We start from the raw sequence: 72,089 nt of genomic DNA on the forward strand, positions 1-72,089 counted from the left end.
CTCAAGTGACTCGTGGGAATTTCTTTCCAATGTATCATTTCAAGCACATCGTGTCAAGGCTATAATATGAACAGCTAAATGGGTGAGCAGAAAAATCAGTACAAAGAGCAAGGAACTTGGTTAAAAAAGAAAAAGTTTTGGCAGTTTCAAAGGACCTATATTTAGCATTGTTAGAACGTCATTACACAGCTCACAATGATTCATTAGGATGACTAGCCCAAAGACTTATCAGAGAAAGAGAAAAATCTCAATGCTGACATCTTAAAAGCTTCTTGGGTCAAAGACAATTAACCCGGAAGAAGTTACAAAAGAATGATCAGGCAGGAAACTAGAACAGAATAAATACTCTGACAAGAAAACTGAATGAGATGGGTGAGGTAATGTCTTTTATTGGGCCAGCTTCTGTTGCTGAAAGAGACAAGCTTCTCAGAGCCTCTCAGAGCTCTTCTTCAGGTCTTGTCTCTCTAATATCGTGAAACCAGGATGTTGGACCTCAAGTCTCTATTGCTGTATTTTATTAATTGGTGCAATGGCTGTATTAATTTCAAGCTGTTGTTTTCACTTGATATTAAGTTTAATTTGCATTTGATTTTCCAAGAATAAATAAATAAAAGGGAAGTTGTAACAGTTGCTGTTGGAGCCAAAGGATAGCGATCCCTGGCACATGACAGGGAATAATGTTCTTCTAACACTGTCGCATCATGTGACTGGGGCTCGGGAAAAACGGATTAGCCTAGTCTGCTAACAGCAACCCTTATGTATGGAGTGATAGTATGTGTTGATAGGAAGAATGAGGCACAGTCTCAAATGATTTCAAGTCTACTTACAGTGAGGATTGCTAACATAACTTGGAGATGGGACTGTAAGGACAATGCTGGCAACATAAAATGAGATCGTTTTGCATCTATTAATTATAGTTCTATTATTTAAGGCCTGCATTATCAAACCTGAGGGTCTAATGTTAGGCACCTAAATCCATATTTAAGCTTCAAAATACAAGTGGCCTGATTTTCAGAAATGTTGGATGCCTGCACCTCGCCCTACCTTTACTGCCAAGCACCTCCCTGTTCCATAGTGTGAGCGGTGTGTGCTTAATGCCAATGAAAACCAGGTAATTTCTTTAGATGCTTAAATATGAATTTAGCTCCTTAACTTCAGGCACCCAAGTTTGAAAATGTTGGCTTAAATATAGCTTTATAAAGAAACAGAAGAACCTATTGCTGTGTTTCTCAATGTTTTTGTTTTAGTTGTGGCTCAGGAAAGGAACGCCAGCTGTCTTTTAAAGGCAGATAAGGTTATGATGAGTGGCAGTAAACTCTTTCTCGTTCATTTTATAGCATAAGTTAATGTGTCTCTAGTGATGTTAACTGCTTTACACTAAGAATAAGTGCATGCTCATATGATTTGCTTGAGCAGTTTTGTTTTGATTGCTTCAGGCCAAAGATCAATTCTAGCTGAAAACTGATTGAAGGTGAATTCTGCTGTCAGTTGCACCTGTGCAACCTTATTAGGCTCAGCTAGGTTGCAGGGTTGCAACTGAGAGCAGAATATGCCCTTTTAACTGCTTTTCATGTGTTTTAAAGGGAGCATAAAACCCACAGACACTCCCCTCTTATGAGATTTATGCATACAAATTTTAATGAACCCAGAGTAATTGTGTTTATATTAGGAGGCCTTTGGTCATGAACACTTTATGCCACTTTCACAACTAATTTTCACAAGTTACACAAAAATATTGGCCATGGTTCTTCTGTGCAAATAATGAAGAACTGCTAGAATCAAGGACCTATTCTTTTAAAGTGATTAGTGATTGGAGGTGTTTCAGTTTTAGGTGTCCAACTTGAGACACGTGACAGACGCCTGATTTTCCGAAGTGCTCACCTTTTCAGGTACCTCATGTTGGGCACTTAAACAATGAAGCATTCTAAAGCGCTCGTCACTTTTGAAAATGTAGGCCCATGGGTTCTGTTTCAAAGGCTTTCTACCATGCTGCTGCAGCTCCTGGTGCAATAACAGCTGCAAATGGGTTTTACACGGAATGAGCATTTTCAAAGGCGAGTACAACTGCAATTTTTAATGGCTAAATGCAAGTGAGAAATTCTGGACCAGAAAATGCTCTTGTAAGTGTCTGTTCTGGGTAACAAAGGCCACCAATTGCTCTGCATTGGCTCACCAGACCAATCATGTTATACAGATTAGCCAGGAACAAAAAGGTATTCACCTGGCAACAGTTTGTATCAACATGCTCCTACGTCAGGAACTGGCTTAACCATAGGTTCAGAGAGATCGGTGAAACAGGGGACCACAGATCCATTAGATGGAGAAGATCAACATCACAGGAAATACAGGGCACAAGTTAGCTGCTAGATGAACAAGCCACCAATCTTGTAATATGGAAGCCACCACTGACAGAATTATGGGGTACTTATGGAATAAGAGTTGTGGATATGAATGCTACCACTCAGAAAAAGGAGACGATTAAGAGTTTATAATACAGTCCTTGCTGATCAAAAATAATAAATAATAATAGGGTCCTTTTTCTGACACTAGTGTCTTGTTCTGATGGCAGTGTCACCCATCTCCTTAGTGGCAGCCCCATCTCTGGGACTTGCATGTCAATTTCACCGTGGAGGAGAAATCAGTGACATGGAGTTTGAGTATATTCTAAGTGTTTCATTTTCTTGTTTTATTTAAACATATACACCAGTCCAGGATCAAAAGTGGTCATAAATAGCATGTGGGACAATCTTTTCTGTTGAGAATCTCAGCCCAATGCCAGTATATGGTTCCCAGGGGACAGCTCTGCCTTAAGAATTGACTCTACTCAGAGAGGAAAGCAGAGTGTAAACTCTCTTGCTGCTCACTCAGCTTTCTAGAAGCTGTCTTTACTTTGAACTTTGCATAATCCAACACTAACTGAAGTGCAGCATGTTTCCCCAAGACTGAACATTTGCTTGCAAGCTAAGAAAAAGAACCTCAAATACTATATGTAACAGTACCACCTGGTGCGGCCTGCGGAAATAATAATAAGGAATGGGAGAAGTTCAGACTTAAGCAAAATGAATACAGAATAATACATAAAGTATAATATTTGTTAGTATAGTTAAAACTAAAATCCTATGAACTGTTTAATGGCTGTTACATGTGGTTTTTGTGGCAGGTTCTTTGGCATCATGTTTTCTGTCCTCAGCTGTCAGACAGCTTGTTCTTTGCACTGCACCATTCTACCAGTCAGGTTTAGCCAGGGCACGGGACTTCCTACAATTATCCATTCCCTGCCTCCAGTTCATGTTTACGTAAAGCTTCTCTGTTGTGGGGTATTTTAAGCTTCATCACCATATCCTGTACCTGGTTGTGTTTTGGGGCAAATAACTACACGTGGTGCAAGGCAGTGGAAGATCAGGCCTAAAATTTGTAGAAAAAGGTGTGGAAAGGCATTTTTCTTTTTGAAATCAAAGTTTGCATTGATACGTAATGGTTTCAGAATCCTTGCACTTTCTATATGAATGTTCTGAGCTCTCAATATCTCATTTCATTTTTTAGATTTTATGTATTCTTTTTTACAGCATCTACTATGGTACATGGTTTTCAAATAGCTTCAAGCATTAAATATTTAACATGCTGTCTGATTTCCTTCACCTTCTAGTAATATGAAATCCTTTTGTTTATCAGATAAGATTTTTATTCTTGACAAAGAAATTATAAAGAAGGGTAAATATGTCTCTTGCTAATTGAAAAATCAGTCCATCACTGTAGTGTATAGAAGCTCTTGCATTTTACCACCTATCTATTACTATACTGTGAATGTTCAGTATAAATAATCTAGACCAGCATGCCCTTTTCACACAAAGCGAACAGTGACTGAGGCAGTGCTCCATGAAAGAACTGCCTCATCCACTGAACATCTGTGTAGCAACACACACACATAGTTCATCCTTCCCTCATTAAAGAACTTTGACAAAGGCGGCTAAAAATTGAAATGTATAAATAACCATAGCCATTCCCCACGCTCTACCCTCCCAAGAATGAAGTTGAGGTGCTGCATGGAAGGAATAGCTCCTGAAGGTAAATATTCTAATATCCTTTTATTTTTAACTATTCCTCAATAAAATGGCTGTGTGTCAACTGAAGGTCTTTCTGTTAGGGAATCAAATAGCATCTAGCAACCATTTATTCAGCAAAAATCTGCAAGCACTTCCCATGAGGACCTTATCATGAGATAACTTAGGTTACAATAACTTTATTTTTAATATTTTTAGAAGGCTGAAGCCATCCAGCCACATTATCTCTACGTAGGAATTTCCAGAGATGAGGGCCTTTGATTTCCTGCCATACTCCTCTGTGGAAGATATCGGTTTCCATATGTTCTTAGAGCCTGCTGGGCCATGTTTTCCCTCCTAAGCGGACAATACTTATCCACCAGCGCTATGCTTTGTATATGTAATAGCTTAGTTCTTGCAGTTTACTCGCTGGGTTATCTCTGAGTCTGAAGAGAGGGGTGTTATTTCTAGCACTCCTTCTAGGCCGGCATCAACACTTCTGTCACTATCACCGTTACACAGAAACCCAAGTAATAGCTCAGTGCAAAAAAAGAACAAAGAGTGTGCTCCCTTTTGCACATTTCCCACGCCCACACAGCTGAGAACATTTAAAAACTAGGACTGCTGGATAATGTCTGGATCACCTAAGGGGCTCACATGTAGTTTTGTGGCGGCAATGTAAAAATGTGGCACTCCAGAATTTTAGGCACGCTCACACCCACTGCTTTGCCCATAGTCTGATTGTAATAGACAGTAAATATCAAGTGATGATCATGTTAGGGATGGTACTCAGAGTTTGTACATGCTTTAAGTACTCTCCAAGCACTCATGAGAATCATGGCTCAGAGACAATTAAGGGGAAAAAAACGCTTCATTCAAGAGATATAAACTATATGGATCTCTACATACTTCTTGATTGTCACTGTTTGATGTAAAATATCTTCAGTGTTTGAATTCAATAAGTACCAGGGTATTGCTTACATTCTTCCAATAGCATGTGCTGGAATATCTCTTTCACATCGGGAAATGATTTAGGGATGCTTCAAAAGAAGTTACTTCTCAACCGCTCTTTAAGCTAAATTAGCACAATTATGCATCAGTTTTGCACTAGCTACTCTAAGCAACCATGCCTTCTTATTACTGTGAGCTCTGTCCTCCCTGGACTTCCCTCCTATTGTCTATTACACTCACTTGATCTATCCTGTCTTAAATTAGATTGTAAGTGTTTTTGGGGGCAGGAACCGTCACCTCTGTGGTTGTACAGTGTCTAGGATGATGGGGTGCTGACTGTGAATGGAACCCTTTCACCCTACTGAGATGATAATGTGGTAAGTATCCATTGTCCTTAGCAGTCTAACCTTGGCCATCGCTAATACTGTACTTACTGTAGACTAATTGTTCTCAGTGTTAAAGTGCACAGATATAAATTTTCATATTAATATTTAATAAACTGCAAAAATTTAATTATGTAATGAAAAATACTTGGTAAGGCTGCTTTAATGTCAAATTAACATAATTCAATATTATACAAGGTTTTCTTATTTCATGGGACATATATATTTCAAACCTACCTCATTGAAGTCAGTCGGAGTTTTGCCCTGACTTCAGGAGCAACTGGACCAGGTCTAGAATGACTGTGCTAATTCAGATACAAAGCTTAGGGACTTTCAAAGGTAGGCCACTCTGTTATATATGAAATTACAGTCTGTAAACTGGAACTGAATACTATGGAACAGCATTACCATTGTGACTCAGTTTTGTGACTTTGAGATTGAGAAATGAAAAGTGCTAAATAGGTGATTGTTTGTTTTTTTCTTATTTTCTTTTTACGGTGACATTTCCTGGTCCTTCATTGTATTTGTGAAAGATTGGTGTTCGAGTAGAGCAAATTATGTGAACTTACACTCTCACCAAACATGGTGTCAGGTGGACGCTGGTAAATGTGTTGGTAAGTTGATGACTGGATACGATAGCCATGTTCTCCTCTGTGTTTTTGGGAGAGGTGCATAATTCACTTGACCTAAATGAAAAGGCTTAAAAACTGCAAGTTGATGTTGCAAACGAGCTGTATGCATATTGCGTAGTGCTCTTCTATCCATCTCAGGTACTAATATGGCTCCTATTAGCATAATATCTGAACACCTCATAGTCTTTAATGGATTTATCCCCCAGCACCCCTGTGAGGTAGGGAAGTACTATTACCCTCATTTTACAGAAAGGGAACTGGAAATCAGAGTGGCTAAAAGACCTGTGCAAGATCACACAGGAAGTCTGCGGCAGTTCAGGGAATCAAACCCAGGTTTTTAATATCCTAGACTACCACCCTTAACCCTTGGATCATCCTTCCTCTTCTATAAAGCTTCTTGCTATTACACAAACGGTACATCAATGTATTTGTGCAGAATAACTGTTCTGTAGTCGTCGACCCTGCATGCATCTCCCTTTGGTAACACTTATACTCACCTTAAAAAGTACATTGATATAAACTGTTGTGCATAGGGGCTGAGGGCAGTATATGGCCCTACACCGGCACCTAAATAAATAACAAGTAGTAGGAAAAATCTTCTAATTGGTCATCATTTAAGTAGTTCCACTGATAATAAGGATTATATATAAAGATATGGGGGAAGAGATAAAGCAGAATGAAAAGCAATATAATGCATTTACCTTATGTGATTTGTGCACTCACTTTCTTGTTAAGAAATGACTCTGTGGGGGGGGGGGGGAGAGGGCTACAATGATTTAATTATCCATTGTATGATAATTTAGACTGTGATAGCACCCAAAATGTAGAATCTTTCCAAAATGGAGAAGGACATAGGACAGAGAGCATACGATCCTTATCTGATTCCTGTTACTTTTCAGATTTCATGCTGTACATCAGAAAACAATCAATACTCCTGAGAATTAACAAGTAATGGAAGAAGTGAAGCACTGACCAGGACTTGTTTTGAAAACTGGAGAAAATCACTTTTATCGACGACACTTTCCAAGTATGTATATTTTAAAGAATGGGCTGGTCAGCTGTTATTGTTTAAAAGAGGAAGCAGTCACTAGCTCTTGGATTTCTAAGTTGCTTATCTTGCTGAGATGAACATCCAGGTGAGCCTGTAGCAGCTTAGTCTATCTACACCCTGCAGTCACTTTTGAACCTTGAAATTTGTATTGGGAAGTGATGGGGAAGTGAAATTTACTTTTCTGGGCTGACATTCAATAAAAGAATATAGTCCAATAATGGATGAAATCATGCCAGAAATGAGATGGAGACACAGTTCCTTATTTCCTACAGAAAATGCCTCTCTATTCAGCCCATCAGTCTTGCAATTTCTGTTTCTAGTGGTCCATTTTTTTTTTACTTTGTCCAAATTCAAACATTTCCTTTCTTTTTAGTTTTCATTTAAAAAGAAAACTGTTTGGGGGAAAAAAAGTCTATTTCTGGAATGAGACTGTATAAAAGCATTAACCTGGGCCCCTCTGAGCAAGGAAATTGGTTCAGAACTTGAGGGTAAATTATAGCAGCTTTGCAGAGAAAGGGGACAATCAGAGCAGAGCAAATAATTAATGTTTTTGGTTGAGTGCCTGAACTGAAAAATCTGAAAAAACAAATCAGTTAAGTTCAAACCCAAACTACATTTTTTTGGTTTTGCTTGGTGAAATGAAAAAAAAATAAAACACTCTCAAAAAATGATTTTGGGTCAAACAAAATATTTTGTTCACTCCAAAATAACATTTTTCAGTTTTGCATTTTGTTTTATGTCATTTTTGGGTGCATTTTCCCCTTTTGTAAATAAAAGCTACATTTCTAAAGAAACAGCTTCAAAATGAAAAGTTGACACATTTCATTTGAAAATGACAGAAATGAAACAGTTTGTATTTTTAACTTTTTCTATTTTGGGGAGTCAAAATTATTCACTAAATTCTCCCAAATTTGTGAGTAGTTTTGGTGCCCCCAAACATGCAATTTTTTGGTGAGTTTACTATTTGATGAAAATTTTTTTGCCTAACACTAGAGACAATGAATATAGATCACTTCAGGTCAGACCATTTTCTGACTTTCACCAGAGAGAATAACACCTAGGTTATCAAAGTACAAAAGAATATAGGGACCCACTGGACACCACAGCAAATAAAAGATGTTGGAATGATGGTGATGAGAATGGGCCAAAATCTGCCCTCAGTTACAATACCACATACTTGAGTGAGTGTAATCTAGGGCTAAAGCTGCAAGTGTTGTAACTCATTATACGCTATGGCTTTCTGTCATCCTTTAATGGCTATTCTGTGTAGAGGGTTTGGGAGTCTGCTACAACCTTTGAGCTAAGAAATATGTATTTTTAAGTCAGATAGTACAGATATATGCTTTTAGATCCAGGTGTCCTGGAATTTGATTCCAAAGACACCAACCCACCCAGGAACATCTTGTTAAAGTTGAAAAAATATATTAATGAAAATCTGCACTATATCTGACTTGTGATGTGAGATAGCCAGCTTTGTGATCCTTTGTGTTTATCTGCAAACATGCGATAAATGGTTTGTGTTTGGGCGAATGTTCCATTCAACTGTTTCTGTTTAAAGAGATATCAGCTTTTGTATAAATACCTCTATTCATACTTGACTTTGTTGTTTACTGTTTGTTATTCATCTTTTCAAAATACTTCAGCCATCCAATTGGGTAATCAACCCCATGCGACTTGGGTAATCAACCCCAAATAGATTTATATATCTCAATTCACAGGTAATCAGTAATTTGTTTGAACAAACGGCTCAGTGAATAATTATAAATAATGAACAAAAAAGGAGGAAAATCATTGGTCACAAACAGAAAAAACTTCTCAATCAATAGTTGGCCCAACTCTACTGTGAGAAGAATTTGGAATTTTAAATGGACTTACTGCTTCTGGGAAGAGGGTAATCAAAGGAGTAAATATGGTCCTCAAATTTATTTAACCTAAAGATCCAAAATATTTATTCCGGGAGATCTTACCTTCCTAATAGATATGCACAAATCATAAAACATGGATAAAGTATGAGCACTCAGATACCTCTGCACTGAGCACTAAAGAAAAAATAAGACTGATGCTGATAGATAATGAGAGCAACTTAGAAGTTAAGAATTAAATTTTACAGAACTGGAAATGAATGAAAGATGTTGGTGCTATGAGTGATGTCGCTAACATGGACAAGGTTGAATACATTTAATAAGATAGAGGCTGACCTTTGGGAAATACAGTATCTGACTAATTTTGGAGTTAATAAGGAATGTTTACAGTTTTATGTGTTGGAATGCAATAGACTACTGTGTTGATGAGAGCACAAGAACTGAATTACCCAGCACCCCCAACCCCCCCCCCCATTTCTTGCAAATAGATACATATAGAATAATAAACCATTTAGAATGGCAGAGATGATAGGTCTCCTGGACTGGCCTGGAGGCTTCTAATTTTTGACCCTTTATCCCTATGCTCCTGATTTTATCTCCTATTTGGGGGTGAGTGGTCTGGGCAGTAGTGTGGCTGTGGTTCTCTAGGCTATACCTCTGTGGCTAGAGACCTGGAGGCATGTTCTAGGTCCCATACAGGTCCTACCTAGAGCATAGCCCCCAACCTTCCCATAGCCATTAGAGATATAGCTAGAGTATTAAGCAGTGAAGTGAATAGAGTGGTACTGTGTAATCTGCCATTCTAGCTATATCTCTATGACCAAAGGTGTGTTGGGGACAACACTATCGGCAGGGTCTCTACAGTTAGGAAGCACATTGTAGATGGATAAGGAGAAACTGGAGGGAGCCAGAGTCAGAGGGGGCAGGTATGGGAAGATACTTTCCGAGAGAAGAGGGAGTCAGCCAGAGTCTGCAGAAGATCTTGAGAGAGAGAGAAATGGAGAGTTAATGCAAGTGAGATGGTATATGTTTATCTGATATGCAAATCAGGGCATTATGTCATTTGCATAAAGTCTCCAAACTTCTGAACCTGCAGACTTAGCAGGCCTGGAAGTTATCAGTTTTAGAAGTCAGTTGGGACTGTGCCACCTGATATCAGGGGCAGCAGTTGGGCCACGTGACTCACAGAAGATCTCGCTGCTGGCAGCTTGCAAATGGAGCTGGCAACCAGAGACCGAGAGTGCCAACAGGGCCCATGGCAGCGAGGAACACTTCTTCCCATTGTGATTAGAATGAGGTGTGGAAGAGATGTCCCCCAGCACCCTGGTTACAACCTGGTCTGTTCTGTCTCCCCTTCCATAGGAATAGTACGGGGATTACTGCAGTTCTAGGGCAACCGCTGCAGGCTCATCATTGAGAGAGTTGTCATATGTGAAGAGTTGGTGGAGGGGAGAAGTAGGGTTCTTATTGGTGGAGGCCCCCCTTTTCCCCTCCAGAGTAGCTCTGTACCACCCGCCAGTGTGATTGGTGCAGATTCCCTGTACATCCTGGTCGCAATGGACCTGAGTCTCCCAAGGATCTAGTGGCATTATGCACAGTTAACATATACAGAGGTATTGGGAGGCTATTTTGCCATTGAAAACCAGGTATCTAAGTCAGGATTTGGCCCTCAGTTTGTCTGACGTCCTTAAGAAACAGTAAAAAAGAACAATCTAAGAGACCCTAGAAGCAAGATTCTAAATTTCCCATGCCATCTCATACATATGGATGTGTGTGTGTGTAATATATGTGCACACATATACATGAGTATGTGTTTATTATGTTCACACACATATGGCAATACTAATCAAGACTTTTTAACTTGTACAAAAAAGCCAGGTTAGCATTAGTGGTAAGCCATATAAATGTGTGATATATACAACAAGAGCCAAGTTAAAAAAACGTCAGCCATTTAAATGGCCAAGTTAAATAAGAAACAATTGGAGCTAACTTGTCTCTCAAGGCATTTATAAGACCACACTTGGGAGCTCTTGGAAGCTAAGTTAATACTAATTCTGTTTTATTAAACTTGGCCATTTGAAGGGCTAGCCCTTCAGCAACTTGGCTCTTATTGCAGATATCACACCTTTATATGACTGTTCTTCCCCGCTTAACTTCGCTCTTTTAGTGGACATCGAATGGGTTTTATCAGATATGATTTATATTATTCAGGCCAATTATTGTAAAAGACAAAAACAAAAGCTCCAAAGGACAAAGTGTGCTGGCATAAAGTATAATTGGACTGAATTGGACCTGTTTACATTCTTTTTGGTTTAGCTCAGCCTTCACGTGTTAAATTGTAATAATCTATGTTTTCTCCTGCCAGCTTGGCTAAAGCCTCCAAAGAATTTCCCTAGAGCTAGCTTGGTGGAACCATCTGTCATCTTGCTCCAGATACATACACTCTGCTAACAAGAGAGGTTTCCTTCCGGTCTGGGCAGACAGACACTTAGCCAAAGCATTGCTATCCTGGCTCCCCAAGGAGAAACACGAATGCTGGCTGTAACATGCTGGAGGCAGGAAGAATTTAGAAAGAAAGCAGAGTTGTTTTAAATAACCCCAAATTTCTGCTCAAATTGTTGCTACTAGGGGCTTTGGGACCAAAATTCTCCTCCCCCTCTCAACCATGCAGATTTAAATACACACACAGAGTGGGGTCCTATGACATAAGTCAGCAAAATAAAGACCAATGGATTAACCAGGATTTTACTCTGTAGGGGATCACACACACTAACTAAGTGCTCAGAAGCATGGTGATGAATGTAGGTATACATGCTTAGACAGATTAGATGGAAAGAACTAAAACCGACTTTCCTATGGTGCATAGTCACATGCCATCTAGTGACCTAGCAAGGAATTCCAACATATGCAATAATATCTACATTAGGGACTGAATTTGGAGGTGATATGAGTTATAAACCAGAAAGTGGGTTTCACGATTGTCTAACAGAGTCTAGAAGAACTAGGGCAGGGTAATTCACATGTGGATGAGTGGGAAAGAGGTGTGGAGCAAGAGAGGCGGCTAGGAGGTGGGTGTGAGATAATGTAAATTAAAGTAACCTCTCATGCTCATTCCTTCTTCCAGCTTCTTTCAGTAACTCAGGGCTTGTTTACCTCTAATATAGACAACTCACACAACCTTACCCAAGGCAACATGAGTTTCTATTAACCTGCTGCTTAACTATTTTTGTGGCATTTCCGGTAAGATTTCATTTCTCAGATCACATAACTATGCAACAAGTGTCTAATAATATGGAAAATGCTGTCTGCACAAATATTGCAGTTCAATGTGGTAATTATCATTGAAGTTACCAAGTAATGTAAAGATAAATCACACCGTACAGTTTTATTAATTCAAATCCGCCTTTTCTTATTCTCTCTCTTTTCCCCTTCTACCCCGAAGCAAAGGAAAATTTACTGTTTCCATAACTAGGCTTTTGTGGACAACAGGCCTACTTCTTGCAAACAGGCACCCCTTCCTTTTGCCGACAGTATCAGGTGATTGAATATAAAGGTCGGTATTTCAAAGTCTCTATGTTCTCTGTGCCATTCTGCTAGAATGCACAAGAACATATTCATAGGCAGAAAAAATGACATAAATACCCTGTTATTACAATGTCAGCCAAATGTAATTAAAAGTAAATAGGTATTTATATTCTTTAGGGAAATAAAGAGATGTGGGCAATTACAGATCTGTTAGTCTGACATCAGTAGTATACAAGGCTTTAGAACAAATTGTGAAGGAAAGAATAATTAAATTCATGGTGGTAAACTAACCTGATTTCCTTCTTTGAGATATAACTGACATTTTAGATAAGAGAAGTGCAGTCGATCTAATATATTTGGACTTCAATAAAGCATTTTATATGGTATCACATGGGAAATTATTAGCTAGATTAGAGAAGATGGGAATCAGCACAAGAACTGTAAAGTGGATAAGGAACTGGCTAAAGGGGAGAAGGCAACAGGTGGTGTTGAAAGGTGAATTATAGGACTGGAAGGAAGCTACTTGTGAAGGATCAGGCTTGGGACTGATCTTATTCAATATTTTTATTAATGACCTTGGCACAGAAGCAGGAATGTGCTAATGAAATTTGCTGATGATACCAAGTTGGGAGGCATTGTCAATAAACAGGAGACTTGGAATACTGGAAGATGGGAGTGACAAAAATGGGATGAAATTCAATAGTACAAAGTGCAAGCTCATGCATTTAGGGTCTACTAATAAAATATTTTTGCTACAAGTTGGGGGCTCATCAGTTGGAAGTCACAGAGAATAATAGAAATGTTTAACGGTATGTCTTTAATCTGAAAGATATGAAGGTGTTTTTGAAAGCACTGAACTTTTTTAACATGGTCTGTACAAGATCCTCATCCTGCGTCTATTGAAGCCCATGGAAGTGTTATCCACTGGGGTCCCCTTTATAGATAAAATGCTAGCCCCTTCAAAGATGCCAGGGGCACAAAAGCTTTGAAATGCTTTGTGCTGTGTGGGGTGGCAGGAGACTGTGTTATGGTGAAGCAAAATGACTTTTCTCCCTGTGTTTCCATAAAGCAATGGTCTGTGGCATCTCTGCCCATTGCAGCAAAGAAGGCCAAGACAAGGCCAGGCTTAGAGTGGGCTTGTCCAGTAGGTCAGTATTGAATGTATGAATCACATGCTCATTTTGACTCTAAGACTTTCAGTGAGGTGGGGTTTTCATCGCAGTAGTAAATATAGAACTTTTAGTAGAATCTGATACAGTTTGGCAAAGAGTGCTAAAAGGGGTAATAGGTGCAGTCTGTATTGATGTTGTTTAAAGCTAAATATTAAACTAAGGAAGGTCTAGTTTTAAACTGCACCATCGTACCATGCATCTTTCTGATGCAATTTTCCTGGTCTCCAAAGAACAAAGTGTACTGAGAAGCAATAACCTTCACATGTTGGGCTCTAACATGTAATGTTTCTTTTGCCCTCCTCTCAGATTGTATGTGTGTTGGAGTCCAATGGGGCCCTCTGGACTTAGGAGCTGACTAGATCTATCCCGGATCTTAGTTGCTCTGCTCCAACGATACCTCAGTGCAAATGTTGGGGTTTTCACATTTCACTGTAAATATTTCACACAATCCTACTAATTTCAGAATTTTGGCTTGGTACATTGTTAATAGTATATATATATATATATATATATATATATATATATATATATATATATAGGACAAACTACTATAGTTTACTATGACAGAGTAGATGCAGTATAATTGTAACTGTATTACTTAAAATACTAGACAGATCAGAGGTAATGTGTAAGGCACACATTAGTAAGTGGGTTTAAATGCATAGATTCCGAAATTTTTAAGGTCAGAAGGAACCATTATGATCATCTAGTCTGACGTCCTGCATAGCTAGGGCCCTACCAAATTCACGGTCCATTCTGATAAATTTCACGGCCAGAGGGTTTTAAAATTGGTCAATTTCACGTTTTCAGATGTTTGCATCTGAAATTTCATGGTGTTGTAACTATGGGGGTCTGGACCCAAAAGGGAATCATGCGGGGAGGGTCACAAAGCTGACATGGGGGGGGCGGGTCATGGGATTGCCACCCTCACGTCTGTGCTGCCTTCAGAGCTGGGCTGCATGGCCATGGAGCTTCCTGCAGCCAGAGGAGGCATTTGGAGGTGGGTCTGATCTCCCCCAGAGAGTGGATGTGAAGAGGAAGAGGAAGTCCCATCTATTCCCAGCCCAGCAGATAGCAGCTGGAGCCTGATGAATGGTAGGAGCCCCAGGCTGGGGCACCCTCCGCCATGCCCCTTCAATAGCTAGATTTCATGTTGGAAGTCTGATTTCATGGTCCATGACATGTTTTTCAGGGCTGTGAGTTTGGTAGGGCCCTATGCATAACATAGTCCATGGAACCTCATCCAGTAATTCTTGCACCAAGAACATAACTTCTGGTTGAGCTAGAGCATCTTTTAGAAACATAACCACTTTTAATTTAAATATTTCAAGTGCTGGAGAACCCACCATGTTCCTAGGTAAGTTGTTCCAGTGGTTAATTAAAATGTATGTCAATAGCTAAAAAGGAGTCTGGGTCTGATTGTTCTAAGAGAGTTCAAGGTCTCAATTCGACAGATAAATCTATGCAGTCAGAGGCTTATTCCCCTGGGCAGTGCCCAGCAATGAACATGAACCTCCATGCAGAGGAAAGGATCCACCTGCAAAGATGCAACTGCAACATTGGGACGTAACTAAGTGAAAGGGAGTTTGATTTAGTGTAAGTAACAGGCTGAGGGGGCCAGAAGAAGGTGTAAGTTACACCTCTTTAGCCTCTGTTGTGAATGTGGCCCTATACGTGCAAGCTATATTTGCAGTGATTGTACTACACCAATGTATGATGACACAATAAAAATAGAAAAATATATTGTTAAATAATTTTGCTAAGCCCATCATTGTAGTGACTTGAAGCGTGACATAAATTCAGTTCGATAGCACATTAGAAGAAGCTATTTAAAGTAGAGAACAAAAGCCATCTCCCTCCCTGTATCATACCAATCCATCAGGCTAATGATGGACTGAAGACATAGAATATCAGGGTTGGAAGGGACCTTAGGAGGTCATCTAGTCCAACTCCCTGCTCAAAGCAGGACTAATCCCAATTTTTGCCCCAGATCCCTAAATGGCCCCTTTTAGGATTGAGCTCACAACCCTTGGTTGAGGAGGCCAGTGCTCAAACCACTGAGCTATCCCTCCCCCATAAAAGACATGAGCCCTGTGTCCTGATCTTCAGCTCAATAAATCTCAGTTTTGCTTCAAAACAGAAAACTTGACTGAAATAATTATTCAGAGGAACGAAAGTTAGAAAATCTTTCCATGTACAGCAGGGTATGGCTTGGAGGGGTGTGGGGGGGAAAGAGATAAATAATTTCCTTGAGCTTCTTTACAGTTTATTAAAGGCTGACTGCCCCTTTGATCATTCGAAGTGCATATTTTTTATCTGAACTCAGTCCTCATATCAGCACAGTTTATCTGATAAGAAAAAAACTGTTTTCAACTGTTGAGTTGTAATGATGGGGTTCTTTAATAAAATTGTATGGCACACCCTATCTGATTTCTACCTGGATTTTGTTATCTGTCATTACAGTCATAGCAGGTAACATTAATTTTGAATATCTGATGAGAAGCCTTGGAGTTATATAATCAACCTCTTTTGGGGCTTTACATTTCTAAGCAAAAGAGAATTGAACCTGCAAAAGAAAAGAGAGTTGAACCTGGTTTCCCAAGTTCCAGGCCAGTGTGCTAGCCCCTGAACCATCTTTCCTCTTCCCTAAAATTCAGGAACCCATCTGAAGGGGTTCAAAAGTGAGTTTTTTCCTGCCTGTATCTTTAAGGGTAAATATAATTGATGATGCATTTAATACAATCATAGAAATGTAAGACTGAAAGGGACCTCAATTAGACATCTAGTCCAGTCCCCTGTTCTGAGACAGGACTAAGTATTATCTAGATAATCCCTGACAGAAGTTTGTCTCACTCATTTTTAAAAACCTTCTGTGACAGAGATTCCTCAGCCTCTCTGGGCAATATGAATCACCCTTACAGTTAGGAACATTTTCCTAACGTCTAACCTAAATCTCCCTGGCTGCAATTTAAACCCATTGCTTCTTGTCCTGTCCTCGGGGGTTGAGGAAAACCCTTCTCTTTATTACATCCTTTTACATTCTTGAAGACAGTTATCATGTCCCCCCTCAGTCTTCTCTTCTCTAGACTAAACAAACCCATTTTTTTTTCAATATTTCCTTGCAGGTCATGTTTTCTAGACCTTTAATCATTTTTGCTGCTCTCCTCTGGACTTTCTCCAATTTGTACACATCTTTCCCGAAGTGTGGTGCCCAGAACTGGACACAATATTCCAGCTGAGGCCCTATCCGTGCTGACTAAAGTGGAAGAATTACTTCTCGTGTCTTGCTTAGAACACTCTGCTAATACATTCCAGAATGAAGTGTGCTTGTTTTGCAACAGTAATACATTGGTGACGCATATTTAGTTTGTGATTCAGTACAATCCCAAGATAAGTTTTCTGCAGTACTCCTTCCTAGGCAGTTATTTCCCATTTTGTATTTGTGCAATTCATTATTCCTTCTTAACTGTAGTACTTTGCATTTTGTCCTTATGAATTCCATCCTATTTACTTCAGACCATTTCTCCAGTTTGTCAAGAACATTATGAATTCTAATTCTGACCTCCAAAACACTTGCAACCTCTCCCAGCTTGGTATCGTCCGCAAACTTTATAAGTGTACTTTTTATGCCATTATCCAAATCATTTATGAAGATATCGAATAGAACTGTACCCAGGACAGATCCCTATGGGACCCCACTCAATATGCCCTTTTAGCTCAATTATGACTCCTTGATAACTACTCTCTGAGTACGGTTTTCCAGCCAGTTATGCACGCACCTTATGATAGATTTCTCTGGGCAATATTTCTCTAGTTTGTTTATGAGAGTCATGTGAAATGGTATCAAAAGCCTCACTAAAGTTGAGATATAGTGCATTTACCACTTCCCCCCCACCTACAAGGCTTATTACCCTGTCAAAGAAAGATATTAGGTTGGTTTGACGTGATTGGTTCTTGACAAATCCATGTTAACTGTTACTTATTACCTTATTTTCTTCTATGTGCTTACAAATCAATTGATTATTTGCTCCATTATCTTTCTGGATGCTGAAGTTAAGCAGACTGGTCTATAATTCTCTGGGTTGCCCTTATTCCTCTTTTTATAGATACTGTATTTGCCTTTTCCCAGTCCTCTGGTTTCTCTCCTGTCCTCTATGAGTTCTCAAAATTAATCGCTAATGGCTCAGAGATCTCTTCAGGCAGTTCCTTAAGTATTCTAGGATATATCAGGCCCTGCAGACTTAAAGACATCTAACTTGTCTAAGTAATTTGTAATTTATTCTTTTTCTATTTTAGCTTCAGATCCTACCCCATTTATAAGGATGTTCACTATGCTAGTTGTCCAATCACTGCTAACTTTTTAGGTGAAAAATGACACAAGAAAGTTATTTAACACTTTGACCATTGCTGCTTTTTATGTTATTGTCTTTCCTGCCTCATTGAGTAAAAGACCTACTCTATCCTTGTTCCTCCTCTTACTTCTCATGCATTTGTAAAATACTTTCTTGTTATCCTTTATATCCCTAGCTCATTTAATCTCATTTTGTGCCTTAGCCTTTCTAATTTGGTCCCTAAATCCTTGTGTTGTTTTGTGTGTGTGTGTGTTCATCCTTTGTAATTTTGACCTAGTTTCCACTTTTTATATGACTCTTTTTTTGAGTTTCAGATCATTGAAGATCACCTGGTTAGGACAGGGTGGCCTCTTACCATACGTCGTATTTTTCCTATACTTTTGGGATAGTCTGTTCTTGTGCCCTTAATATGTTGCTTTAAAATACGTCTAACTCTCCTGAACTCTTTTTTTCCCTTAGACTTGCTTCCCATGGGATCTTATGTACCAATTCTCTGAGTTTGCTAAAGTCTGTCTTTTGAAGTCCATTGTCTTTATTCTGCTGTTTTCCCTCCTACCATTCCTTAGAATCATGACTCTGTCATTTCATGATCACTTTCACCCAAGCTGCCTTCCACCCTCAGATTCGCTACTAGTTCCTCCCTGTTTGTCAGAACCAAATCCCAAATGGCCTCACCCCTAGTCACTTTCTCCACTGCCTGCAATAAAAAGTTGTCTTGAATCATAGGCACTGACTCTATGGGTGCTTCGGGGCTGGAGCACCCATGGAGAAAAAATGGTGGGTGCTGAGCACCCACTGGCAATCCCCCTATCAGCTCCCCCATCCCAGCGCCTCCCACCTGCTGGTGGGCCCTGCAGATCAGCGCTTCCCCCTCCCTCCCTGTGCCTACCACTACCGCAATCAGTTGTTTTGTGGCATTCAGGAGGAGAGGGCGGAGGTGCAAGGATGCGGTGCATTCGGGGGAGGGGGCGAGACTGGGTGGGAAGAAGTGGGGAGGGGTGGAGCAGGGGCAGGAAGAGGTGGGACGGCGGTGGAATCTTGGGGGAAGGAGCGGAGTCGGGGCGGGTCCTGGGGCATAGCTGGGGGGGTTGAGCAACCCCAGCACTTTGGAAAGTCGGTGCCTGTGTCTTGAATACATTCCAAGAAAATATTGGATAATCTTTGCCATGCTGTATTATTTTCCCAACAGATGTCTGGATAGTTAAAGGTCCCTATCACCACCAAGTCCTGTGTTTTGGATTATTTTGTTAGTTATTTAAAACCTCATCCACCTCTTCTTCCTGGTTAAGTGGTCTATGGTAGCCACCTACCATGACATCACCCTTGCTTTTTAGCCCTTTATCCTTATCCAGAGACTTTCAACAGGTCTGCCTCCCACTTCTATCTCAACCTCAGTGCAAGTATATACATCTTTGATATACAAGGCAACAACTTCTTCCTTTTTCCCCGTCTGTCCTTCCTGAACAAGCTGTGCCCTTCTAAACCAATAGTCCAGTCATGAGAATTATCCCACCAAGTTTCTATAACAATTATGTCGTAATTGTGATTATTCACTAGTATTTATAGTACTTCCTGTTTATTCCTCATAATTCTTGCATTGTATGCAGATATCTAAGATATTCATTTGATTTCACTTCTGTATTCCCTCTTGTCTCTCCTTTGCCCCTGTTGTGATTGCTCGTGTTCTCCCCAGATTCTGACTTTTCATCCAGGTCTCCATGTTTTGCATTTACATGTGGGTTTTTATCTCCTGCCCCTGTCGAACCCAGTTTAAAACCTGCCTCACTAGGTTAGCCAGTCTGTATCCAAAGATACTTTTCTCTTTTCTTGACAGGTGGACCCTATCTCTGCTCAGCAGTCCTTCTTCTCTGAACAGGATCCCTCGGTCGAGGATGCTGAAGCCCTACTGGTGACACCAGTCTCACAGCAATGTATTTGCATGTCTCTGCTTGGGCCCCTACTCTTGAACAGAAGTATCAATCAGTACAACACCTGCCCCTCACCCCCAACTCCTTCACCCTTACTCTCAGAGCCCTGTAGTCACTTCTGATCTGCTCAGGATCATACCTCACTGTATCATTAGTGCCCAAGTGGATAGTAGTCAGAGGGCCAGATGAATCTTAGCAATCCTTCTGTAATGTCTCAGACATGGACCCCTGGCAGGCAGCACGACTTCTGAGATGCCATGTCAGGCTTGAAGATAGACGTTTCCATCTCCCTAAGAAGGGAGTCATCGACCACTACCACTTTTCATTTCATCTTGGGAGTGGTGAGGATTGCAGCCACAGCCATGGGGGTACATGGCTTCTCCTCCTTCACCTTTGGGGGAGATTCCTCATCCCTCGTTGCCAGGGTAGCATACCCTTTCATTCCCTGATACATTAATTAACTTGATTATCAATAAAAATCCAACAAAATCCTCTAACTAGCATATAAATGGCACTAAGTTAACCCCCCCTCGGCCTTTTAAAGTTAACAAAAAGAAAAGGAGTACTTGTGGCACCTTAGAGACTAACCAATTTATTTGAGCATGAGCTTTCGTGAGCTACAGCTCACTTCATTGGATGCATACTGTGGAAAGTACAGAAGATCTTTTTATACACACAAACCATGAAAAAATGGGTGTTTACCACTACAAAAGGTTTTCTCTCCCCCCACCCCACTCTCCTGCTGGTAATAGCTTATCTAAAGTGATCATTCTCCTTACAATGTGTATGATAATCAAGTTGGGCCATTTCCAGCACAAATCCAGGTTCTCTTCCCCCCCCCCCCACACACACAAACCCATGGGGAGAAAACCTGAATTTGTGCTGGAAATGGCCCAACTTGATTATCATATACATTGTAAGGAGAGTGATCACTTTAGATAAGCTATTACCAGCAGGAGAGTGGGGTAGGGGGAGAGAAAACCTTTTGTAGTGGTAAACACCCATTTTTTCATGGTTTGTGTGTATAAAAAGATCTTCTGTACTTTCCACAGTATGCATCCAATGAAGTGAGCTGTAGCTCATGAAAGCTTATGCTCAAATAAATTGGTTAGTCTGTAAGGTGCCACAAGTACTCCTTTTCTTTTTGCGAATACAGACTAACACGGCTGTTACTCTGAAACCTTAAAGTTAACAATATGTCAAAGGTACCAACACTTGGGAAGGCTAAATTTTATCCACTGAAAGAGAAAACATTTGAATTAAAGTGAAGAAGTTTCATTTATCATGGTTATGCAACTTCATTTATGATTAACAGAGTGAATCAGGGCTGTCTTAGGTCTCTGAGGCAACATTAAGGAAAAATGAAAGGGCCTGGTCCTGCATTCTTTGCCCACACTAAAGCCAGTGGGAGTTTTGAATGTGTAAGGAGTATAGGATTGTGCACTGTAGCAGGGTGATCTGTCCCCTTTAAAAGGCAGTGAGGATTGGCACCAGCCAAACCCCCTTCCAGGACTTCTGGAGCAGATGCTGGGAAAGAGAAGTAGTTCCTGGGTAATTAGACTCTGAGGAAAATGTGAGGGTCTGCAGGGAGGAGCTTTGGGGTTCCAACCAGGACAATGTCTGGGAAAGAGGGGAGTTTAAATTAACTGCCTCTTCCTCCCTACCTTGTCAGCGTTCTCCCTCCATTAGTTGTAAAGTATTGAATTAGTTGATTTTATAGTTTAAGATTCTTAAAATGGTTTTTGCATATGTATGTTGACACAATGCTGTATATTACAGATGGCAAATATAAATTTATAGTATTTATTTATCTTTTTGTATAGTCATATTTGTACTGAAAAGCAAAAATACTTCAATAAAAATGTTTGATAAAGGTGATATCGGTAACCCATTATAAGGGAAGAGGAAGTGAGGTGTGGGAGCTCATTTTAAAAATGTATGTCAGGTTTTCTACAATTTGATGATTCAGCATGTCTGATACAATTAAATTACAGCTATAAACTGTGAGATAACACTAAGGTTGTGTGGGATGGTAACACTAGGTATAAAATGAATTATGTTCCTCATGGTCAAGTGCATCTGAGACATATAAATCTATATAAGGTAGTGAGTCCTTGGAGAAATAAGGGAGTGTATCCATGAACTTCATGTTCTCAGAAAAAGCCTTTGGGCTCTGCTTTTGCCTAGAGTTGAACCAACATGACTAAGAACAGGATTTGGTTCATAATGTTCAATAGCAAGATGATAATTTATACTAAAATGACTAATAAACAGAAGACACACTACACAATCCTCCTTGAAGTAAATGGGAGTTTTCCGGTCAATGTTGTCCGCTTTTGCAATTTTATCTCAAGCCTTGCAATATTTGGTGCTTTTTCTTAAAGCCACAGCTCCTGGAATCCTGTGATTATATGAGGATCTCAGTTTTCTTTTTTAAAGCAAATTTCTATTCCTCATGATTGCTGAGAAAAGTGTGAAAATATGAACCCTAAATCCTCAAAGCTCAGAAGGCAAATAAAACCCACCCTCAAATTTATTATTCACAAAGTGTTATGATTTTAAAGCAATCCCATTACTTTTTTGGGGCCTGACTTGTGATTTTCAAGTGCTGAGGGTTGACAATATTGCATTTTATTAATGGGTGTTGGATCAAGGCCATAGACAGCAAAATTAGCTATGCATAGTCTCTGTGTTGTCTATCTATGTATTCATAGCCTTCAATGTCCTCAGTGAATTTTACTTATGGTCCTTCTGAAGATCCTCTGTAGATGCTTCTGTGCAAAGAGATTGGGTTGGGTAAAGCTTGTTAAAGTCGCATGATTCATTTAAAAACAACATTCTAACAATATATTTACTAGACTCTGGAATATTTAAGGCATTGATTGCCCAAACTCTCATGAGATTTTGTTTAGAAGTGCCCTGTGGGAGGAAAATTCACAATCTTATGGAACTGTAATTGTTGCATGGGCGGTATTTCTCTCCCCCTGGTCCGGCCCATGAACGAGCAGGGAGTTAAGCTTCCAGGTGCTGTGGATCATGGGGGATCCTCAAGAAACACGTGGCATTTGTGCAATACCCCCATTCCTATTTGCCCTGCCCTGTCCTCAGGCATGGATACCTAACCCAGAATCCTGGGGGAGCAGGGTGGTATTGTGGAGGCAGCCCCTATTTCTGAAGGGGAAGATTAGCTTGCAGAGAGGATCCTCTTTGTATGGTTCTGGGCCAGGCGTGATCTGGCTGTATGTTATTAATGACCATTACTATGATCATGGTAATACACCAAGATAAATGAAAGATGGTACAGTTAAAGGTGTTTTACCTTATAGGAGCTCTTCTTCTGTGAAATGTGCGGCTCATAATAGCATACCATATAACCGAAAATAGATTCCAGTAACAAAATAGACTCAATAGATACCAAGCCAGTGGCAGTATATTTTTTTCCTTACCAAAAGATAATATTGTTTATTATAGCATCACTATTCATTATGTTACATGTCTTTCGGGGGTTATGACTTAGCCATATACATATACATTTACTCTGGTATGAAATCTGGAAACCAACCTGGCCACTAACTGTTTTTGCTTCAATGAGTTTATATTTTTAAGTAAATTTAATGCTTCGCTGAAAGCTTTGGAAGTTGACATCCTATGCACAGAACAAGTAAGTCTAAGAAGCAGCAGTGCTGGTTTCCAGTTCTGGCCTGGCAAGCCTGCTGCTTAATGAGAGGTTAGTTTAATCTTCATTCTGATGCAGTCCTAATGTAATGTACTTGTATCTATGAGTGTTTGAGTGATGTGGCTGGTTTGCAAAGAAGATCAAGGACCATTTACCAGTAATAGAAGCCTGTGATTTTGAAGCTGCAGCTCCCCATGTGTGTGTGATTTATACAGTAATAAAGCCTATTGTCTGTAGCACATCAATTCATTACACTAGGCCTCTCTGCTGAGGCTGCCAAAAATAATATCAATTAGTATCAGTTATAGCACTGGGTTTTCTGACTTTATAACCTAATTGGACTCAAAAACTCATTTCATACAGGCCACCAGATAGGGCTTAGTTGTTAATAACATTCAGCTCTTGCTAGTGGAGGGCTACATACATTACCAGTACTCTGAGACAGCCAGTCCCCTATAGTTTTAGTAATTTAAAAATAAGTTTGTTTATAAGATAAAGATGTCTGAAAAAAGATGTGTTTTGGGGTCAGTTTTGGATGTTTAAAATGTAAGACATTGTGGTTAAAAGAAATTTATCAGTGCTTAGTCCATAATTTACTTTATGCCTCTCCAATACTTTAAAAAAGAAATTAATACATAAAATGGTTTGTATACTGAGGTTTAAAATTCAGCTTCTTAATGTATGATCAATAGCTTTAAAAACATGGTTTTTTATTGTAGGACTAAATCTACATTCGCTCCATAGATTATTTAAAGCTAGTAATGACTATCGAATAAAAATGAGTTAAAAAGATTTGTAAATATCTATACACTGCTAAACCAAAATACCTCATTAAGTGCTTTTCTAGATTGCTGAGTATATGTGGTTTAAACAATAGTATTATAACATGTTGATAGTCTTAGTGATGAGATGGGAATGCATACAGTTTTTTCTCAGTCCTAATAAATAGGGCTATATTTTTAATTCTGCTTTCTCAACATACCATGTTCCCTCCATTTAATTACTACACAGCAATTCTTAACTTGCAGTATAGCTAGATTCTGATTTTTTTTTCAGAAAAATGATTGCATGCTGTGGTTGGAATTTTAAATGATGATCACATATATTATTAAAAGAAGTACTACCTAGCATCAAAGCTGGCAATACCTCTAAGAGACAAAGAAAGCAAAGCAAATCAAAGTTCACAACAGACAGGGTTAAGTCCCCAGTGGTAAATAACTGTATATAATTCTGTGTCACCCACATCTTCAACTGAGCATGGGGGAGTGGTGACTTTGGGTTTCAAATAAGAGATGTGTGATGTAATCAGGTACAGTTAGCAGAAAAAAAAGTCCAAATTCATCTGGTGTTGCTTTAATAAAGTTAATGGTGTAGCACCAGGATGGAATGAATCTGGCCCAATTGTCTGTGTAAAAGAATCATAGAAATGTAGGACTGGAAGGGACCTTGAGAAGCCATCAAGTCAAGCCCTCTCTGCTGAAGCAAGACCAAGTAAACCTAGAAAATCCCTGGCAGATGTTTGACTAACTTGTTCTTAAAAACCTCCAATGACAGATTCCACAACCTCCCTTGGAAGACTGTTCCAGAGTTTAAGTAGCCTTATAGTAAGAGAGTTTTTCCTACTACTTAATCTTTTAATCTCCCTTGCTGCAGATTAAGCTCATTATTTCTTGTCCTATCTTCAGTGGACATGGAGACCAATTGATCACCATCCTCTTTAGCATATTTGAAGACTGTTTTCAATTCCCCCCGAGTCTTCTTTTCTCCAGACTAACCAGGCCCAATTTTTTAAACCTTTCCTCATAGGTCACATTTTCTAAACCTTTTATCATTTTTGTTGTTGTCCTTGGGACTCTCTCCAGTCTGTCTACATCTTTCCTAAAGCGTGGGACCCAGAAATGGACACAGGACTCCAGCTGAGCCTCACCAGTGCTAAGCAGAGCATGACAACTACTTTCTGAGTCTTACAAACAAATCCCCTGTTAATTCACCCCAGAGTGATATTAACCTTTTTCATAATTTCATCACATTGTTGACTCATATTCAATTTGTGATCCACTGTTACCCTAGATCCTTTTCCACAGTATACCACCTAGCCAGTTATTCCCCATTTTGTAGTTGTGCATTTGATTTTTCTTTCCTAAGTGTAGTACTTTTCACTTGTTTTTATTGAACTTAATCTTGTTGATTTCAGACCAATTCTCCAATTTGTCAAAGTCATTTTGAATTCTAATTCTGGCATCCAAAGCCTATTAACCCCGCCCAGCTTGGTGTCACCTACAAATTTTATAAGCATACTCTCCACTCCGTTATCCAAATAATTAATTAAACTATTGAATAGTACCAGACCCAGATTGATCCCTGTGGGCCCATACTAAATGTGTCCTTCCAGTCTGACAGCAAACCATTGACAACTATTCTTTAGGTATCATATTTCAACCAGTTGTACACCCACCTTATACTAATTTAATCTAGACCACGTTTCCCTAGTTTGCTTACGAGAATGTGTGACTATATCAAAAGCTGTACTAAAGTCGAGATATATCACATCTACTGCTCCCCCCATCCACTAGGCCAATAACTTTGTCAAAGAAGAAAATTAGGTTGATTTGATATGATCTGTTCTTGACAAATCCATGCTAGCTATTCCTTATTATCCTCTAGGTCTTTACAAATTGATTGTTTAACAATTTGTTCTGCTATCTTTCCAGGAAGGAAGGAGTGCCTGAATGCACATGGTAAATTTAAGTATCCTATAACATGCTGTTGTTGCATCCAGTTCTTCATCTGGAATGGATATGGAATAGCTTTCTTTTGACAGTCATCTTTCCAATGCATCCTCATAGTAGCAGAGCAGTGATAGACCAGGGGACTGGGAGACACAATCACTGGGTTCTCTTTTCCCTCTCATACCCTTCTAATGATTTTCACCTAACTTTGGTTCCAGCTCTGTGAGAAACTAATTAACTCACCAAAGCCACTGAGTGCCTTCAACTACTAGAATGTCAACAGCATGTAATTATTCAGGCTCTTTCCTCAGTTCCTGGCATGGTCTTACTTTGACAAACTTACCATGTGCCAGGAACTCTGTGTGTCTATTCGAGTCCAACCACTGTTGGTTCAGAGGAACTGGTTATGCTAAACTTCAAACCCGTAATTAGGGAAATATATTCAATTTTCTATAGCTTTGTCTACTGTTTTGGGGCCAGATACTTAGGTGGGGGACAAATGGGACTTTGCATCTTTGAACACTGCTCCACAGATCCTAGAGTTGGGTAGGTGCTGATTCAACCATCAATGTAACTTAGAGCAACCTCAGAGCTGCTCTAAATTGTGCATGGGCCCAATGCTTTCCCCCCCCACAAACAGCTGTTCCACAGATGAGGACTGTCAAAAAGCAGTGGTGCTCCAGCTGTGCTCCCTTTCCCTAACATGACCTTTATGCTGGAGGCTGGGAGAGGGAATAGGGTAGAGCAGGCTAAGCCAGCTGGGAATTGTCCTTATATTAGAGGAATTGCTACATAGCTGGTAACACTTACTTTCTAATTGCTTTGCTAGAGTGGAATAAGCAGCCGAAAGGTAAGCGGGGAAATGGTCCTGCTATTGTGGGGAACTTTTATGGCTTATACACTACCCTGGTGGAATTGGCTAGCAAAAGGATCTGAGTCCTCACTCCCACTCCCTTTACCCAGAGGCCTGTCTGATCTGGAGGACGCCCCTTCCACTCTCCTGTCTGGCAGAGTCGTCGTAACCCCAACAAGGCTGGGCCCAGGACTCCTGGGGAGCTCGACCCCCAACCTTGTCGTGGTCACTTAGGGCAGGGGCTAGGGTGTCCCCACTTTGGGGTGCACTCTCTGCACTGGATGCTTCCCTGGCCCACTGATCATTACGTGTAGTTCAGCAAACAATTTAAAAAGTAAGGGAAAAAATGGGAAAGGTTAAAGGAACACATATAACCCCGCTCTGTGGCAGGGAACATCACAAACAGCGTCTCTGGAATGTCCGGGCAGTTCACAGTCTGTTCCTTGGAAGTCCCAGGCCTCCTTCTCAGGCCCTGGCCGTGCTGCAGGGATGCTGTGGGTTGGACGCTTGCTCTGGTGGTGGCCACACGCTCTCAGGCTCTAGGTGGCAGGGCCCTTCTTCCCAGCGTGTCGCCCGCCCCGTTGGGGTTATGAGCCTCCTCCAAGCCTGGCCTGCAAGGCCTCTTGGTTGGGGGCGTCTCCCTGCGCTGGCTCCTCTGCCCAGGGTCCCCCCTCGCTCTTCCCAGCTGCTCACCGCACCCGGCTCCGGACTGCTCCAGCCCGAGTTCTAGCACCAGACTGCTGCTGCTCTGCCTCCAGCACTGCTCTCCGGGCTGCTCCTCTGGCCCTGGCTACTGTGGCTCCCCGTATAGATCTGCTCTCTGGTTGGCTTCTCTGGCTCTGGCCAGCGTGACTCTGCTCAGCTCAGGCTGCTCCTGTGGCTCTGGCCTGCACAGCTGTTCCCCAGCTCATCCCAGGCACCTTCTTTTTCCTTAATTCGGCACCACTCTGGCCCAGAGAGCTCCAGCCCAAGTAGAGGATAGGACCCCTGGCCTTCTGACTCCCTCATTAGCCTGCCTGCCTTGTCAATCAGGCTGATCTGTAGTGTTGGCCTCTCCCTGTTGCCCCTGGGGACTGTCAGTCTCAGGATCCTGGTTTTCCCTTTCTTTTGGTACTGGGAGATGGTCAACCAACCCCCCGCCCGCCCACTAAGTCCCCTTACATTAAGGAGAGGATCTGGCCCATAGAACTTAAAGTGAACTTCTGCTCTGAAAAGTTATTCTGTAAAACATGACATCATAGTGTTCCATGTTCATTGTCTCCTGATTATTTTCATATCAAACATGTTCATTTTACAAGTAAGCAGAGGGTTTTTTTGTGAACTACTAGCTCTTGGGATTCAAGCTGGGTTCTTTCCATCTCAAATGACTCCAGTGACCAAAATTACAAACATTTGTTCAGTTTATTCATTTCAAACAATTTACAGGTGTTTATTTTACATACACACATATGTTCTTGTGATGGGGCATGGTGTCCACCCCATACACAAGGCAGAGCAGGGACAGCAAGGACTTGAAAGCCTGATTGAAGGCTTGAAAGTCTTCTCAGGCTAGCTGAGAAGGACAGATGGGGCTGGTGTAAAACCAGGAAGTTGGCAGCAGAAGCTGGTTATAGGGGAAGTACTCTGCATTCACTCTGTGGAAGAGGTGTGTTTAGTGTTTAGTCTGCAGTTACTCCCTGGGTGGAGGGAGTTTGGGGCTGTTAAACTCAGAGGGTGGGACAGAAGATAGAGCAGAGAGGAAGGAAAAAAGGCTCAGGGAAGTAGTAACAGTATCTGGGAGCAGAGCATAGTTGCTAGACATAGGGTCCCTGGACTGGAACCTGAAGTGGTGGGTGGGCCTGGGTTCCCCTACCAGCTGCTGGGAAAGTAGCACAGCACCCAGCTGTGGATTGGAAGACTGTCAGGAGTGGATGAGGACAGCTGATCCAGTAAGACTTTGATACCTTGGAAGGGGAGAACTACATAATGATCTGGCTGGAGGACTGAGTCACAAAGAGGAAATGTGTGAAGCCCTAGTGGGCAAGTGGGCTGTGGCTAGGGTGAGATGACGGAAGTGAGTGTGGGACCTGACTGAGGCCTGGTCTACAGTATGCGGTTGTTTTGGAATTAGCCGAGTTACCTCGAAATAAAACTGGTTCCATCCACATGACCAAACCAGTTTTTTTGATTTAAAGGGCTCTTTACTCTGATTTCTCTACTCCACCTCGGCAAGTGTAGCACTAAAATCGATATCTCAGTTCCGGGTTACAGGTACTGTGGACACAATTCGACAATATTGGACTCCAAGAGCTATCCCAGAATGCTCCCTTGTGACCGCTCTGGACAACACTCTGAACTCCGATGCACTAGCCAGGTAGGCAGTAAAAGCCCTGGGAACTTTTGAATTTCCTGTTTGGTCACCATCATCACAGGTGACCATCAGCTCAGTCCACCATCACAGGCGACCATGCAGAGCCCACCATCTCAAGAGACCACGGAGTCCCTGATTTTAGACAAGCTCCAGCATGGTCCAAATGGGAGGTACTGGATCTCACTGCATGCTGGGGAGACGAATCTGTTATGGCAGAACTATGTTCCAAAAAAAGGAATGCAAATACGTACACTAAAGTCTCCAGGGCCATGATGGAAAGAGGCTACTCCAGGGACACAGAACAGTGTTGTACAAAAATCAAGGAACTCAGGCAAGCATACCAAAAAGCCAGGGAGGCGAATGGGCGCTCTGGGTCACAGCCGCATACATGCTACTTCTACTGTGAGCTGCATGCAATTATGTGGGGTGACAACACCACTACCCCACCACTGTCCATGGACACCTGCAAGGGGGGAGTAGCACGGAGCAAGGATGAGTTTTTGGAGGATGAAGAGGAGGAGGACAGTGCACAGGTGGCAAGTGGGGAATCTGTTTCCCCCCCCAGCCAGAAACTGTTCGTAACGCTGGAGCCAATAGCTTCCCCCTACTCCCAAAGCATGCTCCCGGACCATGACCCTGGAGAAGGCACTTCTGGTGAGTGAGAGCTTGATCAGAGCCACGCAGTGGGAGGTGGGGGGAAACCCAGCCATGCTGGGCTGTTTGTGTTTAGTTTAAAGGGCTCATCCCTGCTCAGAGCCTCATTGGAGCCACGCTGGGCTGTTCACACTTAGTTTAAAGGGCTCATCCCTTCTCAGAGCCTCATCGGAGCCACACTGGGCTGTTCGCATTTAGTTGAGCAGGGATGAGCCCTTTAAGAGCCTCATCGGAGCTCCGCTGTGTGTGTGTGTGTGTGTGGTGGTGGTGGGGGGGGTGTTGTGTGAAGTGATCATCCCAGAGAGCCCGCAGGCTGCCTGCAAGCTGAATTCTGTTGCCTGGCCGCATGTTGATGGCTTACTCACACCAAAGTGGCAGGCTCTTCAGTATAAGAGGCAAAATGAGACCTTGTACAGAAAGAACATGTGCTGTGTACTATGAATTGCCTGTTTCACTGAGAAACAGTGTCCCCTTTGTTCTCTAAAATGTATCTTTTAAAATACTACCCTCCCTTTTTCTCCTCCTGCAGCAGGTGCAAATGTTTCAATGCGGCCCCTATATACTCTGTCCCAAAGGCTGGTCCAGATTAGAAGGCAGAAAAAACAAACTCAGGAAGACATGTTTGCCAAGCCCATGCAGTCCTCCCACACTGATAGGGCCCAGTTGAATGTGTGGAGGCAAACAATTGCGGAGTCACGTAAAGCATTACATGAATATTAAGAGAGGAGGGATGTGCGCTTTGAGAGCAGGCAGGATGCTATGGTCAAGCTCATGGGGGAGCAAACTGACATGCTCTGCTGTATGGTGGATCTAATGCAGGAAAGGCAGCAAGACCACAGACTGCCACTGCAGCCCATGAATAACCGCCCTCCCTCCTCCCCAAGTTCCATAGCCTCCTCACCCAGATACCCAAGAACATGGGGGGGGGGGGGAGGCTATGGGGACCCACACAGTCAACCCCAGAGGATTGCACAAGCAGCAGAACGCTGGCATATCCTAATTTTTTATTTGGTTTCTGGACGTGTCCTTCCCTCCTGCTCCACCCCCCCCGAACCCAATACCCTCCCTCCCCCATCTAGCTTCATATTTCTCTCAATGCTTTGTGCAACAAATACTAAAGAATGGTTTTTAAACAATTGTGACTTTATTTCCTTTCATATATATATGGGGGGGGTAACTTTAAGAGAAACAAACACAACTCTCACACCGTACCCTGGCCAGTCATGAAACTGGCTTTCAAAGCTTCTCTGATGTGCAGCGCGCCCTGCTGCGCTCTTCTAATCGCCCTGTTGTCTGGCTATGTGAAACTGGACACCAGGGGAGTTGCCTCAACCTCCCACCCCGCCACAAACGTCTCCCCCTTACTCTTACAGATACTGTGGCGTGCACAGCAAGCAGCAATTACAATTGGAATATTGGTTGTGCTGAGATTTAACCAAGTCAGTAAACTGCGTCAGTGTGCTTTCAAACGTCCAAACACACATTCTACCACTATTCTGCACTTGCTCAGCCTATAGTTGAACTGCTCCTTACTACTGTCCAGGGTGCCTGTGTACAGCTTCATGAGCCATGGAATTAAGGGGAAGGCTGGGTCCCTGAGGATAACTATAGGCATTTCAACATCCCCAACAGTAATTTTCTGGTCTGGGAAGTAAGTTCCTTCCTGCAGCTGTTCAAGCAGACCAGAGTTCCTGAAGATGTGAGCATCATGCACCTTTCCTGGCCATCCCACGCTGATGTCAGTGAAACGTCCCTTGTGATCCACCAGTGCTTGCAGCACTATGGAAAAGTACCCCTTGCAGTTTACGTACTGGTCGCCCCGGAGTTCCGGGGCCAATATAGGGATATGCGTTCTGTCTATCGCTCTGCCGCAGTTAGGGAACGCCAGTGCATTAAAACCATCCACAATGGTCTGCACATTTCCCAAAGTCACTACCTTTGATAGCAGCTGGTCAATGATTGCGTTGGCTACTTGCAGCACAGCAGCCCCCACAGTAGATTTCCCCACTCCAAACTGATTTCTGACTGACCGGTAGCTGTCGGGCGTTGCAAGCTTCCACAGGGCTATGGCCACTCGCTTCTCAACTGTGAGGGCTGTTCTCATTTTGGTGTCTTTGCGCTTCAGGGCAGGGGACAGCAAGTCACAAAGTTCCATGAAAGTGGCCCTGCTCATACAAAAGTTTCTCAGCCACTGGGAATCATCCCATACCTGCAACACTATGCGGTCCCACCAGTCTGTGCTTGTTTCCCGGTCCCGGAATCAGCGTTCCACAGCATGAGCCTGGCATAACAGCACCATGATCTCCCAATTGCCACATGCCATGCCATCTGTGTCCATATCCTCATCAACATAGTAATCGCGCTGTTGTCGCTTCCTTGCCCGGTTTTGCAGGTTCTGCAAATACTGCTGGATAATGCGCGAGGTATTTACAATGGTCAAAACTGCAGCGATCTGATCAGGCTCCATGGCTATGGTGCCTGCACGGTTAATCCTGGAAAAAGGGCGCAAAATGTAGGAGAGCAGAGTGGCAGTGGAAGCTGTGCTGTTTGGTTCACGGTAGCCGAAAAAAGGTGGTAAATGGTTGTCTTCTGTGGCTTTCACGGATGTGGGAGCCCAGGACAGACAACATGAAGAAGCTCGGAAGCGTGGCAATAGCGGGAGAGCACAGTTGGCGGCGGAAGCTGTGCTGCTTGGTTCATGGTGTGCTGAGCAGAGTTGAGTTGGAGAGGTGTATTCATAGTAGCAGGAGAGCAGCTGTGCACCATCTGCTGAAAGAAGTATGGCATCTGCACGCCAAAAAGGCACGAAATAATTGTCTGCCTTAGCTGTCTGACGACACATACCCAGAAACTCCCGCGAGCATGTTTTTGTCCCATCATGCACTGGAAGCTTAACCCAGAATTCCAATGGGTGGTAGGGACTGCAGGAACTGTGGGATACCTACCCACAGTGCACCGCTCCGACATTCGATGCTAGCCTTGGTACTGTGGACGCAATACGCCGAATTCACGCGCTTTAGTGGAGACACAGAAGACTGAATGTATAAAATAGCTTCTGAAAATTCGAATAGAATAATTTCTAAATAATTTCGTACTGTAGACGTACCCTGAGCTAATTCCCAGAGCAACCAGGAGGAGGCCATCTCAGCTGTGAGTGTATCCTGTGACACATGCTTTAATATGATACAAGCAAGACAAATTATGAAACTTAATATATTTTCAAAATACATTAAAAGAATGTACAGAAAATTTTCATTTCAAAAGCTCAGAGGTGAGCAGAAAGGAATATTACATGAGCAAAGCTGAATTCTGCCTTGCTTCTCAGTTTAAACAGGAACAAACATGAAGACAGCTCCCTAACCCATGTGAGGTTAACAGTAGAACTCCCATTGACCCAAGGGGAACAGAATCAGGTCCAAAGACATTTACCACAGCTGTTGGAGTTAAATGCTTATCTTTTGCTTACTGAGTTTCTCTTCACATTTATGATCTCTCCAGATTAGGCTGCTGTGCACCTGCCTGTTTAAATAAAAGTGAAGATGGTGGTATGTGCTAGTTCATGCCAAATACTGAGCACTTCCTAGAAGGCTAGGAACACTCAGCTCCCAAATCAATACAACTTCAGCCTTTACAGCGCTTTGCTATGTGATGAATGATTTTAGGACCCTTTCCCCCACATCTAGTACATTAAAGTAATTCACTCTGATACTGAGCATGTTTCTGAAATAGTGAAAAACTGTATGGCAGGAGCTTAAATTCCTTTCCTAAATTGTGTTTTCAAAATCCATATTTTGGATAGAAAATATAAAGTGCTTTAATGTGTGCGGTAGGGAACTTACAATACCTAGAAATGTTTGCTTGAGTTAACCAATCTCTGAAAAAGAGTGATCATTTCCATGTGTTGATATTTGGCTCATTCTTGAGGTCCTTATTTAACTAACCTTTCATTGGCTTCAGTGTAAGTTTTCCTTGTACAAGGACTGCAGAGTTTGGGCTATTGAATATGTTTGGGGTTTACAGAGTTACTGTGTTTGCTTGGAACTGAATTTGGATCACTCAGGCATTCAGGGGGAGATTTTCAAACAGTAGCCTCCAATTTTCAGGAATAAATAGGTGCATTTTTATTCACAATTACCGTCCATAGTTTAGATAATATAAATCTTTAAATTCTTGATATCACCAGCCTATCAGGCACCTTCATATCTAAGTGACCCAAACTGAAGACATGAAAAAGTTTACTGCAGTGAATATAGACACAAATTGAGATATTTTTTACTTATTAAAATAATAGTTTTAGTGTAAATTAATCCTTTCATTACCAATTCCTCTTGTAAGCAATGGCTTGAAATTGTGTGGTTTCCATTACTGCCCCCGCACCAAGACCATGAGAAATAAACTCACTTTAATCCCTATGTCCGTGGAGGAACACTGGGAATTTGAGGGTCCTGATCTGATCTGCCTATTGTGATAAACAGCAAATCTGTCAGATTAAAAACAACAAATTGCTTATGCAAACGCTTATGCCTGAAATTTTGATCAGCTTTCCTCTAGGTTTACTCTGTTCTTTTCTTGCTCAAATGGACAATTATGGAACACTAAATATTGTAGTAAATTAGTGTCAAACCTAGATTTGCATCCTAGTGGTACAAGCTCCATTCAAAAATTAAAAAAGAAAACCACAAAAAAACCTTTCACCAGTCAATCATTGCGAAAATCTTTTACACAATGTCAGGAGACGATAATGTTGTTCATGTTTCTTGTACTTTTTTCATTTGCTGTAAATCCTCCATTCATCTGGGCATATGTTTCTGGTATCGATTCAATTTCACTTGCTGGTTCTGTGAAGTCTGTCTTTGGTGAGGCACAGAATCTTTTGTGCAAGTAGTAGACTAGGAATCAATATATATATGTTACAATAAAGGCAGAAATTATAATAAACTACACAAGCTACTGTAGTAAGATGGTGCTGTAGGGCTTTTACCTTCCTAATATTAATAACAGCTACTGTTTAATGTTTAACATAGCTTTTTAAACAGAAGTCTGTCAACAGTAACCCATCCTGGAAAAAAACATATTTGAAATAAAGATAAATATTTGTATTGCATTGGGAATTTGACTGTCTTCTGATCATCCAGTGGATTATAGGCTTTAATTGTATTGTTTAATTTAGAACAATGTCCCTGGCACCAATTCTCAGTTCTGACTGTACTTGGTACAGGAGCTGAGGGAGTGGGGGAAGAATAGTTAAGTGACACATTTGTACCTCTTGGATTCCGGAGAGGGTGGATGTGTGTGAGATTTTGTGTCTTTTTAGACGTACAAAACAGAACTTGCAGTGGATGGGGACAGTGGCTAAGGTGTCATTGTCACTTTTTTGGCCTTCCAATCCTAGGGCGTTCTCAAAATTTGAAGGGGCCTGGCAGCCTAATTTATGGCAGATTCCCTAGGCTGGCTTGTAGGCTACAGCTTGGCCTGGAATCTCTGCAGTGCTGCATGCTGTGCTCATGCCCCCTACACGAAAGCTTGTGAGGAGTTATTGAGGAGGCATCCTTATGGCTGTCTTTCATAATGTTTGGGTTGGAGGTATCTTTCCCCTGGACAGAACTGGAACTTATAATAACACCACCGCCATCTGGCTAGTTTATAACATCATTAGCTCTCAAGCTGCTTTAAAAGGAGAGCAGTATAAATTATCCCCATTTTACAGATGGAGAAATCCAGGCACATAGCTGTGAATAGACTTAAAAGCAGCTGACCACGGACAGACTGAGGACTAGAACCTAGGGCTCCTGACTCCCCAGCTAGTGCTCTATCCATGAGGTCACACTGTCTCCCCTTTCTAAGCCCCCACTGCTCTGGCCCATTTATGTGGTGTAAAAAGATAGGAAGAGGGATGAGGCTTTTACTTTAGCTACAATTCCAGCATATCTATGTTATCACAGTATCTGTGTACCTCACATTCACTAATGGATTTTACCCTTACAATAGCCCTCTGAAGTATTATTCCCATTTCACAGATGGGGAACTGAGGCACAGAGTGACTTGCCTAAGGTCACACGAAGTCTGTGGCCAAGCCAGAAACTGAATGCAGGTCACTCGAGTCCCAGTTCAGCGCCCTATCCACTAAAACATCTTTCATACAGGAAGTAGAAAAGAGTAGCAGCAGGGGCAGCTATAGTTTCTGCTGTCCTGGTCCTGTATGGGCTGTTGCAACTGCTCAGAATAGGTGGAGTGCACTAGGTCCAGTCACATCTGCTCTGTGCTAGTGCACCTCCTTCCTACCCTGGTCATACCTTTGGCGTGCCTTCCAGGGGATGCTCCTGAATTGGGGGCATTCCCAGATGGCCAGTTCTAGATGTTTAGAGCCCCTTTATGCTGGAGTAAAGGGCCCAGCCAGAATGCAGAATTGAAGCTCATGTCTCCTATCTTTTGTACAGTGCCTAGCACAATGGGGACACGTTATTTGGATTATCATTTAATATTGTATTTTTGTATTCCAAATGGTCTCATTATCTCTGGGCACCCAGGAATAAATAATAATTAATAAAGCTATTAATATAGTAGAAGATATCTGTGGCTTACCTCCTACAAACATTAAAGCAAACACTATCTGGAAAATACTGTAGATGAGTGGAAAAGTAAACATCAGTGCAAGCTGTTCAGGCTTGAAGGACAGCTGCACTATAGTTGTACACAGTTGAGTGTTCTGCATGCCTGTTTCCAGAGCTACTGTACGACATCTAAAGGGAACGATAAAAAGAAAAATTTAAAATAGTATCCTATTGTTCCAATGTACTTTGAAAGAATACAAATGAATATAAGAGACCTACAATCAGAGATATCCGGGCAGAAAAGAACCATCTAGTTTACTTAATCCAGTCACAGAACTCAATCAAATGGGAGCATTGGAAAGGACCCATTTCACAAATGTACAGAGACCTCTGTAGTAATGCAGGATTTTCTTCTCAACATCTTTCACGTGGTGATATATCATTGCTCGTGCTTGGAAAATTGTCCAGTGAATTTAAGGTATGATTGTATGCCCCTTAAAGTCAGTGGGAGTCTATGGATTTCATGGGCTTTGGATCAAGTTGTTAGTGACCCACAGCATATGACATATCAAACTTATTTGCAAAGTTTGCAAATGACATAGCATAGATTGATAAAGTAGTGGAAGACTGTATAACATAGCCACAAGGGTGGGATGAGGGGAATTTACATACTGTCTAGTATATGTATAATATACAAAAAGTGGAAACATGGATAAATGTCGAAGGATGCATACAAAATAATAGCACAAGCATGTAGAAACAATCAGAAAAGCTAAGGCACAAAATGAGTTACACCTAGTAAGGGACATAAAAGGCAATAAGAAGAGGTTGCATAAATACATGAGGAGCAAGAGAAAGGTGAAGGAAAGTGTAGATCCTCTACTTAGCAGCGAAAAAGCTAATAACTGACGATATCAAGAAGGCTGGGGTGTTTAATACCTAGTTTGCTTCAGTCTTCACTAAAAAGGTTAATTCTGTCCAGATGGTTAAAACAATTAATATTAACACCAAGGGGGAAAAATGGAAGCTAAAATAGGGAAAGAACAGGTTAAAGAATATTTAAATATGTTAAATGTATTCAAGTCAACAGGGCCTGATGAAATTCATCCTAAGGTACCTAAGGATCTAGCTGAAGCCATTTCAGAACCATTAATGAGGATCTTTGGGACCTCACCCGTCTTCCATGAGTTCTCAGAGGGCTGGAGAAGGACAAACATAGTACCTATCTTTAAAAAGGGGAACAAAGAGGATGCAGGTAATTATAGACCAGTTGGCCTAAGTTTGATACCTGAAAGATACTAAAGAAATTATTAAACAATTTCTTTGTAAGAACCTAGAGGATAACAGGGTTATAAGGAATAGCCAGCATGGATTTGTCAAGAACAAATCATGTCAAACAAACCTAATTTTCTTCTTTGACAAGGTTACTGACTTAGTGGAGTGGGGGGAAGCTGTAGATGTAATATCTTGATGTTTAATAAGGCTTTTGATGCAGTCCCACATGACTTTCTCATAAGCAATCTACGGAAATGTGGCTTGGAAGAAATTATAACAGGGTGAATGAAAAACTGGTTGGTTGACCAGATTCAAAGGATAGTTATAATTTGCTATCAAATTGAGAGAACTTATATAGTGGGATCTGATGGGGGGTCAGTCCTGGGTCCAGTAGTCAATATTTTCATTAATGACTTGGATAATGCAGTGGAGAGTGTGCTTGTAAAATCTGCAGATGACACCAGGCTGGGAGAGGCTGCAAGCACTTAAGAGGTCAGGATTAGAATTCAAAATTACCTGGACAAATTGGAGAAATGGTCTGACAGCAACAAGATGAAATTCAGCTAAGACAAGTGCAAAGCATTACACTTAGGAAGAAAAAAAAAATCAAAAGCACAACTACAAAATGGGAAATAACTGGCTAGGTGGTAGCACTGCTGAAAAGGATGTGAGCCTATGTATGCATGTGCATAGTGGATCACAAGTTGAGTATGGGTCAACAAGGTGAAAAAGGCTAGTCATTCATGCGAGGTAATTGTCCCACTCTACTGAGCACTGGTGAGGCCTCAGCGAGAGTATGGTGTCCAGTTCTGAGTTCTAGTTTAGGAAAGATGTGGACAAATTGGAAAGAGGAACAAAAATGATAAATGGTTTAGAAAACCTGACCCATGAGAAAAGGTTTTTTAAAAAAACAACTAAATGTGTTTAGTGTTGAGAAAAGAATTATTCCCCCCCCCCAAACATGTTAAAGGCTGTTATAAAGAGGTTGGTGATCAATTGTTCTCCATGTCTACAGAGGGAGTAGAAGTAATGAACTTAAGTAATGAAGTAATGAACTTAATCTGCAGCAAGGGAGACTTAGATTAGATATTAGGAAATTTTCTAACTATAAGAATAATTAAGCTCTGGACTAGGCTTCCAAGGGAAGTTGTGGAATCCCTGTCATTGGAGGTTTTTAAGACCAGGTTGGTCAAACACCCACCAAGAATGGTCTAGATATACTTAGTTCTACCTCAGTGCAGGGGGAGAGGACTAGATGACCTTTCAAAATCCCCTCCAGCTCTATATTTCTATTATTTTATATTGCTTACTACTGGATCCTGTAACTGGGCTATGTCCTGTGAACCAGGAGAGCTAATTTAGAATCTCAGGGCCATTTTATCTGCTGACAGAGGAGCTACAGTGAAGGCAGTGTGAATATATATATGCATGTGTGCAGGAGGTTGATATGCAGTGATGGCTCCTGATTTGTCAACCTTTGGGTGACACAGCGCTCTTCCAGCTGAAAGCTAGTCACAGTGATAAGACACCTATTGTGAAGGAGAAGGGCAGTTGCAAATGGGGGAAGACACCCTCCACTAAAACATCAGGTGCATAGACATCTGGGTTTCCTAGGGAACTCTACTGTATTCCCAACCACTTTGAGGAAGGCTGTGTGGAAATAGAGAATAGCCAGAAACCATAACAAAAAGTGTTCAGAACAAAAGTTTCACTTTGATGTATACACAAAGGTGTGGGCTGTGATTCCGTAACATAACTAGCTCTTAAGAGTGAGTTAGTGCTTAGTCACTAAATAAAAACATCGTATGGGCCAATTTTTTTTTATGGCTGAAATAAGATTACACACGCTATATCACAGAGCAATCTCTACCTGTGCCAAGACTGACCAGCGATGCGAGCCAGAAGAAAACCTAGAGAGTAGCCAGCAGCTGGAAATATGGTTCCAACGATCCACAGTTGAGGGCTGATAGCCCAGGATCCCTTGTACAATATTCCTCCAACCACAGCTATGATCAGTATAAGAATTAGTCCAGTAATGGAACCAACCTGAAGGGAGAAAAAAGGGTTGTTTTTTAAAATAAACCTTGGCTAAATCAAATAAACCAACCCTGATTTAATCACGCACAAACATATCTTTCTTTTAATCACGCTGAAGTAAGTTTTACATTTAAAAAGAAAGGGTGGTTACATTAATGGTTGACAACAGCCACATTAGATAGCGTGAAAGCTAGCTGACAATACTCAAAAAGCCAAGCATCCATTGCTCTAGGGGCAGCCTCTCTGGAGGTCCCAACTTTCTTCTAACTGGTCTGCCTCTATTCATTTCAAATTAGCCCAGTCCATCAACTTAACCTAAAATGAGTCAATCAGCCCTAACCTCTAGCGCTTGCAGTCTTTCTTTGTCTCCCTGTCAGTTTCTTACTGCTGGTCTACACTACCACTTAAGTCGATGTAACTTACATCTCTCAGGGGTGTGAAAAAGACACCTCCTCCCCAAAGCAATGTAAATTACATATACTTAGGTGCTGTTTACACCGCACTATGTTGGCGGGAGACTTTACCGCTGACATCGCTTCCACCTCCTCTGGAGGTGGAGTAATTATGCCGATGGGAGAGCTCTCCTGTTGGCATAGCATGTCTTCACCAGATGCGCTACAGCAGCACAACTATGCTGATGTAATGTAGACTTGCCCTTAGAAGCATCCTGGGGTCAGGCTGTTACCCTTCTACCATACCAGGCCTTTCAGTCTCCCCCCACCCCCAATTCTGCTCCCTTTATAGCTGGGCTTGTTTTCCCAGCTGTGGGTGCATGCCTCCATGATTGATAGTTCTGGCAGCTGTGCTGCGTATGGTTAGCCTGGCTTCCTGGAAGTGTGGAAGACTGTTCTTTTTTCTGGCTATGCTCAGTATCGGGTTTGTGAACCCCATTACAGCAAGGTATGCTGAAACAAGGTATTAGGACACATAATTGTAAGATCTGCAGACAACAATAAAAGCAATGAGTGGGGACAACAGGAAATCCTTTGGGTTGAAATTTTAACACCACTTTAAATTCTTACTGCAATAGTCTCCAAAGGAATTATTGTCTTTTGACAACTTGTATTTACAACATTTTTTTCTTTACTTATTTTTGTAGTGCTGAGCACTTAATTTGGGTCCTTGTGATGGGATGTCCCAGGATATCCCATTCTGAGTTTGACAGAGAAAACGCTAAATCTTTTCCTGAGGAGAAATTCTGTCTTGATAGCATACACTGTCAGAGAACGATTGGGGTTATGTAGCTGGACTTAGGTGGAGTGAATTATTCAACCATGGAGACTATGGGGCTAACCCAGTTCTGACTGAATTCAATGGAAAGACTGATTTGAATGGTCTTTGGCCCAGCCTACAAGAATAGTGAGTTGATGTGAATGTTCTTGTTTTGGTTTGGGATGAGCTAATATCCAGATTATTCTAGGGACGAGAAATGTGTCCGGCTGTGCAAATCTGGTTTAATTTAATTCTAGTAAATTCTAGTTGTGCCCTTCCCCCAATTTGAACCAAACCTTGTCAGCTTTGTCTCCTTCATCTTACCTTTGACCTTTACTTGACCCTTCATTGGCCTACACAAAGCAAACTGCGCCTGTGTACTATTTACTGCACACCTTCTGTTTGTGTGTAGGATGTAAACATGTCTGAAAGTTGAAACTTCCATTATTGCTGCCAAGCTATTTTTTTAAAAAGAAAACGACCAGTTTTAATATGCAATTGTCAAGTCTTTTGGGCCCAAATATGTACCGTGTCCAAGTTTACAAGTAAGCTATGAGTAGATTTTGAAATACAGCACAGTACACGAATATGTTAAGAAAATGAATTTGACATAAAGAGAAACATTACATTGAGCTGATATAACTGAAAGGATGACAAATATTAAGGGGAATAACTATTCACCAAAAATGATTATTTTAATGAGAAAATATGTATCCTAATTAATGATTATCAGTGGGAGTTGAGGGTACTCAGGATCTCTCAGAAAGCAATGAGAACCTTGTAGGATAGGGTCCATAATCCATTTCAATTAACACCAAATCACATGGGAAATCACTGAACAATGGTGATTTATAATGGTGTATGCAACACACGCACATTTTGTACAGGATGCGAGCAACATGTTGCTAGATGGGGAACTTCATTGCTATCATGAAGCTAGTTACTAATATTCTTATTTTTTGCGAGTAGAAACATATTGTTTGAGAAGTCCCATTGAAGCCATAACCTGGCCGACAATGAGCAATGGTTCAAATCAGTACCTGAAAGTTTCATATCTTACCTTAAGTATAATTTTAGCTTTCTGGGGCCATTTGTGATTAACAAATATTCCAAATGAAACAGGAATTACAAGGGCTACCAGTGAAATACCTGAAAATAAGAACAAAAGACATTTAACAGAAAGCAGCCATGATAAGAAAACAGACACCAAACAGTGAGAGTATGTTTAAATAGCAGGATTCTGTAGGTAAGTTTCTGGTTATACCCACGGACATCCACACACACAGAGTAATGTAAAGCATAAGAGTATGAATTGTACTATCTTTGGAAAACTTGTGAGGTATTAGTAGTTACACACTCAGTAGGGTAAAAAAGCATACAGCCATTTTAGTGTGGTTTACCATTTGTTTACGTGCATTTTGTATTAAATGTGCATTTTGCCTGAAGGTGTTTCTTCTGTGCCATGGCAGCAACCATATTAGAGCTTCTTGTGTTGTGGGCATTTTTCCCAATGCTGATATTAAGAACACAAATGGTTTACATGACTCTCCTTTGGAGCTAAAATGTAAGTATGTGAGGTGACTACACTGGTGTGTAGGGAACAGATTCCGGAACCTACACCAGTGGGCATTAAGGGCTGAATCCTCACTACACCACTAGTATTCAGCTGTCATTCTTTTTTCTTTGGCCAGGTGAGGTTTCGTGTGTTGAATCAAATTAAGTTCCACTGCTGATGGTGTCCACTGTCAACTGTTTCAGGTTTCAGATTTGCAACCTAACTTAAATCTGAGCATGTGCTTAAGTGCAATGCTGGAGCAGGGCCACAGCACCCAGGACCTTGCAGGCCTATTCCCTCCAGGCATTACAAAAATGGCAAAGATATTTATCCAAAGGTAGGGAAAATCTCAATATCTGTTTTTTCTATATCCTTACAATATCTCCACAAAGGATATAGAGATTTGATACCCTACAGTAAATATCTATACTATTTTTATAATGGCTGTAGGGATCCGTCCTGTAAGGTCCTAGTCTCTGTCAGAATGGATACTGTAGGCTGCTGGTACAAAGATAGTTGCTTCCAAAAGGAGAAAGATATGAGAGAGAGAAAGAAAACATTGATTTGACTCACCTATACTGTCATAGGGGATTACGATGGACTCGGTGTCTGTCCACATTTTGGTATAGACAAAGAGACAAAGTGGCATCATCCCCAATGCAAGCAGTGTTGAACATGTTGTCATACTGATACTGCAAGGAAATTGGCAAAAGTTATAGTTCATTTCATGCTCTCCAACAGTCTCCCCCATTTTCTTATTACAATTTAATAGTTTATGAAAAATGGTGAAAGAAATGCTACTGGCTGCAGTCAATTTATCCTGCATATTAATTCACAAGAAAACTAAATTGAAGAAATGTTAGAGTGCCAGATTATACTGAAAAAAATGTGAACTATTTCAAGTTAAGATGGAATCTTCCCCTTAAACTATTCTGTTATGCCTAGGGCTACAGCTACACTATGAGCTAGGAGGTATGATTCCCAGCTCATGTATGCACACTCGTGCTAGCTCTCAGCGAGACAGTCTGAGTATAAATCGTAGCGTAGCTGCAGGAGTACAGGCAGTGGTGGCATGCTTTAGCTGTGCTGAATACAAACCTGCCTGAACCCTGCAGGTACGTACGTGGCGTGGCTAAATTCGGGTGCTGCTGCAGCTACACTGTTATTTATATTTGTGCTGGCTCTCCTCAAGCAAGTGCAAGGTAGGAACTAGACCCCTATCCCTAGTGCAGATGTAGCCGAGGAGAGTTAAAGGGTATGGTTAACTGACTGGGAGATTATCTGCTGAGGAGGTGATGGGAGCAGGGAGACCTGATAAGCTTTATGTACTCCCATCTTCAGTCCAGAATCTGCCATCTTTAGTCACATTAGACTCACAAAATCAATAAGACTACTCATGGTGTAAGGTACTACAGAAACTGGCTCTTAATTGCTGGACCACTGTGCCTGAATTGGTTCTTTGTAAGTTTCTAACTGGAATAAGCCATATGTCCAGTTATTTTTATCTGGGGAACCTTGATTTGGCTCCTTACCCCTACTATTGCAGCTTGTTTACCATTAGTAATAATATATAGCTGTTCATCAGTAGCTTCCACATCTCTTTATAAAGGAGGTAAGTAGTATTAGTCCAATTTTACCAAAATGGGGTGTAAGAGAAGTGAAGTGCTTTTTTCCCAAGGTCAAACTGCAGGCTATGGAACTGGGAATAGAACCAAGGACTCTTTGAGATCAACATCAGTGCCTTCACCATGGAAGCACACTGCCTGCCTGCCCAGGTGATATACCCAGTTATATCATAGGCTATACTATCTAATAACATATGGTATTTCAGATCCTGTCACTTGACCCCTTCAGTATCCAGGTGCAAAGAGAAATTAAGGGGGAAAATGTCAGCCCGAAGGGTAGGCTCAACTCTAAATAATCAGTTTTTTCTGGTTAATATTAATGTAAAGTATTGTTTTATAATTTCCTTTCTTTAAATACTAGAAATATGAAAACAAATCAGAAGGATGTCCCATAGAATCAGTGGGAGCTGAGAGATACACCTCAGCTAATAGTGGTGTACTGTCTTTAATTATTAAAATTCACACCATCTTGTTACTTGGTAGACTGTCACAACACTGCTTCTGGTAAAAAGGTACTTAGACAAGTTTAAAAATATAGTCTTCATGGGGTATTCATAGGAATTTCCAGAATATTATTTATTTATGTATATAGTACCTTGGGTTCTTTGCAGGACAGAAGTCAATCTAAAGTCTTTGTCCTCAAAAGCTTATAATCTGGGGGCTTGATCTAAAGCCTCCCTTTGACTTCAGTGGGCTTTGGATCAGGCCCTAAATATCCAATGTGCAAACAAAGGCCATGTTCCTGCAACTTGATGTGTAAGGGTTGACCCCTGTGTCCTCAGGGGGACCCCACTGAAGTTATTGGGGCTGCACAGAGGTATCAGGGGTCTCTCTATGTTCACCATATTGCAGGATTGAGGCCAAAGGATGGAGGGATGGGCTCAGTGAAAAGCAGTGCAGTTGAATAGTGAAGCTTTGCATGAGACTTATTGCTTCCTTATTTGTTCATGGATCTTTCTGTTTTTAAATGTGAATGCTTTAGAAGTTGTTCTTTCTGTTTAAGACATTCCGTTATTTGGTTAATCAACACTGAAGTGTGGGGAGGGTTGATAGTCACACCTCTGTGACAAAGCCTACCATTGGGGTGAAGATGTAGAGGGAAAAGGTAGGTGGGTAAGAAAGAGAATCTCAGGCATATGCGCAATGTAGATAAAGGCCTGGCCCTAAATTCCCTCTCCTGTGGTAACCCCATGGAAGACAACTCTAGGACAGAAATCTGAATCTGTCCCTGACTGTGCCAACAGAATAGACCATGGGACCTTCCTCCAAACCTGGGGGATCCTTGAGAGGTCAGGGCCATCCAAGTGGAAGCCCTCTGCTTTCACATTGACTCTGGCCTTTCACATTAGCCCCTTGGCTATGGCTGCCGAGAGGCTCCAGTTGGAGGGCTCCATGTAAAAGATGGACTTGGGCCTTGGGCTTTGTTACAGGGGATGTTATGGGTTTATCTCTCCTTTGGCCACCCACTCTTCCTCAAAGTCTGTCCCTTCTCTGCTTCCAACCCCTTTCCCTAATAGAAGAGGAGGGATGTCTGCAACAAGAGGGGATTCTCTCTATATAGATTGAGAGGATGAGGTCACTGGCCCATTTCCTGACCTCCCACATGCCCATTCTCACCCCCTGCTTTGCTTTTCTCCCTACCCTCTCTTTTCTCTGGTTCTTTCTCCTCACAATACAAGCATGTTTACAGCTTTCCCATCTTAAAAAACCCACCCATGCCCCTCCAACTACCACCTCATCTCACTCTTCCTCTTAAACTCATTGAAACTGTTTGTGATCATTGTTTGGAGTTGTTCTCCTCCACTTCCTTCTTCAACCCTCCCCAGTCCAGCTTCTGCCCCTTGCACTCAACTGAAACTATTCTCACAGAAGTCTCTAATATCCTTTTCCTAACTAAAGCTCAGAACAAGTATTCCAGCCTCATTCCTAGCTGTGTCAGCTGCTTTTGATGCAGTCAGCCTTGCTCTTTTTGAAATCTTGCCCTTCTTTGGTTTCTGTGACTGTCTTCTCCTGGTTCTCCTCTCTCTTTAATCATTCCTTTGGCATGTCTTTCGGAGGATCCACCTCATCCTCTCTCCAGCTTTCTTTGGGGGTCCACAGGGCTCTGTCCTTGGTCGTCTTCTCTTCTCCCTCTGCACACTGGCTCTGAATAATCTCATCCGCAAACAAATTCACCTAATATCTTTATGCTGACAACTCACATCTCTACCCCAGATCTGTCTTGTGCTGTCCAAACTGCTATTGTGGCACATCTCTTTTACAACATCTTGTGGATTTCTAGACATCATCTCAAGATAAAAATGGCTAAAACTGAGCTCTTCATCTTCCCCTTCAAATCCTCCCATCAGCTCCTTTCTCAATCACTGCAGAGAATGTCACTATCCTGTCTGTCATTCAGGCCTGTAACCTCTGCATCATCTTTGCACTCTCTTAAGGTTCTCTCATTCAGTCTATGTCTAAATCTTGCAGATTCTTTCTTCATTGCATCTCTAAGATATGGCCTTTCTTACCCATCCAGGCTGCTAAAACTCTCATCTAGACTTTCATCTCATGTATCAATTCCTGCAACATCCTTCTCTCTGGTCTTGACAAATGCAATCTTGCCCTGCTCATGTCCATTTGAAATGCTGCTGCAAACATTATTTTCCTAGCCTGTAGCTTTGACCATGGTACACCTCTCTTTGCATCCATCCACATCAAACATAAGCTACTTGTCTTCACTTTCAAGATGCTTCGCAGCCTATCTCACATTCACTCTGGCCTCTGATCGACCCATGATGCCAGTCTTCATTGCTCATTTTAAAACAAGCACTGTCATGCCTTTTCCATCATGCTTGGGAATTGCTCTCCGTTAACATCCACAAAGCTACCTCATTATCCCCTGTCAAAGCCCCCCTTAAAATTCTCCTTTTTCATGATGCCTAAAAAAACCCTTGACAAGTCACTGAGTGTTCAATGGTATGTTGACTACTTTCTATTGTGCTGACCAACATTGTTTCATGGTTGCTTTGTACACCCTTGTCTCTCTTCATCTGTTGTCTCTTGTCTTATACTTAGATTGTTAGCTCTTTGGAGTTGGGACCATCTTTTTGTTCTGTGTTTGTACAATACCTAGAATAGTGGGGCCCTGGTCCATGGCTGGGGCTCCTAAGCATTATGGGAATACAACTAAATAATCATAAATCTATAATAAGGGTGATCTTCTGAGGAAGGTATAAACTCACTCGGAGTATGTCATGAACAGAAATTTATTTCTGTCCCCAGTTGGTGATCACCTTACACCCTGAAGTAAGACTTAGCATGCAATGGCCCTTTCACACTTGGGGTGGTCTGTTGTGTAAACAAATAAAATATCATCTATTTAAAGGCTAGCCACTTGTGGTATGACATGCAGGGTTTTTGCAATGCAGGCTGGCTGCAATATTTTCCTTCATGTGGTCATTCTTCTATCAAGCATAAGGATTCTTACATTGTTCCCTACTTTACACAATCCTCATCCTCAGGGCCTGAAGTAATGGTCACTGTGGGTATATCTACACTGCAATCAAAGCTGGCCTGGGTCAGTGGACTCGGGCTCATGGGGCTTGGGCTCCAGGGCTAAAAATTTGATTGTAGACTCAATGCCACTGTTGTGGGGTTATTCTTTCTTTCTTTCTTTCTTTCTTTCTTTCTTTCTTTCTTTCTTTCTTTCTTTCTTTCTTTCTTTCTTTCTTTCAGTAAAGATATACCCTAAAGGCCTGATCGAAAGCCCATTGAAGTCTCAGGGTTAAAGTCTCTACCTGAAGAATATTCCCTTTGTAGGCATTTATCTTTCCCTTTGCAAGGGTCATAGAAATGTCCTCTCTCGAATTAAAGGCCAAATCCTGTGCTTATTTACATTAGTGTCAATCCAGATTAATGCCTGTGACTCAATGGAGTTTTTCTGAATTTACACTGATGTCAGTGAAAGCAAGATTTGGCCCTACATACACTGTTCTACCCAGATAAAATGGGTTGAGACCAAAACAGAATTTCAGACTTTTTTGCTGAATTTCCTTCCCTTTGTGGTTTTGCCTGATCAGTGCTTTACTGAAATAAAGTGTTTTTTATAATATTTCTAGGTCTTCTCTCCAAAGCAAGAAAACTGGTGATTAGCACAGTTGATTACATACTGTATTAAAAACCACATATTACATTAAGACCTGTAAGTTACAAAGAAATTCACTGTTTGCAGTGTGGTAAAATGCCTTATTAAAACCACAAATATTAAAATTCTTCATCTATGCACCTTAGCTCCCCATCTTTCTTACTTCTATTAGTTTTTCCATTGCTCGTTCAGACTGGCATATGATGAAGTAGAGACATGCTGTAATTTATGTTACTCTGTGGGAAGCAGAGAAACTTTTCTGTTTATTTTAGAACAAGGTAATCAGTTTCTTTAAAAATATTGCTCTTTTTTAGAGGCTGTTAAAGCTAAATGATGGGGAAAATAGGTGTCTTGGGATTTGCATCAAGAGCAGCGTTCACCTTGAGTACATATTTGATGTCCGCAAATATGCCAGCTGCCTGACATATCACAATTTCTGACTTTACAGCATCTTGAAGTTGCAGCCAAGTTACCCTGCCACTGAGATCATCACACTCACAAAGAAGTGTTTTGATTGCAACCAGTAAGTAGGCTATGGCTTATATACTACAAAACACTCTTTGAAAACTTTGCATGTGTGCTAGATGCATACAGAATTGTTACAAATTAGTTTGGATCCTGGATAAAAACTTTGCAAGTCTAGCCATTGTGAAGAACACATAGGTGGATAAGTATTTTTCCACTGGTGATTTCTTTAACAAGACATTAGAACAACAATTGATTATAGACCTCTGTTTATAAAGTTAATTGTTATGAAATCTATATTGCAGTAGTGCCTAGAAGCCTAAACCAGGTCTGAGCCCCATTGTGCATAGAACGGAACAGATATGTAGTGTAGTAAGGAATAATACTTCACTCTTATACCACACTTTTCATCAGTAGATCTCAAAGTATTTCACAATTGTAAAGGTATTTATCCTCACAACACCCCTGTCAGGTAGGGAAGTATTATTACCCTAGTTTTTCAGATGAGGACCTGAGATTCAGAGAACCTAAGTGATTTGCTCAAGGTCACACAGAAAATCTGCCAGAAAAGAAAACTTAACCTGGGTATCCCAAATCCTAGGCTACTGCACTAACCACTGACTCATCCTTCCTTTCTGCTCCAAAGAGATTAATGGGTAATTTTTAAAAAAGAAAGTAATTCCTTTAGAGAAGTGAATTTCTTACCTTAGGTCCATGTCCCCATCTAACCAATATGCTAGAATGTTGGAAGATGTTCCACCTGGACAGCATCCCATGATCAGCACAGCAATAGCTTGAACAGGAAGCACATTAAAGATGAGTGACAGCACAAAGCCTGTCAAAGGCATAATTCCAAACTGACAGAGGAAGCCCACACATATGCCCCATGGCCTTTTTATATGTCCCCAAAATTTTTTTATGTTCACATTGCAGCCCATGGAGAACATCACCAATGCCAACAAGATTGTTAGGACAGTACTTAAAACTAAATTCAAAATTTGGTTAAAATTGTCATCAGGTGTAACACACGAAGTGCCATTGCAAATGGTGGCATTTGCAGAACAGTACAAAATATTTGTGGTTGAGTTTGCTGTCATCATCTTGAAATCGCCAAAATTAAATTTCTCAAAGTCACTATTGCTGCGTTTTAAAATAAAGAAAATCTCAGTTCATCCAAGTCAAACTTTTAAGCCCTCTGTAAATGCTATTCTCTTGGTAGCTCTTTTTAAATGACATGCGAGGCAATAAACAGCAATAAATACTTGAACTCAGTTTCTACCAGATTAGGGTCTAGTATTGTGCTGAGTCACAAAGGTGTATGTAATTGGTGCTATCTTATTGAAGTGGCAAACTTTTAATTAATCATTTATTCATGCCATAATGTTCAGTTCCACACCAGAATAGCAATCGTGTTAATATTTAAAAGCATGAGCTAGGTTTGTTAAATAGCTTTAACACAAAGTGAGATTCACAGTAGTGATCAAGTCAAGGCTCCAGTCTTTCCATTCCACACGTGAGGTTGGACTGCTCCCCCTGCACAGGACCCCTTTGAAGTCAATGGGGTTCGGGAATGGTGAGCAATCCTCTTAAGTATGAGAAACTGCCGGTTTAAAGCCCATGAATTGAACTTACTACACAATATGCACAAAACTACATTTTGGGGGAGCTAGGGGTATTGCTTTAACAATAACAGGTACTTTTTGTGTGTGTTTGTACAGCTATCATCACTGGAAACTCGCATACAAAATGCCCATCATTTCAATAGGTTCTGTAGCAAATATGCAGAAAGGAACACCAGAACAAACTAAGGCTCTTATACTGCGCTGAGACTGTGGTGGGCGGGGCTCTGCACCAAGTGCAAACAAAATCAGCAAGGCTGTTCTTGTGTTCAGATCTGCCTATCTGGACAGAATTAGAGACTAAACATTTTGCTCAAATAAAAATTAGCAATGAAGACCCTAATGGTGCAAATACTCATGTGCATACTCATTGGTTCCCTGTACTCCCCCATCTGTCTTCATCTATCTATAGTCTCTTGTCTTATACTTAGATTGGGGCAGCACAACCGGGAAGTTGGGGGTGGGATAGCATTCCCACAATGGAAATATTGCGGGGGCTCTGCCTGTATAAATTTGTGCCCATCTGGGCGGTCAGTATGGAGGCGAAGTGACTGTGGGACCCAGAAAGGCTGGAGTGGCTGCCCAGGGGCCCAGGATTAAGCCAGGGAGTTGGACCTGTGGAGGCTGGAATGGGCCAGGTCGGAAACCCTGACACCTTCTTCCCAGCCTGGAGACTGATCCTCCACACCTAGTCTCATTATTGCCCTTTACTCCCACTCCTGTCACTTCACCCTCTCATTTGCAGGGATCTTCCTCTCCTCCCCCTCTTACTTAGATTATATGCCCTATGAATTTCCTGAATAGTTTTGGCCAAAATAATTTTTTTGGCGGACTTAGGTGCTATCCCAAAATGGCCAGAAGAAGCAGCCTCCCTTATAATTTTTAGCCTGGTGGATAGAAGTGTTAACTAATCTGAATTGAGATCCCAGTCCAAGAGCCGCTTTTTCATCTTAAAGTTTCTGTGTGCGTGTGTGTGTGTGTGTGTGTGTACGTACATACATTTACTAGGGAGGTCGTAAATTTGAAGTATAAGGAGTGGTTGATGTTCAAAAACCATTTTATTATTCAGTGTGGAAACACTTCATACCAGAGGAAAACACGTCATAACTACTTCAAACACAGTAGGCTCCTCCTCAGGAAAATCTTATTGTTCCACTCAGATCCCTGACTTTTAAGATGGTGTACCTTCATGCCTTCTAATCTTTCTATTTGATGGATTGTTTAGAACTGAGGTCCTTAGTCTGGGCCTGGCTTCTGAAAAGTCTGTCCCAGTATGCTCTGCTGGTAGCAGATTCTTTAAATTTGGAGCAGATGAACAACTGCAGCTCTAAAGTAGCCAGTTTGTTACTGATTATTGCAGGAAGCACAGTCCTCCCAAGAAGCTGGGAAGTATATTTGCTGCTGTTTCCCTCTACTTTTTCTTCTCTTATGCCTAATGGGGTGTACATGCTCATAATTCATAAATACATAAATATATATCAAGTACATAAAAGGTTGTCACAAGGAGGAGGGAGAAAAATTGTTGCTCTTAACCTCTGAGGATAGGACAAGAAGCAATGGGCTTAAATTGCAGCAAGGGCGGTTTAGGCTGGACATTAGGAAAAAGTTCCTAACTGTCAGAGTGGTTAAGCACTGGAATAAATTGCGTAGGGAGGTGGTGGAATCTCCATCGTTGGGGATTTTTAAGAGCAGGTTGGACAAACACCTGTCAGGGATGGTCTAGAACAGCGGTTCCCAAACTTGTTCCACCGCTTGTGCAGGGAAAGCCCTGGCGGGCCAGGCTGGTTTGTTTACCTGCCCCGTCCGCAGGTTCGGCTGATTGCCACTCCCAGTGGCCGCGGTTCGCTGCTCTAGGCCAATGGGAGCTGAGGGAAGTGGCACGCATAACACCGATGGAGTGCATACATAATGGTTAGGTTTTATTGGGATGAGTTTGGGATGGATATATTACTCACATAGGGTCAAGATAAGAAATCAGCTGTGTATTGTATATGATGCGTAATCAAAATGAATAGACAAAGACACCATTTGGGAATAAGTGATACTTTTTCTTTGCATTTTTTCTTCCATTTTGGAAACACTATGAACTAGATAACTTCCCTCTACTCCTGTGAGTGGAAGGGACTTTGATCTGGTAGGTCTCAATTAGGTTTCCATTTAAAGGAGGTTCATCAGTTCTACAATCCCAGGCAGTAGAGACTTCTGTGTGTGGGATTAATCTCTGTGAGGTTTACAGACCAAGAGCCCCTCTCTATGCTAATCTCCCATTTCTAGGCAATTGCTATCCATGTTGTTACCTGGGCTGTGACTGAAATGGCATTATCTGGATGCCCCCTAAAGGATCCTGCTGCTTTGAGAGTGACCAAAGATCTATCCTCCTCCACAAGAATCTGGATACCCTTCCCCATGATTCCTAGGGATCTTTATGGGTGGCAGGTTGTGCCTCTATTTCATTCATACACCTACTGAAGCGGCAATTTGAACTACTGATTAGATCACTTATATGGCTTTTTAATGAAAGTTTTTGTCAATTGGGGTGAATGAAAAAAGATTTCTTATGTCATCGTCCCATTTAGACACAATAGTTTTACTTCTGGGGATAACGAGGTAAAAGGCTAAGGTTTGTTAGTATCTGTTAATAAATATTAACCCTTTTAGTTCTTTCTTTTTGTATATTTTCATTCATTTATATGTCAAGTAATCCTAAGAATCTTTATCTTCAACAAAGAGTGTGTCTGAATTCTAAGGCCTGGAACACTGATCCTTGAACGATAAGTAATTCTATTCAGGAATTTTATCCATTATGCTGTACTTTAACAATCTTGGGTGTCTTCATGTCTGTAAAACTCAAGATATTCTTGGAAATCTGTCTGTCTGTAATGCTTACATAAGTATATATAGATTTGGGAAAATAATAAGGGACAATTGTTACAGCAGATGTTTTCTGTTGGGGAATCAATAGGAAAGAATGATTGTGAGGTAAGAAGGACCCACTGAGAGAGATTATCTTGAAGAATTGTTAGTCCTCTCAGCTGTCAATAATCATGCCTTCACACATAAATCAGGTACAGAGAGAATGTATAGAAATGACATCAGAAGATACGTTTTCAGGAGAATATTCTTGGCAAAGGTGACTTCTTTTTCTAAAACCCTATATAATGATACGGGAATGGGAACTTAGCTGGGGGAAGAGAAAACTTACGCATCCCTCCAGATACAGCGAAGGAGAGAGACACAGCCAACTCTTGGTCTGACAACAAAGGGTGGTAATGTATTTCTTTCTTTCTGTATTCCGTATAGTGCTATACTAATCTCTGATTCACAATCTTTGATTAAATAATTCCAACTGAGCCTGTTATTCGACAATCTTGAGTCATTAATTCAGACATGTAACAAATTGGTGACCCTGACGTGATTGTCAAGAATGTTATCATTGGATCCAGATTACTTAGGATAATGACCTACATTTTCTGGTAAAAGTGAGCTGTAGCGCACGAAAGCTTATGCTCAAATAAATTGGTTAGTCTCTAAGGTGCCACAAGTCGTCCTTTTCTTTCTGCGAATACAGACTAACACGGCTGCTACTCTGAAAGCTTACAGGATGTCTTCTCTGCCGTTCTAAAGCTTGAGTGAATAGCTTACTCCAGTAAAAGGTACTGAGGGTGGGGGGGGGGGGGGAGAATAAAGTAAGATTAAGATAACAGTAAGAAAACCTTGAAATAGGTTAAATGAGAAAAATGTCAGCTGACGAGGGGAAAATCCTAGAGAATTTTACAATAAACTATGTTATTGAACAAGAAACTGCTTCATTTGCATTAAAAGCAATTGATGTAGGTGATCCCTAGAAATATGTGTGTAAGTTGTTTGAAGAAGAGATAGGGGGAAAAGATAGAAAAGGGAAAGAGAAACAGTTAAAAGGCATGGCTATACAAGGTCTGTATGGAATCTGCAAGGCTTTAAATAATATGGTTAGTAAAATGAAGGAGAAAATGAGGGAATTAGAATATGATTTGAAAGGAGAAAAGGACCAAACAAGGAGTTAAAACAGCACCTGGAGGGTGTCAGCAGTTTAAACTCCTCCTTGTCTTGTAATTTGCAGGAGGCAAAGGATAAAACTGAGGAATTCCAGTCAGGAGAGCAAAGGAAAATTGGGGTGGAAATCACAAGCAGCGGATGTGAGAAGTGCATACGAAATGATGTGGAGTGAGGTTACAGCAGCAAGACTTGGCAGTGTGAAAGACCACAGCCTGTGTAAGTCTAGAGAGAAGTTTAGAGTTCAGAGTTTTCCGGGTGCAGATAGCAGCACTAAGACCAGATCTTCTGCTGTCCACAGCACCTCTGTATCCAGACCCTGGAGATGATGGTTATTGGGATTGTTAAGAGTGTGGTTATGAGTATGTGGAACTGTAGGTAGATAAGGAGAGAACATAAGAACTGCCATACTGGGTCAAACCAAAGGTCCATCTAGCCAGTATCCTGTCTTCTAACAGTGGTCAATGCCAGGTGCCCCAGAGGGGATGGACAGAACAGGTAATCATCAAGTGATCCTTCCCTTGTCACCCATTCCCAGCTTCTGGCAAATAGGCTAGGGACACCATCCCTGCCCTTCCTGGCTACTAGCCATTGATGGACCCATCCTTCATGAATGTATCTAGCTCTTTTTTGAGCCCTGTTGTAGTCTTGGCCTTCACAACATCCTCTGGCAAAGAGTTCCACAGGTTGACACTGTGTTGTGTGAAGAAATACTTCCTTTTGTTTGTTTTAAGCCTGCTGCCTATTAATTTCAATTGGTGACCCCTAGTTCATATGTTTTGAGAAGGAGTAACTAACACTTCCTTATTTACTTTCTCCACACATGATTTTATAGACCTCAATCATATCCTCCCTCAGTCATCTCTTTTCCATGCTGAAGATTCCCAGTCTTATTAATCTTTCCTCATATGAAAGCTGTTCCATACTCCTAATAATTTTTGTTGCTCTTTTCTGTATCTTTTCCAATTCCAATATGTCTTTTTTGAAATGGGGCAACCACATCCGCATGTAGTATTCAAGATGTGGGCATACCATGGATTTATATAGAGGCCATATGATATTTTCTGTTTGCTTTTTTGACTGCTGCTGCACTTTTTGAAAAATGTCTGGGTATAACAAAAATGTGTTACTCTGGGGGAAATAAACAGCACAGATCCCAATAACCTATGACAAGGTCAATCTAATGATAAGTAGTATTCCTGTTTTAGAGTTAGGAAACTGTTATTTTACTGTAGGTCACCTACTGAGTCAGGGATTTCTGGGAACTGAACTGAGCTCTCCTGATTCAGTCTGCTGTCTTAGCAATTGAACTACACTGCCTCCATTTTCTTACATAGCTCCTCCTCAGCACAGGTTATGGTGAAGCTAGATGCCAGTGGAGAACCCACTGGAGCATAACCCCTAAGGGAGCTTTTGTGGGATGTGTACTCTGTTATTTCTATTGCACACTGTAACCTTCTTGTATTCAGAAAGTCATAACTGACTTTAGCTGCCACAAAATTTTGAATTTGAATTTCAATGGTGGATGATCCCTGTGGCCTGATCCTGCAAACTCTTCTGCACATGAAAGCTGTTATCCAACCTCCAGAACAGCTCTGGAAAGTCCTATCAATACTTCATGGTATTAATGCTAATGTAACTACAATGTCCCATCAATACTTGTGACTTTGCATAATGAATACTGCTCTGTTGAATTTTCAGGAGCAATAGGATAGATCTTCTCTAGGGTAAATTGTGGTAATTCCACTGGAGCAAATAAATCTAGGCTGATTAACACCAGAAGGGGATTTGGCCCTATGTATTTTTAAACATATGTGCTTTGTGTTAGCTGAGTTATTTATCCAGTCGTTCAAAAATACATGAACAGTAAGTGCATACTAAACCATAACCCCTGTTACAGTGTGTCCTCCTTCCTTGTTACAGAGTGTCTCCTTCCTTAATATTTCCAAAGTATTTTGTTTAACCCGAGATATTATTGACAAGGAGGATAATTGCTTAGTTTGGAGACAGTGGTACTGTATAACTGAGAGTAATGGAAGGAATTAAGAAAAGGAAAATCTATGCTAATAGTAGGAAAAATTTATTGATGTTAAAATACGTTTAGCTACATAAAATTCTTCCAACGGATGTTGGAAAATCCCTATCACCTGGGACTGCTAAAACTAGCTTGGACAAAATACAGGAAACAGGCTGTAGAGCAGGGGTAGGCAACCTATGGCATGCGTGTCAAAGGAGGCATGATTTTCAGTGGCACTCACACTGCCCGAGTCCTGGCCACCGCTCCGGGGGGCTCTGCATTTTAATTTAATTTTAAATGAAGCTTCTTAAAGATTTTAAAAACCTTATCTACTTTACCTAGAACAATAGTTTAGTTATATATTATAGACTTATAGAAAGAGACCTTCTGAAAACGTTAAAATGTATTCCTGGCACACGAAACCTTAAATTAGAGTGAATAAATGAAGACTCGGCACACCACTTCTGAAAGCTTGCTGACCCCTGCTGTAGAGCACAATTTTGCATTTTCAGGGAGATAGTCTGCATGATCAGAGGCCTTTTCAATCTCTAACTTCGTCATTGCAGAATTAAATAATTTAGTTAATTTTTTTCAAATGTAAATCCCTGTAAACTTTTTCAGTTTAATTTTTTAAATCAACAAGCTAACATGCATTCACGGAATTCTCCTCTACCTTCTGCCTGTCTGCTCCATGTTCCTATGCAGACTAAAAAGACATTTCCAAGACACATACTCTCTTGCTCAAGCAACTCTTCCTGCATATAAACATGAAGCAGACAAGCCCAGCTGGGAAAAAGCATTAGGTGCTTGCATATGCTTGCATCATGTGTAAAGTCAATATTCTTGGGCACTATCCTTGAGAAGTGGTTTTTCAATCCATGGCTATGCCTGTGCGGTCAGTCAGTTTTGGGGAGTATGTTTCTGCTAAAGCATTTTTTAAATCCTGCCTACACACGAAGAAATGCAGCAATACATTTGCTTTCTGTGTTACATTTCATGACAGCATATTGAAATCATGATAGAAAATCTAATCCAATGTATTTGTCTATTATAGCCAAACTCCAGCATTTTGACTAGAACATAATATTGCATCTCAGAAGCATGTGATTACCTTTCTAACACAGAGCAACAGAGTGCAAATACCCTAGATTTCAAAGAGCTCTTCCCTTTTTTACTACATTTATGAGAGCGCCTGATGAGAATTGCACTTTTATACTGTGCAGTAAGGAGTGCATATTACAAGACAAATACCAAAGGTTTGCCAAGAATGTAATTTTTGGTCTTTTGGTCATTGAACTGTAAGGGTGACCTAAAATGTCATTGGCTAAATAGATGAAAGGTAAATAATTCCGTATTATTGAAGTCAGGGAAATGAGTCATCCCATAACTCTACACTTTCAAATGATTTTATTGGATTGGAATCTGTTAATACGAGTGTGTATTTCATTTTCCTTAGCAATTATCGACCTTGGACTTTGACAGACAATACATTATGCAGATTAGCCCAAAGTCTCTACTTTAGCTTTAGAAGTTATAGTTTTACTTTGTAGGAAAGATTAAGTTGGGTTTATTGGACCAAACTCTAGTGTGGTGTATTATTTTTTCCCTCTGGTTCAACAGCTTACTGAATTACAGGGTCTTTAATCTCTCTTCAAAATAAGAATTAACTCCTCTAATTCTGTATATAATTGACTAGTCTGTAGTATCCAATCAGTCACTAGGCAAGAAAGGATATGATACATTATTATGCACAATTACAAGATAAAGAAACTTTTCCCCCTAAAAACACACCCAGAGCACAGTTCATGATAAAATTATGAATGCAAATCATTAGAGAACCAATGACCATGAGTAAATTTCAGTAAGCAACATAAAATCCTGTCAACAGAAAAGACTTGGATATTGGATCTGATAGATGTTCCTTCTTGTTGGTTGTTTGTATGTGATGTGCCTCTGCCTTTCCGGGAAGCTCAATGTAGCCATTGCAATTATCACAAACCCCTTTGAAAACTGAAAAAAAGTAAACCTTCCAGGCCAAATTCTGCCTTCATTTATCAAGGCATTTATAAAAATGAGTTGGGGCCCAACAAATGTTTAGCATAAGCAGATAAATTTGGAGGTGTGAATCCAAACACACGTAGAGTAAATGAGAACCTCTTGAATTAAGAATGGAGCTGGATGTACTTATTCATAAACCCATGTAGTTTTGGACTTAAGGTACAGAGAGCTTGTATTTGTTCCTGTAATTTTTATTTAAACGTTACATAACCCAACAGTGAGATCCTGCTGCAGTCTGCAGTTCTTTGATCTCCCGGCAGTCCAGAACGCCACCTCCAAACCGTAGGATGACCTTTCGCCTCTGTACACAATGGTGTATTCTCTGTCACTATCATTAACAGTTTCACAAATAGATGACAATTTACAGTATGCCACATTATGTTGAGAAAAGATTTTAATAAGGGACAGGCTAAAAATAAAATAGTTCCAAGTTGAGAAATAAAGGGTAGAGGAAAGGTAACAAAATCATCAAGATATTGTTTGCTTTTCTGAGAAACCATATGATTCAGATGATATTCTTGTATGTGTGTGTACACAGTTAGAAATGTCACAAGGTTACTTTTCTGATTTTTAATTCAAATGAACCTTAATCAAATCTGATGTAAAACTAATATAGATTTCAGCACCTTAGAATATATTTGGAGAAACTTTCTTGTGGGATCAGGTTGTATTGGAATTATGAACCAGATGAACACTTTCCTTATTGTAGTATCTAGAGCTAGCTCCCTGCTGAGATCAGTGCCCTCCTCCTTTGTGCTAGGTGCTGTACACACATTTAATAAGCAGTGATTCCTACCTTGAAATGCTTACAATCTAAGGACTTGATTGTGGATTTACCCCAAGGGACATACTCCCTTACTCCTCTGACTAGGCACAAAGGGGCCCACACTGATAGGACAGACAAGAAGTGGGAAAAAGGAAGGATCATTATCCCCATTTCACAGCTGAGGAATTAAGGTACAGAGTAAGTGACTTACCCAAGAACACATGGAAGTAGTCTGTGTGGCTCTCAGAATTACACCCAGATCTCCTGTGTCCCTTAAACATGACCATTCTTCCTCATACCAGAAAGAGGATCACCAAGAAGCGATCACTATGAATATTATCATCTTTGTGCTTCCTCTCCCCTTCCCCCCACCTTTTTTTTGGGTCTATGGTTCTCACTTATTGTGTCCCTTCAAATCTGGATCGTACAATCTTTGGGGAAGGATTTTGTCTGCGCTTCATTTTGTGACGCACTTAGCATGTTTTCAAAATGCTCAAAAAACTAACATCAACAATATAAAAACAAACACCACCCTATAGTACAAATGAATGGGAGTGATCAAAGAAGAGCCAAAAGGAAGAATTTACTCAGCAGTGTTTAAAGCTCATAAAATTCCTCTATTCAGAGTCTTCTAGAAATGGAATGCTTCCAATATCCTCCCTTCCCTACAAAGACATGTCATTAAAATATTTTTGTAATGAGGAACTAATTTCCTTATGAATTACCAAGTGGTGGGGATTAATTAAATGATAAAAATGCTACTTATACCTATTAAACAAATTAATCAACTTTATATCCTTCAAATACATGCCAGCAATTTGTCTTATATTTTCCTGCACCTGGTTTTCTAGTTAGCTACATATTTGCTAGTTTAATGGATTTCGAGTAACATCTATTTACATTTTAATACATGCAGTACTTCATAAACCTGGTTTTACTATGACAATTGCTTTCTTTCCAAATCCTCTTTTCTTTTAATCCTAGGTTCCATTCCATAAACTTATTTTGCACCAGTTTCCTTTTCTTGTGCCAATTTGTAGGCCCTCTTCCCCTCTAATAATCCCCATTCCAGTCCTAGAACATCTAAATCATGCAACTGTGGCATCTGGTGGAAGGAAAATATTTGGAACAACTGTAGCCTCACATGCCATCTCATCCATGTCAATGTTTATTTCTCCTCATAGACACGTGCAAGGTCAATAGTATTGGTACAACCTTAAATCCAGTGAATTTAGTTCATCCTTTTGCAAGGACAGAGCTTTTCCTTATGGCATATTTAATTATACTCAATGTAGGGGGATTTGATATCTGCTTTCAACTACCTGAAAGGGGGTTCCAAAGAGGATGGCTCTAGACTGTTCTCAGTGGTAGCAGATGACAGAACAAGGAGTAATGGTCTCAAGTTGCAGTGGGGGAGGTTTAGGTTGGATATTAGGAAAAACTTTTTCGCTAGGAGAGTGGTGAAACACTGGAATGCGTTACCTAGGGAGGTGGTGGAATCTCCTTCCTTAGAAGTTTTTAAGGTCAGGCTTGACAAAGCCCTGGCTGGGATGATTTAGTTGGGGATTGCTTTGAGCAGGGGGTTGGACTAGATGACCTCCTGAGGTCTCTTCCAACCCTGATATTCTATGATTCTAGTCTGTAAATTGTTTATAGTAACTCCTGCTATGTGCTCTCCAGATTGAGAAAAAAGAGTCATTGTCCCTAGGAGCTTGCAAAGGAAGGATAGATAGACTAGTAGACAGAGATTGGGGGAATGGGAAATAACTCTTTTTTTTCCTAATTTAAATTTTTTGTCAACATGAGTCACACTTCAATCATGGAAAAAATGGATCTTCAAGAAGGTTTGAACTGGATTTAAAGGTGAAAAAGGTGGGCAGATGATCTCAGCAAGGGTATACCATGCATAGGACCTGTTCTGGTTTTAAATGTCTTAAGTGGTGGGCTTGTTGTAGCCATGTCAGTCCCAGGATATTAGGGGGACAAATTGGGTGAGGTAATGTCTTTTATTGGACCAACTTCTGTTGGTGAGAGAGACAAAGTTTAAACTTACAGAGAACTATTAAGCTTGAAACTTTGTCTTTCAAGTGGTGAGGTCGTTTCCACTTCCCTTGAAAGACTAGTCTACAGTCCAGTAGAACTCAGTGCTAGGATTTAGTCCCTGGGATTCAGCTTGAATTACTTCAGTGTAATTTCACTGCAATAAGATAATTATACCCACAGAAAATCAATGCAATAAGCCACTGTGGTGGAAACTTTGGCAGCAAAAGGACAATATAATGCTTTGTCTGTTTTTTTTTAACAAAAAAATTATAGGGAGTTTCTGAGAACATTGAAAGTTCACTTTGAGAGTTGGCCTTGAAAGCAAATGACAATTGTAATTATTTTGTTTTAAACTTTAAACAAAAATATAGGTAGCCAGATTTGAAGGTAATCTCCGAACCAGTTTCCTTTGACCCGGTAAATTAAACACCCCAGTCATGTTCACTCTCACTCATCTTCATTCCAATTGAGTGAACCAGCAAATAGGCAGCCAAATATCATTGTCAATGCCCAGTTCAGTTTCAGGAAATAAAAGCCATGTTCATTGGCAGTTCACAGAAATGAACATGCCAACAAGATCCCCATTAATCAAAGTCCATGGAAGGGTTTCTATTGTTTCTGATTCATTCAGCCATTGGCCACTCTTTCTCTTAACATTGTATCAATCAGCCAAACAGAATGGCATCAAAATCTATAAACACAGAACCCTATCTACACAATATTTTTTCTATATTTTGCAAACTACCTTTTACAACCCAGAGATGCCAATGTACTCCTGCATTCTGGGATTATCTTAAAAATAAATACAAAGTTCTCATTTGAAGGGCAAATAAAATGGGAGCTCACTGCAAACAGAGTACACTGACTGCCTAAAATCTAAATGCATTCTAATTTCTCTCTTCCATACCCTTTTATGGTTAAAGCACAATAGTCTATCACAAGCAACAGGTGTGGCATTTCATCGTCCACAATTCCATCTAACCATGACTAACTTTTCTCTGTTGAATAATCAACCTTAAAACCCCCTTCCCTCCCTCAAAGAAAAAAAATCATGTTCTTTTCATAGTGTTTCCAAAATTTACAGTGTCATTTGCTGTTTTTATTAAAAATGCACTGATTTCTGGGAAGGGTTTCCACAAGCCAGTGGAATTTATACTTCTAAATTCCATAGGAACTTCTGAAAATCTTATCCTTTGCAAGCATGTCTCTTTATAATTATTTTGGGCCCAATTCTGCTTCTTGATCTAGAATAGTCATACTGACTTCAGTGGAACTACTTTGTGTGAGTAAATACTACTCCACATAAGGAATGGTTGCAGAATTGGGTCATACATTTGCAAAAATGTATTGTACCAAAAGCTCAATAAATAAGGTCAGAAAAACTGTTGCTTTTTACAGTTTAAAACATGACTGCTCATAGGAATACATACATATACTTACAACTGGGTTTTGTCCAGGTGTTACATCTCTACTTATAACATGAAATGCAAAACATATGCACACACAAAGTTACAACTGTTCTCCCTAATTAAAATCAGTCTATAGCTGCAGCTCCAAGGCACCATAGCCAATTAATCTGAGTCAACAGCACCCAATTATAGCTCATTGATTGGTCATAATTTACTAGATAAATTAGATCGTATAGTGGCTTTTCATGTACTCTGAACACAGTGTAATTTGTTGTTAAGACCTCAACTCTATTGCTTTGTAAGAAAGATTGAAAGCACCAGTGTGTAATCTTTCACAATTCAATTAGAGTAATCCCCCTTCATTCTGATGCTTTACCACAATCATACCATTTCATTCCAGAGCAAACTTCTCCTCCCTTTCAGACCCCTAGACAAACAATATAAAAGAGGAGTGGGAAAAATGATAGAAAGAAAAAGGAAGAAAGCAAGAACAATGAGATAAGCTCCATATCTGTCTGTCAATCATCCCCGTCCCTCTGGTCCTCCTCCTTGGGCGTTTATTCAGAAGTAGCTCACATAGATGTTGACTGGGCTTATTGAATCCAATTAGCTTTTCATATTCACAGATGCTCTTCTGATACCAGGCAGTTATGAACAATTGTAAAATTTTTAGCTCCTATAAAATGTCCTGAATGTTGACTTAAGTGAATTATGTAAGTCTAATATAGACACCTGGAGCCAGATGACTAGGCCAGTTGTGCGGACACAGCACGTCCCTCTTCCCACGTAGCTATCTCCTTTCCTGCATGAGGAAGATCAGCACTAGTCTGCTTGGGACCTGATGAAGTTCAACTCTTGGACCCGAGATCCTGACTCTGGAGATGAAGGTTTGAGTAAATGTTATAGCTTGGGTGGGTGGAGGTACACTTTGTTGCCTCAGGCCCTGTATGAAACCCAACAGAGTTTTTGAAGCCTGAAGCTACTTTACATCTTCTGCAATTCTTTACAACTGTGACCAATTATATGCCTTTATTTTTTTTGCTTTTTATCACAGTAGCTTGCACAAATATCCACTTTGCATGCACAACAGCAGCAATGGCATGTGCACCTTATTTTTTGGATAATCAAGTTAAAAAATTCTTACCTCTTGCCGTTTTGGAGAATAGGCTTTTCCCCCAAACCTGTCATCCTAGTTTAACTTGAATATGACTTCTTTCATTACAATGGGTAACTTTTGTCAGTACTGCACAACAGTATCTAGATCCCTGCAGCCTTCAGCTTACCAGGGGGTTCATTCCAGTGATGGATTGGTTGTTCAGATAATTTTATTACATCTGAAAGACCGTTGTCACGGCAGCTGTTAAGGGAGAATTCTTGAAATAAAAGTTTTAAAGTTGTGATTTTGTGGCCATTAAAGCCATTTTTTCAAAAACTTAAATGTATGCAAATCCCTGTGTGGGAGCTGCTAGGTTCTGATCATTTTGGAAAATTGGGCTATTTACGTAGGTGTCTAAATATGGATTTAGGAGCTTAACTTCAGTCACCTACTTCTGAAAATGTTGCCAGGCAGCTATATGGTTGTAAGAGATACAAGCAGGCAGGAGTCATGCCCTTGAGGGTTGTCAAGTTTCCTTCCCCACTCTGAACTCTAGGGTGCAGATGTGGGGACCTGCATGAAAACCTCCTAAGCTTACTTTTACCAGCTTAGGTTAAAACTTCCCCAAGGTAAAAATTAATTTTACCCTTTGCTCTTGGATTTCCACTGCCACCACCTAACTTTATCTGGGTTTACTGGGAAACGTAGGTTGGACACATCTTTCCCCCCAAAATCCTTCCAACCCTTGCACCCCACTTCCTGGGGTAGGTTTGGTAAAAATCCTCACCAATTTGCATAGGTGACCACAGACCAAAACCCTTGGATCTTAGAACAATGAAAAAGCATTCAGTTTTCTTACAAGAAGACTTTTAATAGAAGTAAAGGAATCACCTCTGTAAAATCAGCATGGTAGATACCTTACAGGGTAATTAGATTCAAAACATAGAGAATCCCTCTAGGCAAAACCTTAAGTTACAAAAAAGACACACAGACAGGAATATTCATTCTATTCAGCACAGCTCTTTTCTCAGCCATTTAAAGAAATCATAATCTAACACATACCTAGCTAGATTACTTACTAAAAGTTCTAAGACTCCATTCCTGTTCTGTCCCCAGCAAAAGCATCACACAGACAGACAGAGACCCTTTGTTTTTCTCTCTCCTCCCAGCTTTTGAAAGTATCCTGTCTCCTCATTGGTCATTTTGGTCAGGTGCCAGCGAGGTTACCTTTAGCTTCTTAACCGTTTACAGGTGAGAGGATTTTTCCTCTGGCCAGGAGGGATTTTAAAGGGGTTTACCTTTCCCTTTATATTTATGACAAGGGTAGACCAGTATTGGCCATGATGCTACTCATTTGGTTGGGGATAGGGTTAGTAAGGAAAAAATCTAAGTAAGGGTTAGTCTTTGGGGGAGGCAAAGGCTTTTTATTCTGTGTCTGCACAGCACCTGGGGTAATGGGGTACTAGTCTCTGACCAGGGGTACTGAGTGCTATCACACTACAAAATAATAATAAAACAGGTAATTTTTATGTAATTTTAATAAATTTTTGCCATGTGGCTAACATTAGTCACCTAAATCTCTATTTAGGCACATAAGTGGCCTACATTTTAGGCCATGTGCAACTCTATTTAAAGCAGCTCTACTTAAAGCATGTAAGTTTGTAAGTGTAGGACTTTGTTTTTAAAGCACTATTGGAATTAAGTTTCTTTTCAACAAGATATATGAAGTAACTTAGTACTCAGATTTGTGGCTGTATTCTGATGCAATTTAATATCTACTACTTGGAGTCACAATAAAAATGGATTCATCATGCCCCTGGAAAAAAGAGTAAAACTGAGTTACACGAATGCTTTGCCAGTCATTCATGAGCCAACAATAGAGAGGCTCCAGCCAATTTCTGCCAGCTCCCCAGCCTTGCACCCCAAAACTGCACCATTTTGCCCTGGTCAGAAGGTTGACCAGTATAAGTACATTACCCAGTCTGCCCCTCCCTTGATGTGGGGAGAACACACACTAGCCTTTGTAACCTGAGCTGAGATTTCCCAAGCACTTCAACCAAAGCACACTGTTTCAGGTAACAGAAAGCTAGATTTTAACTGATTATAAGTAAAATATATAAAGTATATATATAGTATTTATCAATATAAAAAGTTGGGTACTTAAGAAACAAAAATAATTTCGCAGTCTGAGTTCTACAAATTAAACAGGATTTGAATCAAGCAGTGTCTCATCCTGACATATCGAAAAGCATGTTACAGATCCTCAGTACACAGGCTGGGACTCTTTTCCAGCCTGGGACCACTCTCCCCAGTTAAAAGTCTCTGTCCTCCATATGTTTCTTCCAGGTGTTGAGTTGAGGGGAGAGGTCAAGTGACGATGTCACTTCCCCTCTTTTACAGTTTCTTCCAGCTTGCTGGAAAGATGGATGCTTGTGATGTGAGGGTCCACCCCCATTGGTCAAGCAGTCTCTATTGTCTATGTGCTCTCTCTGAGACATTTTCTGCTGGGAGAATGGATTCCCTTTAATGGGCCATCAGCACATCTGTGCCATCAGCACTCCATTGTTGTACCTTAAAGGCTGATTGTGGGTGTTCCTAACCTCACAACATATTTCAGTAGCTCACACATAGTAAGACTTTATAACTTCCCATACAATGATAGTACATACAATCCAACAGGATATTACTGCTCAACAGATCAAGACTTTAAAAATGATACTTCACAAGGCATATTTTGTACAAAACATCATAATTATGACAGTGGTGAATATGAGGGTTCCAGGGTGCTGCTTTGAGGTACAGAGGTAGCACCATTGCAGTCCTCTGCAGTGACTCTCAGTAGAGCCTCAGAATCCCGTTCTCACTTGCCATAAAGACTTTTGAGTCACTTCTCACTGCCAACTCTCACAGGAGAGAAATCAAGAACACTTAGGACTGTCAAGGAGAGTCTTGCCTGCTTGGACATAAGCTCCTTGCTCCAAAGCTCTCTGGGAACGCACTACTCCCAAAAATCCAGGTTTACATATAGTTATACTGACTCCCCAAGTGTCACTGAAGGAACTGTGTGTAGGTAGTCTATCCAAATGAATCGTTTTATGGCCCCATGTACACTTTGACTGTACGTGGTTACACAGGTATTGTTGTGCTATAAGCCCCCTACTGTCCATAACTGAACCCAGGAAGCATGTTCCTGAAGGAGAGTCATTGTGCAAAAGTTAGCATTCAGCATAGGTGCTGGACTAGGGATGCCGGGTTGGGGGTGCTGCAGCATCACTGGAGTGAAGTGGTTTCCATTATATACAGAGTTTACAGTTTGGTTCAGTGGCTCTCAGCACCCTACTATACAAATTGTTCCAGCCCCCTGGCATATAGGAGAGGGGTGGATATATACATGCCAATGCTGTAGCATGGCTCCGTACCCATTCTACAGTGCAGTGTGGATGGGGGCAATGGGAAGGTCACGGATATCTATAGTCTTCCAAGCCATTCCCACAGTGCTCCCTTTGGTGCCTGACACCAAAAAAAGATATAAAGGTGCCTGACCCACTGTTGCTGGTAGTAGCAGTGACCTACACTGATCCCTTTTCAGTTCTCCCGTCATGAGTGCTATTCATCAGCACAACCTGGAGGGTATTGACCCTAGTTCAGCTGGAGGTGAAATGCTTCTGGGCACTGCCTACCACCCTATCTGCTGCTTTTGTCTGGGAACAAGAAGCACCTCCTCTATCTTCTCCTCCCCCTCATTCTCCTCCAGCTGCCTGCTAGGCTGCTGTTGAGCCAGTGAATCCCATCCCCCATCCTGACAAGGATGATCAAGATGGAAAACTGGCAGTGCATTCGGTGGGGCAACAATGAACCCAATCCTGACCCTGGAGCAAAGCCTGTTTGGCACCTAACCCCTACGCAGGAGACTTCCCGGGTTGTCCCCCTGCACAGTGTTCCCTCCTTGTCAAGGACAGTGGGAAGGGAAGGGCTTGTAGTTGTGCCTAAAGACAGCAATGTTTGCCTACCATCAGAGAATTTGCCTGGGTGATTTTTTTAGGATTGGTTCCTGTAATAAAGCATTTTTGCAGTTAGTTAGATGTACGTTTGTAAAGAACAGTTTATGTTCACTTCACAGGTATGTGTGTGCCCCTCGTTTTCCAAAGATGATCAAAGTGATTAGTTCATAGAGGTTTGGGATGGGATAGCAGGAACCACAGCACATAACTGTGTTATCTGTATAAGTCTGGAGCCATTGAAATGCAAATAATGATGCAAATGTTTTTCCTGACAAACAGAAGTTACCTCAGTTATCCCAACTGCTTTGGATGCCTGCATTTACAATGTCACATTTTTGGTGCTTTAAAAAAGAAAAGAAAAGAAAAAGACCAATCTGAAGAACTAGTTTGTAGAGCGTGTGCTGCTGCTTTAGAATTGAGTTGAATTGGGGATGTTGTATTAAATTAGATGGAATATATGGTTTCAGAAAGTCAAAGGTGTTAACATGACCAACATTAAACAGTGTTAAAAAAAAAGTCGGGAGACCTCAGCCTGCTTGGAACCCTGGCAAACGCACCATAAAAATCCTTTAAATTTCTGATTAGAAATACAGAAAAGAAAGGAGAACGGTTAAAGCATTTGAAATATAAAGTATTTAGTAAGGCTTTCATTTTAGCAATGTTCCCTATTCCCTTTCCCTCTTGCTGGAGAGAGTTGTTAAAAGGAAAATGCCTCTATTTGACAAGTCTTGTAGATGGTAATAACTGTTTTTGGGGGGCAAAAGGAGAAGAAAGTTATTGAGATAGGCTGAAGCTGTTGCTGCTGTTAAAGTCTGATGAGCTGGCCGCCACTTCCTGCAGCTCCCATTGGCTGGGAACGGCGAACTGCAGCCACTGGGACTGCAGGGAGCCATGCCTGAGGATGGTCAACGTAAATAAAATGTCTCACGGCCCGCCAGCAGATTACTCTCATGGGCCACGTGCCGAAGGTTGCCGACCCCTGTCTTAGAACACAAAACAAGACAAACACACACAAGAGAAAAGAACAGCAAAGATAGAAAATGCAACTTCTGTCTTTAGTATTGACTTTCATGTGCAATCTCACTTCTGGAAAAACACAGACACAGCCCACGGTCTAATCAACCATCCTGAGACCTGGAAAACTAATACCAGCATTGATCTATATAATAATATATATACATATAAGGCATTGCTTTTTTTTGCCACTTTGCTCACAGGCTCAAAGCAGTGTTGCAAAATGTCATCCTGGCCAGCTGAGCCAGACTTTTATTAGTCAGAAGGCAAAAGGTGAAGGATAGGAAAGAGAAAAATAAGACGGGGAGGAGAGAGGACACATGCTGAGGAGGGGAATGGGGAAGGAAGTGACAAAATCTCACATCCCAGGTGGTGGTCAGGATTCAGCTGGAGTCAGTGGAGGTGGCAATGCTATTTGGATTCCTCTCTGCAGACTGGTCAGGACATCTCTCAAGGCCAGCACTGTCAGAGTGGATACTGGGGTCCCAGGAGACAATGCGGGTGGCTGCCATATTGGTGAAGCTCATTCCTTCCTGTTTTCCCATCCTTCAGCTAGCTAGCATCCACATCTGTCCTCTAATTTTTATCTCCAAAGCCTTTTCTTTGAAGGACCCTGTCAAGGTTCCTTCCCCACTCTGAACGCTAGGGTACAGATTTGGGGACCTGCATGAAAAACCTCCTAAGCTTCTCTTTACCAGCTTAGGTCAAAACTTCCCCAAGGTACAAAATATTCCACCCTTTGTCCTTGGATTGGCCGCTACCACCATCAAACAAATACTGGTTACTGGGGAAGAGCTGTTTGGACACGTCTTTCCCCCCCAAATACTTCCCAAAACCTTGCACCCCACTTTCTGGACAAGGTTTGGTAAAAAGCCTCACCAATTTGCCTAGGTGACTACAAACCCAGACCCTTGGATCTTAAGAACAATCCTCCCAACACTTGCACCCTCCCTTTCCTGGGAAATGTTGGATAAAAATCCTCACCAATTTGCATAGGTGACCACAGACCCAAACCCTTGGATCTGAGAACAATGAAAAAGCATTCAGTTTTCTTACAAGAAGACTTTTAATAGAAATAGAAGTAAATAGAAATAAAGAAATCCCCCCTGTAAAATCAGGATGGTAGATACCTTACAGGGTAATTAGATTCAAAACATAGAGTACCCCTCTAGGCAAAACCTTAAGTTACAAAAAAGATACACAGACAGAAATAGTTATTCTATTCAGCACAATTCTTTTCTCAGCCATTTAAAGAAATCATAATCTAACACATACCTAGCTAGATTACTTACTAAAAGTTCTAAGACTCCATTCCTGGTCTATCCCTGGCAGAACCCAGCATATAAACAGACCCACAGACCCTTTGTTTCTCTCCCTCCTCCCAGCTTTTGAAAGTATCTTGTCTCCTCATTGGTCATTTTGGTCAGGTGCCAGTGAGGTTACCTTTAGCTTCTTAACCCTTTACAGGTGAGAGGATTTTTTTCTCTGGCCAGGAGGGATTTTAAAGGGGTTTACCCTTCCGTTTATATTTATGACAGACCCCAAAAGGAGGAGCAATGGGTGGAATAGCCAATCCCCTTATTATTTTGTCTAACAATTAGGCCTAATTTCTGACACATCAATTTGGCTCCATTAATTTCCAGACCACTTCTCTTGTTTACCAGGCATGACCTTACTAAAGTCCTCGAATTATATCAGTAGGCCTTCTTGTTTGTACTATTTCAGCCAGTCTGTCTCCCTTTTGAACCTTTTCTCATCAACATTTGTTGTTATAGGCTATTGTGACACTTTATGCACTTTTATCAACTTTCCCCCAGTTGAGTTTACAATTAGGGTAAATTTGTAGGCACAATTATTGCAATAGGCCTCTCTCTTCATGATGTCATTATTCAGTAATAGGTCACCACTGGGACTCATTTATACTTCTACTAATTCTAAAGGAATTCGATAGACTGCAAATCTGCCCATTAAACTCACATCATCCGTATCTTTTTGACATTCAATGCTCAATTGTACTCTTTGCTCAGATCTGTGAATTACAGGTGTTCATTTCTAGTGTAATCTTAGTTTTTTTTAAAGAAGTTCTAAACTTTTTTTTTCATTATTGTATACCTAAAAGATATAATATCAGTAAGACAGTCTCAATGCCAGGACATGAATGGAGGACACAGTCCGGCATCACATCTAGTCCTTCAACTACATACAGTTCACTAAGCAACATTTAACACAAACCCAGCCAAACACATACAAAAGAGAACAGAAAAAAAATAGCAAAGATCAAAAATGCAGTTTCTATCTCTAGTGTTGACTTTCACATGCATGGGAGTGCAGGGGACTGCACAAGATGATCTATTGAAGTCCCTTCCAGTCCTACACTTCTATGATTCCATGATTTGAAATAAATGGTGACAGCGTACCGTACTGCTAAAACTAAAAGGATAATTGGTTCCTACCACTGTTTAGCTTTTGGTTTTCAAGTTGGGCTAGACTGGGAAGAAAAGGGTGGATGAAAAGCAAATTGTGATGAGCTGCTGGTGCTCATGTATTATAATGATGAGAGCCCTAGAAGGGCCCAATCCAATGTCCACTGAAGTCAATGTAAAGATTCTTTGACATCAGTAGGCATTGCATCATACCCTGAATCCCTAGATAGTTATATCTCTTAAAGTGTATATAGTAAGTTTTTTTTACTTCCAGAAGCTGGCCAGGGTAGCTTCAGTAAAAGAGTGGGAAAGTAAATCCATAGGCATAATTTACTTCACTCTTTGAAAGGGGACCCATTATGATTGACAAAATCTGAACATGCTTGTAGTAAAGTAATATTGCTACTTAGCAATTTCATTCAAGGACCTCAAAGTGCTTCATGTATATTGGGACTTGATTCATTTCCCACTGGTGCAGGTGGCGGTAATTTGACCCTGAGATCAGTTGTGGTCTGATTCCCCTCTGCGATCGTCCAGGGTCCTTAGAATGCAGTTGGCCTGTGCAGAAGGCTCATCTGCTAGTGAGGAGTAGAGAGGTCTTCTCTGA

The 72,089-nt window shown here is 41.0% G+C and overlaps 1 protein-coding gene across 1 annotated transcript; it reads right to left on the bottom strand.

Annotated features, from left to right (window-relative positions):
• Positions 1 to 34,886: 34,886 nt before the first annotated feature.
• Positions 34,887 to 50,104, bottom strand: SLC10A2 (solute carrier family 10 member 2). The gene is made up of 6 exons (XM_073327298.1): positions 49,710 to 50,104; positions 43,362 to 43,480; positions 42,294 to 42,382; positions 39,855 to 40,030; positions 36,741 to 36,898; positions 34,887 to 35,047 (listed from the first exon to the last, which is right to left on the bottom strand). Exons 1-6 carry the CDS (start codon positions 50,102 to 50,104, stop codon positions 34,887 to 34,889), a joined length of 1,098 nt encoding a protein of 365 aa, XP_073183399.1.
• Positions 50,105 to 72,089: the final 21,985 nt, after the last annotated feature.

This window comes from Lepidochelys kempii, chromosome 1 (genome assembly GCF_965140265.1).
Source record: "Lepidochelys kempii isolate rLepKem1 chromosome 1, rLepKem1.hap2, whole genome shotgun sequence".
In the NCBI taxonomy this organism is placed as follows: domain Eukaryota; kingdom Metazoa; phylum Chordata; order Testudines; family Cheloniidae; genus Lepidochelys; species Lepidochelys kempii.

What these genes read in the sequence shown, in the direction of transcription:
- SLC10A2 (XM_073327298.1), bottom strand. Translation starts at nt 50,104, where the DNA reads ATGATGACAGCAAACTCAACCACAAATATTTTGTACTGTTCTGCAAAT. An exon ending in GATGGGGACATGGACCTAAG is followed by an intron (nt 43,481 to 49,709) that starts GTAAGAAATTCA and finishes ATTTCCTTGCAG; the next exon opens with TATCAGTATGACAACATGTT. An exon ending in AAGCTAAAATTATACTTAAG is followed by an intron (nt 40,031 to 42,293) that starts GTAAGATATGAA and finishes TTCTCCCTTCAG; the next exon opens with GTTGGTTCCATTACTGGACT.